At 42.4% G+C, this 72089-nt stretch overlaps 1 protein-coding gene across 1 annotated transcript; it reads right to left on the bottom strand.

The window, feature by feature from the left end:
* Positions 1–35407: 35407 nt before the first annotated feature.
* Positions 35408–68659, bottom strand: LOC311233057 (adenylosuccinate synthetase isozyme 2-like). Its single transcript, XM_084319920.1, has 13 exons — positions 68432–68659; positions 64984–65086; positions 64080–64148; positions 63270–63320; positions 63120–63186; positions 61527–61634; positions 53152–53233; positions 51244–51370; positions 48500–48654; positions 45698–45822; positions 40556–40653; positions 38628–38777; positions 35408–36257 (listed from the first exon to the last, which is right to left on the bottom strand). Exons 1-13 carry the CDS (start codon positions 68654–68656, stop codon positions 36205–36207), a joined length of 1413 nt encoding a protein of 470 aa, XP_084176046.1. The 5' UTR covers positions 68657–68659; the 3' UTR covers positions 35408–36204.
* Positions 68660–72089: the final 3430 nt, after the last annotated feature.

Raw genomic sequence — 72089 nt, 5'->3', positions numbered from 1 at the left:
TACCAGTATTAGTCTGACCACACCCCTCATCAGCTTACCTTCATAAGCAGGTGTGTGGTCACCTGCTCTCCTCCTTCCCAAGCTTTCACCACAAGGTGAGGACAAGGGCTGCAGCGGCCGTCTGATGCCAAGCATCGCCCCTAACTAACAGAACTTGGTTATAGTCATAACCTATCGTTCTGTATCGTTAGTGGCTTAGCTTGGCATCACACTGCACAAGGGAGGCCAAGCGGAGCCACTTGGCTGACAAATACACCCCGCTGACAGCCCCCCAAAACCATCAGAACAGGGAGGGCCGAGCCCCCCCGACCCCCCCTAATGGAGGGTATCCCCCCTATTAGAGGCTTCACGGGAAGGCGACGGACCCGACCGTGCGAAGAGGCACTCAAGCAACTTAACGCACAGGGTGAGCAGACCGTGGCTTGACCCCACGACTACACACACGCACAACCCGCATGCCACCCGGGAACGAACGGAGGAACAACCTCGTCACTGCCCCCAGAATCACGGGGTCAAGGGCAAACCCAACCCCGTGGCAAGGCCGTAGCAGCGGAGCGCGAAGGAAGACCCAGACCCACCAAAAGGACTGGACTCCCTGGAATGGGGGCCCGGAGAAGTCCATGATGCCAGCATCAAGACCCCACCAGGTGGGCACGTAGTGCCCCGCCCCCCACATCGCCAGCGTATTCGGACAAAGGCCCCCCAGTTACTGCACCTGGTAATCCCAGGCGGTATCCCAACCAAGTACTAACCAGGCCAGAACCTGCTTAGCTTCCGAGATCGGACGAGATCGGGCGTGTTCAGGTCGGTATGGCCGTAAGCCGAGCGGGCCCCGTCCCCCCAACAGTACACCGCCTGGCACACTAACCCTGCAGAACAGACAGTCAGCATGGCCGTAAGCACACAAAAAAGGTTAACCAACGGAAGCAGGCAGCGCACCGGGGAAAAACCAGGCAACAGGCTGTTAACCCTAGCCTGGAGACTGCGGACGAGACAGGCGCCAGAGGGGACAGCTGAACACAGCTGCCCCGGCGGAAGGGGCGTATGCTGGCGTTGTTGCATGACCAAGCCTCCATTTAAAAACCCCCACCCAGAGGGGTCGAGGCAGAGAAGGCTGACACGATTGGCAGACGTCATGAACGTGCAGGGGCACCCTCAAACGGTGAACCCGGGAGTTGACACTGCACCAACACACCAGGGAACCAACCACCTCGGTGTTACCCAATGCGGTGGTTGTTCCTATAACCCCTCAAGAAAAAACTCCAAAACACACCTGCGGGTATACACCGGCTATACCGCAGTACAAGTGTTTCAGTTTTCAAAAAAGGGTTAACCCAGGCCTACGGGTCGCAAACATCACTTCGGACCGGGCCTGGCGGTACGGGAAGCACAGGGTCACCAGAGGAGGTCAAAAAACCACCCCCACAGGCCCCTCTTCGCCATGCGTGAGAGAGGAGCGAAAAATAATGGAGAACCAGCCCCTAAGCACACCGTACTTGGTATTCCCAGGCGGTCTCCCAACTAAGTACTAACCAGGACCAACCTGTGTAGCGGCCGAGATCCGACGAGATCGAGCGCGTACAGAATGGCATGGCTGTAAGCCATGACGACAGTGCTGAGTAAAAACATACCCAACCAGGGTCTCCATAGCGCTTAACCCTGTGACACCCAGACCGACCTGGCATTTTTCCCCCTGAAAAAAGCCCAAGTCCCTCAGGGTACCAGAACAGCAGATCTGCATCCCCGGCGGACAACGGGTTCAACTGATCTGGACCAGCGTGACCAGAACCAGTCCCGTGCCCTAACCACGCCGACATGCCTACTCCAGGAGAAGGGCAGATATGCGTGTTGATCTTAACATGAAAAGAAGGCGCCACCCAGACGTTCGGACGAACCGCGCCTGGTGGCCCACCCCAAGGGCGTGAGACCCCACCACATATGTTCAGATCCATCCCGTCATCATCCCCCTGATATGAACGAGAATCCGTCGACAACCCACCCAGGTCATGGGATGTGGTCGTCGGAAGAGGAAAAACCCCCATCTCAGTTGCTTTATAAAAACGCTGTTTCAACCACAAGCAACCAAGGCGTGCCAGTCAATCGCCTGTTTACAGCGAGCTAGCACTATACGTGCGTCGGGACACACCCCCATCAATGAACAGGCTATTTAGACCTGTCATTGAATCCCCAAGGCGCCCAGGGGAACGACAAGAGGGGTGTGACACTCCCTAACTCCAACACTTCTGGAATAGAAAGAAGGAAGCATCAACAGTATGTATCCCAGTCTACACAGCCGGGGTAAAAAATGTTCACATTTTTACATCCCACCACCCTCCCATAGGAAAGAGACGGGGATCCCCAGAGAGACTTCCCACGCGAGCTGTACAGATTGAAAAGAATATATTGCACCTTGAGCCATGTAAAAAACTGGTTTTAGGGCCTCCGGGGAAGAGGCACTGAACCCATACACACTCAATAAACGAATTGAATCGAATATACATACAATAGAAAAGGACCCTTCTAGAGGGTCCACTCACTTTGACAATCTGAGGAGGAAGGCTCTGTACTCTGATGGAGGCTTCCTCACATGGAAGAAGGAGTCCGAACTCACAGAAGGCCTGAATAGGCGCTTGGTGAGGAGGAGCCCTGACCACCCCCCCTGAAAACAGATCCATCACATGGACCTGAACAGCACACGGAAGTCCTACCAACAGAGACGCGCACGGTGACGTACTCTATGGCGGGGGAATTCCTGCGGTGCACACGCCCAATATACCAGGCCGTGGGACCAGGAACTCCCTCCCCCCCCCCCCCCCCCCCCCCCGTAACGTGCCGAACCGCCACGTGACGGGAACCTTGAAGGACAGGGGGTGTACCCCTGACCGACAGAACAATGGGGAGAGGAAAGGTTACCAGTTCACCCCTTTACGACCCCACACCCATGATACGATGTAACGACAAAAAGAGAATATGACACAGTCATAGTCAGCTCTATGAAGCGTTTCACAGCTCCACACAGCGCATGAGCTAACCTGCTATCTGATTTTTACTAAGGAAAAACACAGAATAGAGAGGGCTCTAAGAACCCCGGTCCAACATACACATGTGCTTCTGTGGCCAGTACAACCCAGTTGTAGGTCACATGACACACACAACCCATCATCACCTATAAAAAATGGCAAAAACACTCAACAGAGGAACGCCGTTTTTTTCCACAATGAGAGAATACATCATTCTTGATTAGTATCGACCACAGGCCTTGCTAAGCACACATGACAGCAACCAAACCAATTCCCCTTTAGGAAATAAGTTTCTCCAGCAGATTTAGCACAACCTCAGCAATCAAGCTAAGAGTTACATCGTATCCCTACCACACAAAAGACACAATTAATGCACAACATGTCTGACAGGAGGATGAAAAAGTCCCCAGGGAACCGGGGGGGAAAAACACAATCCTCCTATTTTACCCTCAATACGGCCAGTTAAAACAGGAAAACCTGTTAATGTGTGAACACACTGTTCATTGTCATTACAGTCTGAGAAAGAACATTCTTTTACTCACTTGTCACCAAGCATAGCTTCATAGGTTAGTTACCTTAGTTGTGAGTACACGGCCGTGTTTCTCACACAACAACCAGATCATTACATCCCGTTTGCACGGAGAAGCTAACTGCCAGTGACAAAAACAGCTCACACATAACCCGCAACGTATCCTAAATGCATTGTAGCAACACACGTTTTGGGAAAAACACCGTTATTCACAATACATTTAGCAAAGTAAAACCAGAAGACGTGTTATGAGGTCTGGTCAACCCCGTTCCTACCCGGAACGCAGATCAGCGAAGTGCATCACAGACACCGTAGGAAACACAGCCGCTCCTGTGTTGTTCGAACTGCTCCTTTGTTGATGCAACCTTGCCGTCCTGGCTCAGGGCAGGGTCGACGAAACATCCCCTGTCAAGGATGACGTCGTAGTCAAGAGTGTAAAACATGTTAAAATCAAAGCACGTTCAACAGAATAGCTATCAAGCTAACGGCCGCTCCAACCGTTCGGGTGCTACTGCTTCCGCTCGCGAGACGCCGATCTAACGACGCACGCGATCAGAAGCGAGCTCACGGCGGCGCGCGAGAAGCTAAGCTACCCCGCGCCAGGCCATGGCCATAGCAGCAAGCTAACGTTACCTAGCGACCACGACATGCTAGCCCCGCAGCTAACAGCTGACTGGCTAATAGTAGGCCTTAAGCAGGCCATGCAGCGATCCAGCAGGCTAACGCAGCAGTTAACAGCTGACTGGCTAACCGTAAGCTATGAACATGTAAACAATGACATAACACTCACCCAGACAGGCCGCCGTTCTGAACCTCTCCTCACTTTTTAAGAGAAAAGAGAAAACAAGATGTCAACACCGCTTCACAACGGTGACTTTACCACATCCGACAGAATCAGCACAGTACCAACTGGCCTGTGTAGCTGACTTTGAACATGAATCTGCCGCTATCGCACATTACATGCACATATCCCCTCGTGAAGGAATACTCTCATTTGGATATGAAAGATGGGGCCTTAACACGGTGACAGAGAGAATCCACTCGTCCAGAACACACAGGGATCACCAGTGTCAATGGTCGCGGCCCACTAGTTAAAACTATAATGGTCTTCAGACCAAGGTCTTCTGTCGCCTAGGTGGCTGAACAAAGGACCCTAGCCTGGGGCCGGTTTCCATAAACTTTGTCAAGTAGCCCCCATAGCACTAACAGACAAGTGGAGCCCGCCAGCAAACACTACTCACCCAACCTGGAACGCACCGCTTCTCACAACAGCGGCATGTCCGACAGTTCAGCTGTGGCCTGACAGGTTTCACCCCAACAAACACAGCAAGGAACTGCAGTTGAGAAGCATGCAGCGGCGTGCTCCCAATACGAAAACCGGTGGAGGGTTTTTAGAATGATCATCATCTTCCAGACACTCCAGTACGAAGACAATATCGCCGTATTTTCTCGAAAATAGTGAGAGAGAAAATAAAGATATGATGTCAACGTATCCTTGTTTCCCAAAGCTGTTCCTAATCCAATTTCTTCCATCATGGTGTCAAGTGTGGGGATCTACCGAGACACTTCTTCCTTGTGGTGAAAGCGAGAAGGAGGAGAGCAGGTGACCACACACCTGCTTATGAAGGTAAGCTGATGAGGGGTGTGGTCAGATTAATACTGGTATTAGAGGTACATTTGTGGTTTATTCAGTACGCGTGCACGTACGCGAGATAGTGCAGTGTGATGCCAAGCTAAGCCACTAACGATACAGAACTGGCAGTTTTACACACTTCATTTAGAAAAGCCATTCAAACTTCTCAAGTTTCTTCAGATGATGAAATTATTATAACTCCATTTAGCGTCATCTACCTGCCAAAGTTTTACCGGACCAATCCTACCCATTTAACCATGATCCTGCCCTACTATCTCTCTTGGCATGGAGTGAGTGTTCAGAGTAAAATGCAGATATTTGTCACATTTAATGCAGGTCGATGTCAACCAACACGGCGAGCAGCCTTTTGTGTGACACCAAGTGAACGACGTGGACGTCCGTGCGGTTTGAAATTTGGAGCTTCGCGTTTTTGAGTCTGCTTTGAGTACGCTTCGAGTTTGCTTCGAGTACGCGCGGACCTCTGTGCGTACGTTCCGCCCGACTATGTGGGGGCCTTTACAGTCAACAAAGAAACAAATATGAAGACAGGAAACATGAAATCCTGTCAACGTGTGACATTATGCCCCAAACCTATTGGATGGTTTTGGTGGATCTAACTTTTAAGTGAAGTATTAAAACAACAAGCTCAGCTCCTCTGCCAACCTCATCAACATTACACACTATATGTGACTTGACAGAGCAGGGTCTGGCTATCAGGCTACCAGTCTTTCACAGGTTATTAATAACAGTGCTGACAGACAAATATGTTAATGTCTATGTAGCTGACAACAAAAGTACAAAATAGATAGTAGTTCTGGGCCACTGTTGTTTAGATGGGAATTTATGGAACAAGTGTTTCTCTCCTACAGCCCCAGCCTCTCTGAGGTTATCTGAAGTAAATACATAAACGCTATGTCGTCATTCCTGAGAATCTCCTGCAGCAATTATTTTTACTGAGACGGACAACATACTTTCTTTCTCTGTTTCAACAACATGGGCTCATTATTGAAGTGACCCTGTGACTGATGGTTATAATTGAAGCCTTCAGATGAAGTACTATTAGTTCATTTTAAAGGTGCTAGATCAAATTTGTATGTAGAGTAATTAATATTATAATTTGTTTTAAATAATACATCCACAGAGCTTTTAAAAGTATTGCCTTTCCCCCAAAATCAAAATTAAAACGGTGATTGCTTGATTGATTGATTGATTGATGAATTCATCATTTAAAAAATGTTGGCGGGTCCAAAATGAATATTGTTGTTTACATGTTTGGTGCATGTATCCCCTCCCTACTTCCCATTAACCCACGTGGAATGCACCTGATTGGATAAATGACATGCTGGTGCTCTAGTGCGACATCTAGTGGTTGGATCTATAGCACCTTTGTGTATCTTTGGATGATGTATAAAATGTACATTCCAAATTAACTAGGTTATACAGCTGTGAGTATTGGTTAATTAAAAAAAGCTTTTTGGGGGGCAGCTATTTAGCTAGTTCTTCGCTATTTGGTCATCTATTAGATAGTACCCCTGGAATTTTGAATTTTGAATTTAAAATTTAAAAAAGTTGAACTCTGTTTTCTTTTCTTTTTGTCTTTATAATTTATAAATTGTTATATTCTGTATTATTATTGTTTTTGTTATTTTCCTGTGAAGTTCTGTGTATTGTGATTGTGTTTAATGTGTTGTCTTGTTTCATGTAAGTAATAATAAAAAAATGTGATAAAAAAAAAAAAAAATCAAGTTCAAGTTTGTTTATTAATTGTCATAGTAAAATACAGAATACTTTTTTTGTATGAGCCCCTGGGAGTGTGCTAGATAAAAATAGATAAAAAGTATACAGTAAAATAGAAAAAGTCAAAAGTACGTAAAATAAAGTGTTCAGTCAATATATACAATATACAATACAGAGTAAAAAGAGTAACAGTGACGTACAATGCAGAAATGGGATGAGGTACAAACTTAGGGTAAGGTGCAATGAGGTATGAATTGTAGTGCAAATCTCTTTACTAATAAATGTGTTAAATAATAATATAAGTGTCTAAAGTGAGTAAAGTGGGTGTTAAGGTGAGTGTTTATTTAAAGTGAGTGTGTACATGTGGATGTACAAAACTTAGGGTAAAGTGCAAATGAGGTATGAATGTAGTGCAAATCTCTAATAGATAAATATAATTTAGTGTTAAAGTGTCTAAAGTGAGTAAAGTGAGTGTTAAGGTGAGTGTTTGTTTAAAGTGAGTGTGTACATGTGGATGTGTGTGCCGTGAGATGATGGGTTGTTACATAGTGTCATTGTCATTGAGCATCCTGACGGCCTGGGGATAGAAGCTCCTTCTGAGTCTCTCTGTACTGGCCATGAGACTCCGGTAGCGCTTGCCTGACCGCAGCAGTTCAAAGAGGCAGTTGTTTGGGTGACTAGATTCTTTGATTATTATCTTAGCCTTGGCCCTGGAACGCTTGTTATAAATGTCCTGGAGAGTGGGAAGCCCACCTCCAATTGTGCATTCGGCTGAACGGGCCACTCTCTGTAGTCTGCTGCGGTCTTGTGCGGTGCTATTCCCAAACCAGGATGTGATGTTACCAGTCAGGATGCTCTCTATTGTGCATGAGTAGAAGTTCTTAAGGATCTTCTGACTTCACCTCATTCTGCAATCTGTTAATAAACTGTTCATTCAATCAATCAATCTGCACAGTGATTGATTGAATGAAAATTGTATTAACAGATTGCAGAATGGGTACAATACAGTACGGCTCAATACACACAATTGTTAAGGGAATGCAGACCAGAGAAATACTTTTGTCTTGTTTACATCAGGGTCCCCCATTTTCAATTAATAATGAATTGTAAGTAAGGGTGCAACTTGTTCCGTGCAATCCATTCTTTGTGGATCTAGTGGCTCTACACTCCATTTCAGTGGCCTGAAGGCTGATGCTGTTGTTCACAGCCTCAAACCTTGCATAGAAGGTATTTAGCTCATTTGCCAGGGAGATATCATTGTTCAGCACGGGGGGTGCCTTTGTAGTCTGTCATTGTTCTGAGGCCCTGCCACATACCTCTGGAATCAGCCTGTTCAAACTGAAGTTCCACTTTATCTCTATACCGCCTCTTTGCCTCTATTACTGTCCTCTTTACGTTGTGTCTCGCCGCCTTGTGCTCATCCATGTTGCCTGTCACGAGCCCGGCGTTATAGGCTGAGGTGCGCGCTTTCAGAGCCTCACGGATGGTTTTGTCTACCCAAGGCTTTTGGTTTGGGAAAACTCTAATTGTGGTAGAGGGGATTGTTTCTTCCACCAGTGTTAGATTCTGATCAATCGGCCAGTATCACGTCTTCATCTGTTTGGCTTGTGTAATCATCTCCCCATCTGCGTTGTGTTTTATCTCTCCGACATCTCATACACATTAGCCGAAGCTAATGATGATGTGTCATTCCCCCCCCCCCCCCCCTCTCCGTGATGAGAGGAGAGAGTCTCTTCTGGTTTCTTCCCTCTTAGTCTCAGTCAGATTTTAGTCTGCCCTTACCCGGAACCACTGTCACCTTTATAGGATCTTCGTCCTAGCAACGACAGCCCACCCCCTTCTGGTTGTCATGTGCCGCTGCCATGACAACAGCTTTAACCTTTCACACATTTCAAAACGTTTCATTACTGTTTCATTAAGGATGTCACCCCTCTCCCTCGCTCTGTGCATCTGTTATCAATGGGTTCTTACAAGGAATGTTAACATTCGGCTCGCTCAGTGTGGTGCTCACTAACACCCTGCTCGCTCTGAACCACCTCTCCTGCTTCCACCACGTCAGCCTGCACATTTCGACCCTTTAGATGCTCTCATCTCCCCCAATCTATACATCACATACATTGAAAAACACCCAAAAACACCCGTTTCCTTCATTCCCCCCTTTGATTCTTAATCAACCTTCAGAATCAACAGACTCCTTGGTTTTTCAATTAATTATACCCAAAAATAGACTCATAACAATTAGGGCCCCTCCGTCTGCTGTTTGCCTTATTGTTTTCCATTACACGCATCATACCTAAACCAGGAAGGATAAACAACGGTCAGGGAGGAGAGAGAGAGAGAGAGACAGAGAAAGACACAGATTTGCAACTTTTCAGACAACACACCCTTTGGCCCCCCTACTTAGGTACACCCCACGTCAAATCAGAGCGCTCCCTTCCCTCTCTTACAGTACACCGCCCATCTTGGGCCGGTCCCGTCTTCTAGGGCAAGGGCCCGTTTCAGCGACGGCTCCTTTCCTGAGCTGGTCCCCGTTCCAGGGCGCGGTCCCCTAGGCAAAAATGTCTCCTCTGGTCTGCTACGGCCTCAGTGCTCTGGCTGTCCTCTCCACATCTGCTCTCCCACCGCCGCCGTCTCCTCCCTCTCGTCGTGGATGATCTGTGTACCAGGCTGCGGTGCCTGGTCCCTGCTGCTTCCTCCTCCTCCAGTCTGTCTCCTGGTCATCTCCACCATGGTCGGACATCTCCAGGCCCTAAAAGCAGAAAACAACACCAGCTGTTTTCTGTACACTCGACCCTTGTGTTTTCTATTAGTCTACGACCTTCTCCACACCCATATCTGTCCCTGTTCGTCGTCTTCCGTCGTGACACCAGCAGCTAACCAATACCCACTCCGCGCAACTCTATCTCTTCATCCCAGGTTGGCCCCTAGCGCGCGCCAGATCTTCTGGTGACGTGTCTTCCAAAGACCCTGCCTATTTATCAGGTGTGAGAAGGCCCCACTGAAGATCAAACTCCCTCTTATTTCATAATTAAACCTATTTAATTAACTGCACCTCATCTCTCTGTGCAATTCTTATTTAACCCATTGTATAATTAAACTCTATTTAATTAACCTGTATATCAATATTATTATTATAATAATCCACCCTCTCCCTGCTCCAGTAGATTCGAACTTGAATCACTCCCCCACTCTGCCACTAGATGGTAGTACAGACCTATCTTCAAAAATGTGCCTGCATTATCCCACTGTCCCCCCTAGATGGTGGCAAAACTCAGTCTAAAGTCCTCTAGCTGACGTGTCACTTTCTGGTTCTAATCTGTTGTTATCTCCTCGTGGCTCACGGCCATCTTGTCTCTGTGCAAATGGCTACTCTCTCAAACAAACGGCCACTGCCCTTCCTCCCAAGGCCTGAAAACACTGCTGTTTTTCTCTCTTTCCTATCCATATCAGGGGACGCTATCTCAGACTAATACTCTTGCCTGATCGGACATAATACACACTGGTACAATCTCCTTTCGACTTTCCTCCTGTCATGACGACAGTCCCGCCATAACAATTTTTCATCTGGTTCAAGCGTCCCCCTCCCTTTCTCCTCCTGCATTTACACTCCCAACACCAAAAACCGTGCAGCCTGCCTCTCTCTCGCCAGCACTCCTTCTGCACCGGCCCCATTTTGTTTTTCATTCTCTGTAGATAAAAACCTCTGGTTTCAAAACAAAAACCGTGCCGTTCTGCTCATATTATTACAGCTGGCTTCTCTGTCGCTACTTATTTACGGATGCACTATTGTTCGTTTTTATTGGCTTGCGAGGTTAGATAAGGCTAAGACCCCTAGCGTGAGACACACTCACGTTTTTTTCCTCCAACGTTGTCTGGCGTCCATGGTTCCGCTCGGCTCGGTTGCTGTGCCCCCTCATGGCCTCTGTCATGGCCTTGGCATTCCCCGTCTCCAGCCCCACTGTCTTTAACCACCGTTGGCATTGTCGTCTCAACCCAATCTAATCTCGATCTGCAATCCGGCTGTCATCGGCACCAACTGTTAGATTCTGATCAATCGGACAGTATCACGTCTTCATCTGTTTGGCTTGTGTAATCATCTCCCCATCTGCGTTGTGTTTTATCTCTCCGACGTCTCATACACTGGCTGATACAATCCTTATCTCTCCCCGTTAGTGCGATCTGCAAACCATAATAATTCTCCACCTTCGTAAGAATTCGACACTTCGACAACGTACTACCTTACAAGGAAAAGCGTTGTTTATTTTCATAAACAGAAGCCTCAGCTCAGATGTTAACAGATTGTATTGTCCTTGAAAAATCTATTCTAATGATCTTCCGGTGTGTTCAGTCTATCGTCCTTCTGCTATTCAGTCCAATGGTGGTCAGGCCTGGTCGTTAGCCAAGACCATCCTCGTGTTAGCCGAAGCTAATGATGATGTGTCATTTCCCCCCCCCCGCCCCCCCCCGTGATGAGAGGAGAGAGTCTCTTCTGGTTTCTTCCCTCTTAGTCTCAGTCAGATTTTAGTCTGCCCTACCCGGAACCACTGTCACCTTTATAGGATCTTCGTCCTAGCAACGACGGCCCACCCCCTTCTGGTTGTCATGTGCCGCTGCCATGACAACAGCTTTAACCTTTCACACATTTCAAAACGTTTCATTACTGTTTCATTAAGGATGTCACCCCTCTCCCTCGCTCTGTGCATCTGTTATCAATGTGTTCTTACAAGGAATGTCAACATTCGGCTCGCTCAGTGTGGTGCTCACTAACACCCTGCTCGCTCTGAACCACCTCTCCTGCTTCCACCACCGTCAGCCTGCACATTTCGACCCTTTAGATGCTCTCATCTCCCCCCAATCTATACATCACATACATTGAAAATCACCCAAAAACACCTGTTTCCTTCACAGAGTACCGACAAAGTCCAACACTGTTTCAGTGTAGTCATTTATATTATATATTATATATATATAGTGCCTCTTGACCGTAACTGCTCGGAGGGGCTGCATGTGTGAACGCAAACATTTCTACGCAAATCCTCCAGTCGACGAATGGTCACCAATAAGATCAGCACCTTGACATAACAGGTTAACCGTGACAGTAATGTGTTTTATTGGTGACCAGCGGGGGCAGCACTGAGCGTCCGTCGACTGGAGGATTTGAAAGGAGACTTGGGAGAGAACTTACAATGATTAGTTAGGACGAGTTTTGACTGAATCCGCCGTGGTCTGTTATTCATACAAAGCTTGTCAAGAGAGCTAGGCCCCAGAGCAGAATGTTACTTAGGGCCCTGGGGAGGCTAGAGCTGGCACTGAATTTAAAATGTAAAATCTGAAGTATGAGAGACACTGTGGGTGAACAAGGAGCGCTTCTACAGAACCGAGAGGGACATGTTGTTGGTGGCAACCAAGAATATACTCTCACACTGGCAATTACCTGATGTATCTCAGCGCTGCACTCTCTGAGCCAACTACCATAATTGTCAGAGGGGATGAAATATAAGCCTGTTACTCAGCTTAAAGACTGGTTTCCCTGAATGCTGTACTGGATGCGATGCTGCTCGGGATTCAACAAATCACGTTCACTGCTCCTCATCCTCCTCATCCTCCTCCTCAACTTCGCAGGACAAAGTTAAACTCATTTGTAACCAAGCAGCCGAGGCGGCGTTACCGGGCTTACCTCGCAACGGAAGGCGAACGGTGCGCCTGATTCCTTTTACCGTTCGTGTTTCCGGGTTCCCGTTTTGCGCTCTGATTGGCCACGCACGTTTCTGGGCGTGTGACGGCAAGTTATTTCCACGGTTAAGCTTAGGCACTCTTTCGAAGTTGGTTAAGGTTAGAGTTTGTCTTAGAGCGTGACGGCAAGTTATTTCCACGGTTAGGCTTAGGCACTCTTTCGAAGTTGGTTAAGGTTAGAGTTTGTCTTAGAGCATGGCGATAGAACGCCAGGTAGTTTGCAGGCTGTTCGACGCGGAAATGGGCAAAGACACAGCTCGTCACGCTATTGGGCGCACATGTCACATGACCAGAACGTGCATGGCCCATCAGAGCGCAAAACGGGAACCCGGAAACACGAACGCGTTGGTAAAAGCATAGACGCGAACGGTGCGCCACAATTCTGCGTGGATTTGAATGAGAGACGGATGTTGGTGCTACCTTGACCGTGACGAGGACTCCAGTCCACAGGGAGGCGCTGACTGTCCCTCCTTCCTTCTGGACAACTGGTGCTATAAGAACACCGATACGCGTGATTACACAAACAAGCCGCATTTCTCGGAGACGCTCTCTGATTGGCACTGACTGACGCTCTCTGATTGGCCACTGACGCGTTTGGCCAATCCGTGACGAGCTGTGTCTTTGCCCATTTCCTCGTCAAACAGCCTGCAAACTACCTGGCATTCTATCGCCATGCTCTAAGACAAACTCTAACCTTAACCAACTTCGAAAGAGTGCCTAAGCTTAACCGTCGAAAGAACTTGCCGTCACGCTCTAAGACAAACTCTAACCTTAACCAACTTCGAAGAGTGCCTAAACTTAACCAGTGTAGAAACAGGCGTCGGCCAATCAGAGAACGTCTCTGAGAAATGCGGCTTGTTTGTGTAATCACGCCACCGATACAGGGGGAGATGTATCACACTAGAGATAGGAACAAGTAGATCCACACACCAAATAGCTCCCGTTTGAAGGGATTTGTATTACGCAGTAACGCTTCCAGCCGACAAGAGACATGTGACACAGCTGTTGCACATTGTCATTAATCAGATAGCAGCATTAAATAGCAGCATTATTTCATTCCCTTGTGTCAAGAATAATACATACCTCTATAAATACACAGAGGCTCCTCTAATAGATAGTATATGAGTCCTTGTGGAGTACAAACTATTGGGGGTACATGACATAAATATGTAGGCCTACTGTGATTTCTTTCTAAGGATCTTTGTATATATGTAACCTATATTGATACATTTTGTACATGTATATATATTGTATGATGCTTTTTAAAGGCCCAATTGGAATCTAAATAATATGTTCTTTTATCACATTATGTCTTGCAGTTATACGCCAGTGTCTGTCCCATCAATGACATGTCGTTTTGTACGTTTTTCTTAATGGTATTTTAGAGTTAGTCATTTCCTGGAAAACGATAACAGAATGTTGATGAGTCATTCTGCACACGGGGCGTGTACTAATATTTCGTCCAATGAAATGCTTTCTAGAATGACATTAACAGCACATTGTGACTAAACTAGCACTCAGCCTCTTAAACTTACTAGCCAATGGGTCGACCGCAATGCACATTCAGCACTATTGGCTACTGTAAATGCCAATTACTATCCACGACAAGTCCCTCCCTAGCTTCCTGTTTGAACAGGAAACGCATAGATATGTGGAATCAAAATTAGAATTTTGCATACAGTGTATCAAAAAAGGTATCCTGATATAACTGACATATTGTTCATTACTGACATAGTTCAGTGGTAAACTTAAGCCAAGAAACAGAATTTAAGGGGGAAGTTAAATGTAAACATTCTAGACTGTAGCAGGGGAACCTGCATTTAAGTGTAAAACAGATGACACAATGAAAATACACAATTCTTTGTGCTCTAAATCACTGGACTTAAAGGTGATATTTCTGTAACGGATATGTACCGCGATAGTGTGACCAGAGACGTGGCTGGCTCGGTAGCGGTACATCCTCAGAGACAGGATAGACATGGTTAGTTAGAAGGGAATTCCTTTCTTGGCACAGTGGTCTGTGTTGCCCGGGGTTCGACTCCCACTCAAGGCATGGTCGAATTAGTAGGCAGGTACAGTGTTGTACCGGCTACATTTCCATGAATCTGAAAACCTTTTTGTAAAAATGTTTTGCACAAAAAGTAATCTAAATCAAATTTTAAGTATATGTATCGAACACATCGTTTTTGGTGGGCATGGCAACACATCACATTTTAAATTAATGATGTCCTTCCTGCATGACTATACCCCAGTACCCCACACCCCAGAGCCTTCTAAAAGATATGATATGGCTCTGCCCACACCCAACCGGGCAGTGCGTGAGGCAGAGGCAACCTCCTGGATCCAAAAAGCCAATTGATTAAAGGAACACGCCAACATTTCACGAAATGAGGTTACTGTCTTCTCCAGAAAGAGACAAGAAGATAGATACCAGTTTCCTCTCTGTGCGTTCAGTAGAAAGCTATCTGGCTGCACGTAGGCCTAGCTTAGCACAATGAATGGAAGCGGACAGTGCCGGTTAGCCTAGGCACGGCAGTGTCCAACTAACACCTGTCCCGAAGGCTAACCGGCACTGTCTGCTTCCATTCATTGTGCTAAGCTAGGCTAAACGTGCAGCCAGATAGCTTTCTACTACACCCAGTAGTACTAATTTGTATATTTTGTACCCAGTTTAACCACATGTGCATTGTATATTGCTGTTATGATGACATGATATGATACATTTATTTATATTGTGTCCCTTAACCAATAGTTACATCGGCCCGGGGCGCAGCCCGGGAAAGAAGAGAAACAGAAAGACAGGAAACAATAAGAAAACAGACAAAAAATACATGCAGGACAACCAAGCAGACAGAGAACAGACGTCCGTCTAAATACACCTGCATGTCACACTACAACACAAAACTGGCTCAGGGATTTTCAATGGCGAAAAGGTGAGTTTTGAGCATGGCTTAAAAGTCCATAGAGTGTTTGCAGATTTGATGGTTAGCGGGAGCTTGTTCCAGAGTTTCGGCGCTGCGACTGCGCAAGCTCTGTTTCCCATCGTCACCAGTCTTGATTTTGGAATGTTAAGGCAGATTTGACTGTTGGATCTGAGGTATCTGGAGCTGGATGATCGGACCAGGAGTTCCTCGATGTAAGCTTGGAGAATTTTTAAATGTACTCTCTGTTTCACAGGGAGCCAGTGTAGGGATGTAAGGACTGTTGCACTTTACAGCTACATTTACACTCTGGTTGGATGACAAACCGCTTTTTGTTGTACTGTACATTTGTGATGTATGATGACAATTAGGGCTGTCCCCGACTAAGAATTTGGAGAGTCGACTAAATTGGCCAAAATTTGCTGATAGTCGACTGGTAGTCGACTACCCCCCTGCGGGAAAAAAAAGTATAAATATTATTATTATTATTATATATTTTTTTGGGCTGTGGGGGGTGCTTAATGTCTGAAGGAGTCGACTGAAGGCTTCTTGTCCTCTGCGAAAGCATGCAATTGGTCCACTGATGGATACATCTTGATATTTGTCTAGTCTAGTGTGTTCATTAGATGGGTGAAATCCTCTTTCAGTGCCTCTGTGCCTGTTTTCTTAGGCAGTTAGCCTCTGGTATGCGCGCCATTAGCGTCAGCCACGCTTCTAGGCCTCTTTGCTTTTGGAAAGAATAAATAAAGAAAAGAATATTATAAATATATATATATATATATATTGTATATATATATTTTGCATTCGACTAAGAGATTGGCAGTCGACTACGGCTCCTTTCGATCGATTAGTCGACTAATCGGGGTCAGCCCTAATGACAATACATCTGAATCTAATCTAAATCCATGGCCTTCCGCCATTTCCTCAGAGCTAAGCTCCGCCCCCTCCCACCTGCTGCCGTACGATGACAATAGATTTTTAATCTAATCTAATAATATTCCTTTAACAACATGTTAACAAATCAGTTATAACATACAGTAAATACAGTGGCTCGAGATTTGATATCCCCTGAGATCTTTCGCAGGCTCTAGCTGGCTCATATTTAAGCTAGTATCATACCAGAGACTGAGAGCACAAAGAATCAATAGGTACCAAACCCGATCATAGCTTACTGGGAATAAACGTTAAGCAAGATTTTGATGGGGAAAATGTTTAATTTTCAAAGGGATCTCTTGACCTTTCACCTAAAGGTATCTGAATACAAATGGAAAGAAATGGCCTTTACAGCCATATATCATTTATGTTAGTCCCATGCAGTTTTAAGTCACAAGGTCCCTAAACAGTCTTGGAATTATGAATCCAATAAGGTCAAATGTATTAATGTGTAATTATGTGAGGCCCCATAGTAGCCCTGTCAACATGGTGACACCATTTATTTTTCAAACTTGACCTCACTGTATAAAATGACCTACTGAGAGCGCTAAGATAATCACGGCAACATGAAACTTTACAAGCAGAAACTAGAGACCAAGGCACTTCAGTCTACAACAGCACAAATACTGATTCATAAGAATCTCTAAATACATTCAGCATTTCCCCTAATGTAAAGGAGATTACTGAGTTACAAAACGGACCGCATTTATTTTTATTTTGTTTAATTATTTTTTAGCATTTTTACAGCTTTATTGGTCATGCAGGACCGACAGAGGAGAGGGCGAACGGCAGGAGAGGTGGGGGAGACATGCGACAAATAACAACGGGAGCTGGGATCGAACCCGGGTCGGCCGCGTAGGTGCGCGAGGCACTATGGTATGCGCCACGAGGGCGCCCCAACGGACCGCATTTATATAACAGATTTTATCCAAAGTGCTTTGCAACTTATGCCTCTCATTCACCCGCTCATTAACACATTCACAGACCGACGGCAGAGGCAACCAGGCAAGGTGCCGACCTGCTCATCGGGGGCAGTTAGGGATTAAGTGTCTTGCTCAAGGACACTTCAACATGCTGCCTGGAGGAGCGGGAATCGAACCGGGAACCTTCTTACCAGACGACCGTTCTATCTCCTGAGCCACTGTCGCCCCCCCCCCCCCCCCTCCACTGATTTGTAGGACTTTTTAAGGGTCCTACTAATCACCATAAAGTACCACAAAGTACCCCAAAGGTATTTTGGGGTATACTTTGGGGTATTTTGTGGTACTTTGGGGTATTTTGTGGTACTTTGGGTTATTTTGTGGTACTTTGGGGTATTTTGTGGTACTTTGTGTTATTTTGGGGTATACTTTGGGGTATTTTGTGGTACTTTGGGGTACTTTGAGGTACTTTGTGGTTCTTTGTGGTACTTTATGGTGATTAGTAGGACCCCTTTTTAAAAACAATGAATCTACTTAGAATCTAACTGACAGATTGCAGGAAATGTTGTGGTTATTGTCATTGCTTTCTGTGTGAGGACCACCAGGCCAGATAGGGGTTTCACAGTGGAAAGGTCAGGACGGTACCTGAGGGACGCAGAGCTGTCTTCACGTCCATTGAGAGATCAGAGAGGAATGTAAATGTCCCGAAATAGAACCGCTGTCAAGACTAAAGTAAACAGAGACATGGACAATGTCACTGGGAAATGACACTATGCAAGGCCGTGTTGTCGAGGAGGATTCGATCATGAACACATTGCAGTTGTTCTGTATATCATGAGACGGATGGTTGAGGAGAGAAGAAGACTTGGACTCTGGTCCAGGACGCCCAGCGGGACGCGTCCTCCTCCCCGTTGACGGGGGAATCCTCCTCTCAGATGTTGGACTCTGGTCCAGGTCTTTCTCTGTTGATTCTCCTGTACTTTCTGTATTACTGATTGCAAGGTGATTCTATGGTGACATGTTTTGTGATGGAAATGTATTCTGGTGTAATTGTTCTGTTCTATTTGTTCTATTAAATAGATAGAGGCTATTAATTTGACCCCACTGCCTCTACTCTAGGCTCTGTTGCCCATACCATACGACCTCTGAACTCTGAACCCCACTGCCTCTACTCTAGGCTCTGTTGCCCATACCGTACGACCTCTGAACTCTCTTGACTAAACTCAATCTATCCCTATCTACTGCCTTCACTGTCTACAACTGCCTTACACTATAATCATGAAAAGCATGTGCATATCGGTGTGTGGAGTGAAGTTGTGGAATGATTTACCTGAATACATCAAACTGAGTAAACATATGGCACAATTTAAAAAGCAGCTAAAAAAATACACATTAGAGAAATACAGAAATGAGTTATGAGGATAAACAAAGGTATGTTATATTGTGTTATGTGGTGCTGTACTATATCCACTGCTGTCAAGTGAATCAATTTTATTTTTTATTTTTTTGTATTATAAGTAAAAGTATATTCTATATTGTAATAAACTAAATTGTGTTATATCTAGTCAAATTAATGGAAGAACAAATATAAATGTAAGGGGGTAGGGATCAATAATCTTAGCTTCCCTCTCCTCCTTTTTTGGACATGTCTGCTAACCAAACACATTGCTCTTGACCTTTTGTTTATAATTCCTTTATTTTATTTATTTATTTATTTTTTGTTTTTTAAATAATTGTTGTTATGATTGTTTGGTTTGACGGAGCTAGATACCGTGATTTGTTTGGAGGAATATGGAGAATTACATGTTCAGAAATAAACGTTTTCATTCATTCATTCATAACTACCTACCTCAAACTATAGTATACCCATATATTACTGTTTACATACACAGTACCTTTATGATAGTTCACATACCTGTATACTATATCTATATCTGTATAATATATCCCATACCCATTCCTAGTTATACCACTGGCCAGTATGTCTTACTGTTTCACCTTTTATAGCTATTTATACCAGTATCACTGTATAGCGTAATTATACTGTACAGTTTAGCATATATTACCAGTAGCTTGTTATACGTATATCACATCTAATCACATTAGACAACATTATATTTTATGTTGATGTAATATCAGTGTAATTTCTGCTTCCTGGTGAATGCCACATGCAAGCCCCTATAGGGTTTTTAGGCAATTCTCCTACACATCCCTTTGTGGATTGTATTGTATTCTATGTAATTGTATTTATATGTGTAAATAAACAAAAACAAACTAAACAAACAAAACATTGTATATTGTTAATGCACTGTTAGATGCCAACTTCTTGTCATTGTTGATAACAATACATTTGAATCTAATCTAATCTAATTATAACATTGTGTTTGAGGTTAATGTGTGATTGTCAGCCTTGCACCAGCACAGTCTACAATTATTCATTGATATGCAAAGAATTAAAGGGGAACTATTTTACTATTTCTTTCACTATTTGGGCACTTTTACACAATTCCTGTGAGTTTATGGAACACCTCTGTAATTTTTTTTTTAATGAATGAATTGTTTTGTATTTCTAATCAAGTCCTCAAAAACAGCATTTTTCTACCTCAAGATCTTAGGCCGTTTTGAGGCTGGGCTCCAACCACTGTGTGGCCTGGTGCCAACTGAGGACATTATTATGCAGCTGAGTCTCTCTGACATCACAAATCAGCACATTTTCAGATGACTCAGTTCAGTGAGGGTGAATATTGTGAGAGGAGAATTGGAAGAATGCGCCAATATGAGAATTAGAGACATAGATCATATTAATATAAGTCCACATAGCTAGGAAACAATGCTAAACACTGAAAAAGGCCATTTATAAGATAGTTCCCCTTTAAGTAATATGGTAATTAATGCTATGAATGCATCATTTTGTAGGTTATTCTCCAAAAACATACAAGGAGAAGCGCCTGTGAAATGATATTTAAATTATATAATGACACGTACAGAAGTCCTTGATATATAAATGTATATATTATTTACAAAACTCAGTCTTTTACAAACGTTGTTTTCTAATTTATGTTGATATGAAAGGCAATTCAAGAAATTGAACTGGCATCTTTATGTATTTGCTGTTCTTTGCTTATACTTGCAGAAAGGCCAGGGTTTGTTATACGCTCACCACATAAACATGTACAGTAAATACCCACTTGCTCCCTCAATCCAATCTGTGTGAGAGCTGCAGCCTCTCTCTGCACAGAGGAACTGAACTGCGTCCAACTGCTATGAAACAAGTGTGTCTTGTTACTTGGACTGAGTGGATCAAGGCGAAAGCTGACCGCAGAGACGGTACAATTTTTTTTTTGATCCACTTTTTCTCCCATTTTCTATTTTCCTCCCATCCCAATTTCGTATCATCCAATTCAACCCTCCCCTATCTCGAACGCTGTTTCTTGCCTCCCACAAGCCGGCTGCAATGTGGACTAAGTCATACATAGCACGAGTCCCCTCCGATACTCGAGGTAGCAGCCGTCGCATCTTTTCACCTGCGCAGCGCGATCTTTCAGCGTCAGGGGTCTGCGCTTTGGAGGGGCGCCGCCCCCATCGCTTCTTGATTCTACTGCGCAGGCGCACCAACCGACCTGTAGGAGTCGCTGTCCACAACGCCCGATCCCCACCCATCAGTTTCCCACCCCCTAATACTGCCAATGTGTATTAGTACGGACGACCAGCTAAACTGAAAGCAATGTGGAGTGCTGGGCTCGAACAGGCGAACCCAGCGTCTCCAGTATTCGTGGTGAGCGCCTTGCCCACTGCACCACATAGCCACCCTCAGAGACGGTACTATTCAAGCAGTGCTGACAACTTTCAGAGAGCTCAGATTGGGATTCCCTCCTGAGAGTGAAAAACACTCCTTTTGTCTTAGTCTTTGCTCAATTATATATAGAAATGCAAGGAAATAACTGAAACGGAAAGAGTTAAAACACACTATACGTCAATGTCCAAGACCTTGGTTGTTAACACAACACAAGGATTCAATGTCCCCGATGACATCACTGGTGGCCATATTCAAACTCATTTACTCTCAATAACGTCTCAATAAAGTCAAACTAAATGACTGTGTGCAAAACCATTTCGAGTTTTTGGATGCCTGTGAGATTATGTGCAAAATAAATCAACATTGGGCCTCATTCAACATTACTCTCTTATTATTTTTCTTATATTCTTGCTTACCTGTCTGTTAACACATTCTGCGCCATAAACAAGTTATCTCGTTATTGGCCCCCAATCGTTGAGCGCCAGACACGAGTTAACTCGTTTTTTGGGATCGATATTAAATTTTTTCGCTATACTATTCATAATTCATAGCTGCAGCCTCTGGTATAGTCTTCAGAGCCTGTCTGAGCTGGCAGACGGTCAACATCGCCCTCTACTGCCAGGCGGAGCTATTGCATCTCATTGAAAAGGGGTCTTTTAGGAGGCGATCTGAGCCGGGCATTTGCATACAGAGACATGCCTCGTGGGCTCATTATAATACGAGAGCTGTGTGCGAACTTGGGTCTGCATTGTATGAGCGGATCCCCCGGCCGTATTCAAGCGCTGGAGCACTTTGCGATGGATCAAAATTAGATATAGGAATCAAATGTATTGTCATCATACAGCACCATAGTGGAATAGACTGTATTAATATAGTAGTAATACAATAGTAGTTGCGTGCTTCTGGCCACCTACCGCAGTGCGTGCACGCACTGTATATATACAGTACGTGCAAAATGAATCGTTCCAGCAAAGCAGGCTTTGTCAACACTGAACGATTCAAGAGCCAATCACACAGTAGGTTGGGAAATACTTAACGGTTAAGCAGCCACTCATCTGGCTCTGCTCTGCTAGAGTCTGAATATCTCTGCATATAAGCCTGACTGGCAGTGTGCATACTGTAGTACAGTGCATGCTCCAAGTCAGACTGGATGGCACATCTCTCTCAAATCCATTCTGAGAACGGAACGCAGTGCCCGCGACACGGGTCAAAGTCAACTGTTTATTTGATTTTTTTTACTGTTTGCATACGAGGTGGTCCACAAATGTTCTTGATAACAATCTAGTGGTCCGCATAAACAAGAAGTTTGGGAACCACTGATATAGACGATCTCTAAATATGCATTCTATGCTACGTATACAGTACTGTATATCTGTATGTCATAAATGTCATGATATATATCTGTATGTTGTGTATGTCATAAATGTCATTATGAATTGAAAATGGGGGACCCTGATGTAAACAAGATGAAAGTCTTTCTCTGGTCTGCATCCCCTTAACAATTGTGTGTATTGAGCCATACTGTATTGTACCCATTCTGCAATCTGTTAATAAAATCTTCAATCAATCAATGGCCTGGGCGGCCAGAGCATAACTGTTCTAACAGCAATATATAATCCATTTCAGACAGAACGCACGCAATAAGTTATAATAATAATAATAATAATAATTGAAAAGTTCTATATTTTTAAAGTCGTATTTGGGGGCAATTAAGCAATGGTATGCTTAATTTTTTTTAAATGTCTTATAGGGGTAAGAGTGCTCTCGACCACTCTTAGAATTTGGTCTTGCCTGAGAGAAACGCAACAATAAGAAAACATTGCTGAATCCCAGTGAAGGAAGTAGCTTTGTTTTTCAATGTGTATATAATGTAAATATCGGTGGATGGCAGCATCTACTCATAGCCATCTCAGAGGAGGAGGACAACAGAGAGAGAGTGTGTGTGTTAGCAGCAGACTAATAGCAGCAGATGAGGATTTGGGCTGTGCTGTTAACATCAACAGCTGATAGCCACAGCGTCAAGGTTACTCGATCTTGAGAAAACGTTTGTTTTGGGGTAAGAGGTGCGGTAATATCAACATCGCCGTTGCTATAGTGATTTGGGTCAAAAGTGCCGTTGTTATAGTAACAGTCACGAGAGAGAGGTCGACATTGCGAGACTTGAAGACGGTAAGCTGTGGGGTCTTCAGAAGACTAGCCAGATTGAGACACGAGGCAGAATCGAACAGACGCGTTGAGAGAGACTTTGAAATCCCTCCTCACCCTCGCTGGGTGGGGGAGGCGAATTTGCCACGGCTAACAGGGAAGGCCTTTGGACAGCTAGGCCGCACGACCACAGAGCGGGGTGACAGAAGAGAGATTGTTAGAATAATGAATTTAGTTCCTTCTAAAGCTTTTCAAGGACATTACAGAAAGAACTGTTTTCCATCTGGTACAGAGGCTTTGTTTATGGAATAAACAACGTTTTTCCAAGAAAGGTACCACGTTTGCCAGTGTCGTTTCTTCCGACTACGGATGTACTAACAGGGTTGATACAGTGTGAGACAGCTAATGAGATATCCAAGTAAAATGACACAATGGCAACGCGGAGGCAAGTCACGGAGGAGCAGGTGATGAGATGAGATTGGCTGATCACAGAAGTATCCAACACCAGGTAAGAACAAAATAAGAATAAATGCTAGTTAAGAATGAAATCTGTTCTTATCGCGAGGCCCATTTTGTCTTTTGGTGAAGTGCCCCTTTAACATTAGAATACATATAAATAATAGAAGGAATATGCATATATACTATTAGGAACACCTTCCTCATGTAGAGTTTCAGACCCTACAAATGTCTCATGTTTCAAGGCTTAAACATCCATCTTCAACATTACATGTCTCCTCCTCTTTTTCTATAATATATTCTCCCCCTCGTGACTTAAAGAGGTTTGCTAAGTGAAATCAATTGAACTCTTGCACTGAAGAACCATAAGTCCTATTTGAAATGACAGCCATGCAGTTATGAAGTTAATCTAAATCACTTGGAGTGAAAATTTGATATATCACAAGAAACTACAGAGCCTCTACTGTCTTTAACTATGAATGAACACAACACTCTAACTCACCATCTTTAGATAATAAAGTACACAACCTCTGCTGACTTTAACTATGAATGAACACAACACTCTAACTTACCATCTTTAGATAATAAAGTACTCAACCTCTACTGTCTTTAACTATGAATGAACACAACACTCTAACTTACCATCTTTAGATAATAAAGTACTCAACCTCTACTGTCTTTAACTATGAATGAACACAACACTCTAACTTACCATCTTTAGATAATAAATTGCTCAACCTCTACTGTCTTTAACTATGAATGAACACAACACTCTAACTCACCATCTTTAGATAATAAAGTACACAACCTCTACTGACTTTAACTATGAATGAACACAACACTCTAACTTACCATCTTTAGATAATAAAGGTTGAAAACATTGTTCCTCTGAAAACTTCAAACTGACTTACATGGTTCTTCATCTGAGGTACTCGATTAGAGATCAGCTTTCGCTTAAATTCACCTGGTCAGTCTACTCTATTTGGTGGAAGGAGCGCATTCCTAATACTGTGTACAGTCTTTGTGTTCGACATGTAAAACTCCTCATCTCTCTCAGCTGGAGGATGGTTGACAGACCAGGGGACCAGGTGGATCAAAGAGACCAGGAGGATCAAAGAGACCAGGAGGATCAAAGAGACCAGGTGGATCAAAGAGACCAGGAGGATCAAAGAGACCAGGTGGATCAAAGAGACCAGGAGGATCAAAGAGACCAGGTGGATCAAAGAGACCAGGAGGATCAAAGAGACCAGGTGGATCAAAGAGACCAGGAGGATCAAAGAGACCAGGAGGATCAAAGAGACCAGGTGGATCAAAGAGACCAGGAGGATCAAAGATACCAGGTGGATCAAAGAGACCAGGAGGATCAAAGAGACCAGGTGGATCAAGGAGACCAGGTAGATCAAAGAGACCAGGAGGAGGTGGATCAAAGAGACCAGGTGGATCAAAGAGAACAGGAGGATCAAAGAGACCAGGTGGATCAAAGAGACCAGGTAGATCAAAGAGACCAGGAGGAGGTGGATCAAAGAGACCAGGAGGATCAAAGAGACCAGGAGGATCAAAGAGACCAGGTGGATCAAAGAGACCAGGTGGATCAAAGAGACCAGGAGGATCAAAGATACCAGGTGGATCAAAGATACCAGGTGGATCAAAGAGACCAGGTGGATCAAAGAGACCAGGAGGAGGTGGATCAAAGAGACCAGGTGGATCAAAGAGACCAGGAGGAGGTGGATCAAAGAGACCAGGTGGATCAAAGAGACCAGACGGCATCCAGACGGCATCCAGACGGCATCCATTATGTCACAATACCCCCTAGAGAGAAACAGTACATCTCTGAGGATGTCTCACTGCCATTTTATTTATTTTCTAACACATATAGTCGCAGTAATAATCAATAAAGTAGGAACTCTCAACAACACTGCCACGTGTTGAATCATTGCTGTGTACAGTCTCTAAACACTACAATTCAGTACAATGAAAATCATTGCATACTTGTTGCATATTTTAACAGGCGGTATTTTGGTATAAAATTACACAAAACGTTAGAGCTGTTGTTGTTGTGAAAATAATGACTAAAGCTCTTTGATGTCTATTCCCCTGGATATCAACACAATCAAGCCCTTTCAGATAAACAATCCGCTTCCTCTGAGATATTGCATAATACATACAGGCTACTCTGATTGGCCCATCGTCACATCTAGCTGCTCTGATTGGCCCTGTTCCAAGACAAATAACAAGGACACACACAGTGTCATGGATGCAAAGCATTCTTTCATAGACTGAACTGGTCTTGGACCATGCCTGTGAGCCGCCACTAGGGGGCAGAGTGGCTAAGTGTGAGCGAGTGAGTTAGTGACATTGCCAGTCATTAAAAAAAACGTCTAGTGTACTCATAGCAGCGGGAAGTCGGGGTGCTGAGGGAGCGGCTATGACAAAATAAATGTCACATTATTATATAATAGTATTTTGGTGCCGAAACCCGGGAGATATGAGCATTTTGGATCGCTCTAGAATGGGTGAAGACGAACGTCGGACTGAAATCGAAAGAATGACGAAAGTGGGGCACAATCAGAGGTGTTACTACACAAGTTTTGAATGAGAAGAATACATTCAGACACTAGATGTTAAAGGTGCTATAGGTAACATTCAGACACTAGATGTTAAAGGTGATATAGATAACATTCAGACACTAGATGTTAAAGGTGCTATAGGTAACATTCAGCCACTAGATGTTAAAGGTGATATAGATAACATTCAGACACTAGATGTTAAAGGTGATATAGATAACATTCAGACACTAGATGTTAAAGGTGCTATGGGTAACATTCAGACACTAGATGTTAAAGGTGCTATAGGTAACATTCAGCCACTAGATGTTAAAGGTGATATAGATAACATTCAGACACTAGATGTTAAAGGTGATATAGATAACATTCAGACACTAGATGTTAAAGTGCTGTATAGATAACATTCAGACACTAGATGTTAAAGGTGCTATAGGTAACATTCAGACACTAGATGTTAAAGGTGCTATAGATAACATTCAGCCACTAGATGTTAAAGGTGCTATAGGTAACATGCAGCCACTAGATGTTAAAGGTGATATAGATAACATTCAGACACTAGATGTTAAAGGTGATATAGATAACATTCAGACACTAGATGTTAAAGTGCTGTATAGATAACTTTCAGACACTAGATGTTAAAGGTGATATAGATAACATTCAGACACTAGATGTTAAAGGTGATATAGATAACATTCAGACACTAGATGTTAAAGTGCTGTATAGATAACTTTCAGACACTAGATGTTAAAGGTGATATAGATAACAACATTCAGCCACTAGATGTTAAAGGTGCTATAGGTAACATTCAGCCACTAGATCAGTGGTTTCCAAACTGTGGTCCACAGACCACTGGTGGTCCGCGAGGGTATTGCAGGTGGTCCGTGGGAAAAAAGCTCATTATGGGTAAATAGTGGCACTTGTGCGTGACGACAGTTTTACCGACACACCTGCTCCTCTGCTCTGCACTTAACCGCGTAAAAGCAGTGGCTCCGGGGGCAAAATCTATTCACTGCTGCATCCACAGGGAGGCTCTAGCTGCCAAAAAAATGCCTGAATAATAATAATAATAATAATGAATCGATAATGGGGAAAAGCAATATTTTTATTCCACACCTTTCTAAAAGCTCTGTGGATGTTTTTTTACACTACATAAACATGTTATCTATACCACCTTTAATGGTGTGTCAGTTCCCTGTAGTGCTCCAGTGAGCCTCATGCTACCAGGGCCTTGGCTCAGCAACAGACACAATGTTGACGTTATTACTTCCATTCCATTATTGTTTACCAATCTACGGCACATCAAAATGTCGGCTGTGGAATGGGCATATTAAATGGATCAGGCCCCAGAGAAGACACTTCAAGTGTCTGACATACAGCTGACCAAACAGTACCAGTCCAGGGTCAGAGTGCTGTTCAAACACCAGCAGAGTTCCATACAGGGGTCCCAAAGAATGGACCCCAATAAGAACAGTTTAACTTCACTATTATTTAATTCACTGACTAGAATATAGTCAGTCAGAGAATGTTCTAGATTGTTTTATAACAATAGAAATTGATAATAATAATAATAATAATAATAATAATAATAATAATAATAATAATAATAATAATAATAATAATAATAATAATAATAATAACAGATCGTTTTACCCTAAGGGGCGTGGCTAGTGAGACAAACAACAGACAAGTTGAGACTCAGCCCCCCTCCTGACCACCTCCTAGTTGAGACTCAGCCCCCCTCAGGACCACCTCCTAGTTGAGACTCAGCCCCCCTCTGGACCACCCCCTAGTTGAGACTCAGCCCCCTCCTGACAACCCCCTAGCTGAGACTCAGCCCCCCTCCTGACCACCTCCTAGTTGAGACTCAGCCCCCCTCAGGACCACCTCCTAGTTGAGACTCAGCCCCCCTCTGGACCACCTCCTAGTTGAGACTCAGCCCCCTCCTGACAACCCCCTAGCTGAGACTCAGCCCCCCTCAGGACCACCTCCTAGTTGAGACTCAGCCCCCCTCTGGACCACCTCCTAGTTGAGACTCAGCCCCCCTCCTGAGTCCTGACCACCTCCTAGTTGAGACTCAGCCCCCCTCTGGACCACCTCCTAGTTGAGACTCAGCCCCCCTCCTGACCACCTCCTAGTTGAGACTCAGCCCCCCTCAGGACCACCTCCTAGTTGAGACTCAGCCCCCCTCTGGACCACCTCCTAGTTGAGACTCAGCCCCCCTCCTGAGTCCTGACCACCTCCTAGTTGAGACTCAGCCCCCCTCTGGACCACCTCCTAGTTGAGACTCAGCCCCCCTCAGGACCACCTCCTAGTTGAGACTCAGCCCCCCTCTGGACCACCTCCTAGTTGAGACTCAGCCCCCCTCAGGACCACCTCCTAGTTGAGACTCAGCCCCCCTCTGGACCACCCCCTAGTTGAGACTCAGAACCATTTTGTTTGAAAGTACTGGGGAAAGTCCTTTACAGTATATAGTTGCAGACAGGGAATTGTCTCTAATGCATACAGTATATAAACACAAACATTCTCAAAGGGGGGGGGGGGTCACTGGGACAGCAATACTTGATTTCTGGCATAGATAATACAAGAAGCATTCTCACACATTAATTTCTGCTGCAAAGCTGATATTTTTCAACATATTTGTCCACATCTACGGATGGAAACACCATCCAATATATATCCTACTCATGAATTTGATTATATTTATGTTAGAATTAGGAATGAATGGTACAAGTAACAACAGACAGATATATCTACCAGTATATGGATTTGAGGTTTTCTTGTATTTAAGACCATCCAGGCATCGGCTGACGCTTCTATCTTCAACTCCCATCTGCCTCTCACTCAATTCAACACGTAAACAGTGAAGCCATCATTCTCAATGATCTCTTATTAATTATCTCTCAATTATTTCTCAAGAGCTGAGGAAAGACCGCTCGTGCCAAACCTTCTCCCCCCCCCCACCCCACCCCAAACCTGCTGTGTGTACTGTACAAATACATACAACACAAGTCATTCACGCAAAGAGAACATTTAAAGGCAATAATTACAAAATGTAAAAGAAAAACTAAATCTTACTTCTGCCTCCTCAGTTGACGTTGAGTATGGACCCAATTCCAAATATTCTTCCGGTCGCTCCTTACAAATCGTACAGATGTCTGCGTGAATCCGACCTCTGTGGAGTTACAGGTATACGATCCAGAGTAGGAAAAACAAAACAAGGCCAAGAGATTTTTTTTTGGAAAGAAAAGCAATAATTGACAATAATTGCGTACAACGCAAGGGACAGATTTGACAACTAGTCCAGTTGCTACAGTACAAATAGGGGGCGAAACACAAATCGATGGAAACAACGAGCAAATATGGTATAAAAGACGTGAGGAGGGGCTGGTAAAACCCATGGGGGGGGGGGTCAGGAGGGGGAAGTGACGATGAGGAGGCAGATGAAGAGGCAGATGATGGCTCTACTCCTGTTATGAGCACTTTAATTTTCAATTAGGCCTTCTGGTAACTAAGCGTCTTTCTGCCATTTCTGATGATGCAGGGCCTTTCTGCAGCCGGGGAATTGATTGGGTTGCAGACGTCTGCAATTTCTGTTTCCCTTTAATTGAAGGTGCTTCTCTTTCAACGGTGTGGTGAAAACAGCAGAAAACAGAGGCCGCGTGGCAGCGGAAGAGTTACGAGGAAGAGGAGGAGTTACCAGGAAGAGGAAGAGTTACGAGGAAGAGGAGGACGAGGCCGCAGTCAGGGCTCAGGGTGAAGAGAGACACGGGATTACAGTCGTGTAATAATAAATAGAAAGAAACTGTGTTTTATACTTACATTACAATTAGGGCTGCCAATCCATCAACATATTTTATCATGATTAATCGCATGATTGTTCAAGTTGTGTTTTATTTGTCACATATAAGGTACACTGTAAAAAATAAAAATAAATCACAGGAAATTCCCTGTATTATTTTACAGATTACCTTTGTTTTTCTACTTTAAGTGTAAATACCATAGAAATACAGTAAATTACCTTTTATCAAAATATTAACCATTACATAAAGGTTGTAATCTGTAAATGTATTTGATTTTACTGTAATTTGACAGTAAGTATTTGGAAACCATTGATGCCAGACATTTACCGTTTTCTTGCAGCTTTTTTTTTCTTACAGTGTACATGTACATTACAGTGAAATGCTTGGTTATGTATGACCCTCCTGAGACTGTGCTTCATACACAATGAGGTAGAGATGTAGTGCAAATCTTTTAGTAATATATTATATATATATAAAAAAGTTTAAAAGTGTTTAAAGAAAGAAGCATTTTGTATAAAAGTATTCTGTACTCCTGTATGACAACTAATAAAGAAACTTAAAGTGTCTAAAGTGAATGTTAAAGGTGAGTGTTTAAAGTGAGTGTGTGCTTGTGTGGATGTGTGTGCAATGAATGTAGAATGGATGGGTTAGTGTTGCATAGAGTCAATGAGCATCCTGATGGCCTGGGGATAGAAGCTCCTTCTGAGTCTCTCTGTGAGACTCCGGTAGTGTTTGCCTGACCACAGCAGGACCGCAGCAGGGCCAAGAGGCAGTTGTTTGGGTGGCTAGACTAGAGTCTTGTCCATAGTTAACTGCTATTAATCACATATTAATCGCACATTTCTTATCTGTTCAAAATGTACCTTAAAGGGATATATTTCAAATTTAGACAACACTCTTATTAGATTAGATTAATTAGAGTAGATTAAAATGTATTATCATCATACAGCACAAGTACTGTACAGTGCACCAAAAAGAAGTCTGGCATCCAACCAGAGTGCAAATATAACACAGTAATGTGCAATAGTAATATACAATGTACATGTGGTTAAACTTGGTATAAAATATATAAATTAGTACTACTGAGTAATAGTGCTAATCAGATAATCAAGTACTAGGTAGTAGTATAGATATAGTAGCATAGTACATAGTAGATAGTAGTATAGACATAGTAGCATAGTATATAATAGATAGTAGTATATAGTTGCAAAGTACATAATAGTAAAAATAATAAAATATGTAAGAAAGTACTTTTTTGTGTGCAAATGAATCAATAAGAACATACAGGACGACAGTGGCTCGGGAGGTAGAGCAGTCGTCTGGTTATCCGGAGGTTCCCGGTTCGATTCCCGCTCCGCCCGGGCAGCGTGTCTAAGTGTCCTTGAGCAAGACACTTAACCCCTATTGCTCCCGATTAGCAGGTTGGCACCCCTCCACCATTGGTGTGTGAATGTGTGAGTGAATGGGTAAAATGTGAGGAACAAATTGTAAAGTGCTTTGGATAAAAGCGCTATATAAATGTAGCCATTTACCATTTACAGGAATTCAATTTTGACAATTTAGACTCGACCATTAAATGACATCCTTATTGAACATGATCCATTAAATGACATCCTTATTGAACATGATCCATTAAATGACATCCTTATTGAACATGATCCATAAAATTACGTCCTTATTGAACATGATCCATTAAATTACATCCTTATTGAACATGATCCATTAAGTTACATCCTTATTGAACATAATACTTTTGTGCCTCTGTCTCTGATTAGAAGGGAGAGGCTCGCTGTGAAACTTTAGAATGTGAAACTTTAGAACATGAAACTTTCTATAGAAGTACGGTTGAGAGTGTCCTTACCAGCTCAATGGTCTGGTATGGAAACTGCACTGCTAAGGAGAGGAAGGCACTCCAGCGAGTGATTAAAACTGCTCAGTACATCTCAGGAGCAGCCTTCCCCTCACTACAGGACATTTACTCACCAGGAGAGCACATAACATAATTAAGTACACACCCCCAGCAGACTCTTCAACCTCCTGCCATCAGCCAGGACTACGACAGTCTCCACCCACAGGCCATCAGGCTTGTGAATGCCAGCTCCCCCACCCAGCCCCCCCGTCGCCGCCATTTATATTGTAAACACTGAATCGGAACGTGCAATGTTACTCACTGTGCCTTGTATATATTATATTTATCTATTTGTACCTTATTTTTTAGCACTTGCTTGTATTTAAATATGTTTTAGTTAAGTATTGTGTGATTTTGTGTGAAGGGCGGACTAGCAAAGTAAGATTTTCATTGTATGGCAAACTGTCTGTTTAACTGTGCATATGACAATAAACAATCTTGAATCTTTAGAACGTGAAACTTTAGAAAGTGAAGGTTTTAGAACATGAAACTTTAGAATGTGAAACATTAGAACGTGAAGCTTTAGAATGTGAAACTTTAGAAAGTGATATCTCTGATACACTGGACTCTCACCCACAGGAAACAGCATGTCTACGTTAAGATGTGTTTTGGAGAAGAAGAAAAAAAACGACACCTTGTGACGACACACCGCTGATCGACCGATGTGCGGAAGAATCCACTCTATACTTTAATCTAATCCCTGCGAAAACTGAGAGGTTTTTAAACCGTGAGAGAGGAAGCTGAGATGAGCGAGAAGAACCAGCTAAAGACGTTAGAAGCTGATGACTTTAAGATGTTTGTTAGGAGGCATTGTGTAGATAACACAGTATATAGGATGTGTGTTAGGGAGGCGTTGTCTAGATAACAGTATATAGGATGTGTGTTAGGGAGGCGTTGTGTAGATAACAGTATATAGGATGTGTGTTAGGGAGGCGTTGTGTAGATAACAGTATATAGGATGTGTGTTAGGGAGGCGTTGTGTAGATAACAGTATATAGGATGTGTGTTAGGAGGCGTTGTGTAGATAACAGTATATAGGATGTGTGTTAGGGAGGCGTTGTGTAGATAACAGTATATAGGATGTGTGTTAGGAGGCGTTGTGTAGATAACACAGTATATAGGATGTGTTAGGGAGGTGTTGTGTAGATAACACAGTATATAGGATGTGTAGATAACACAGTATACAGTAGGATGTGTGTAGATAACACAGTATACAGTAGGATGTGTTAGGATGTGTGTAGATAACACAGTATACAGTAGGATGTGTGTAGATAACACAGTATACAGTAGGATGTGTTAGGGTGTGTGTAGATAACACAGTATACAGTAGGATGTGTGTTAGGGAGGCGTTGTGTAGAATAACAATGAACAAGGACCCAGCTACATTGCTTTGATTGATTGAAAATTGTATTAACAGATTGCAGAATGGGTACAATACAGTACAATACACACAATAAAGGGGATGCAGACCAGAGAAAGACTTTCGTCTTGTTTACATCAGGGTCCCCCAAAACTGAACGTGCCGACTCTCTAATAAACTACACACCCGCCAGAACACTGCGATCATCAGACGCAGGTCTATTAGAGGTCACCAGAAAGAGTCGTGAGATCGGTGATGCAGCCTTTGTAAACTACAGCCCAAAACTGTGGAACACATTACCAAACAATATTAGGGAAGCCAATACGTTAGAAATGTTTAAAAGGCAGCTTAAAACCTCTTTACCAAAGCATTTTACTGACTTTACACTATTGTACTGCACTATTTCTCTATGTTTTATTCCCCATGTTTTTATACCCTTTTATGTTTTTATTCTCTTTTATTTTATATATCCCAAGGCTGGACATCCGTACTAGTCAATTACTGTTTTGCCACAGATAGGCAGGACGTTTTGGGACCGTGAGCAGGAAATGTGAAAGGCTTTACAGACCAAGTCTTGGTGTCTTTATTATTTTTATTCCCTCCGTTTTATTCTCTTATTACTTTTTAATTATTCATAATTTGACTGTCTATTCTATTCTACTATTTTATTGCACTGCAATATTTTACTCTTGTCTATTGCTTTTTATTACAGGTTCGAAACTGTCAGGTATTAAACTGTGTGGGTATCAAGCAAGAAAGACAGGCTTTAAAACTGTGTAGGACCCAGGCCTAGAACTGCGCCCTGAGGGGGAGGTTTGCCCTGAGTGAGAGGTTCGAAGGGTCAAAGTGGGTATCAAACAAGAGGGAAGACTGTCAGGTTTTAAACTGTGGATACCAAACAGAAGGTAAAGACGACTTTGAAAGAACTATTTTATTGCACTGTAAAAAACTGATTTTATAGTATGTTTGCACTCATTTCATCATTCATGAGTTTTTATTCTAGTAAAACCGAATCAAACCATAAACAAGGTGGCCTGTTGGGATGTTAGATCCTAATGTGAAAAACTGTGATTGTATATGTCTGCTCATTTTACCCTTGCTATTATTTTTATTATTATTATTTTTACTTTTATTTCTATGCCCCACTATCTGCCGGGTGCATACTATGACCTTTATCATGTTTTGTAACAGATTACAGAAATTCAAGAAGCCTATTGGAACGTGAGGTTCTGATATATTATATATATCTGCATTCTTTTATCCCACTTTATGCTTTGTGCTTGCTGCTTGTTTTACACAGATTTTAGGTCTTATTTCTTACTGATGTAAAGCACTTTGAACTGCAATCCCCTGTATGAAAGGTGCTATACAAATAAAGTTATTATTATGTTATATATATTATATTATGTTATGTTACAAAACTGAACCATCAGTTATTCAACCCTTCCAGAATGGCCACCAACGACACATTTACTAGACCTCATCTTTATTTTTTGTGCAGTAACATATTATATATAATAATAGCTCAATCTGTATGCTTTATGTACATATGTGGATTGCATGGAATTAGGTTGCATGTAATACATTTTCTATAAAACTACAGAGGTAAACAAAACAAAAAACAGATACTAGCGTTGACATTCCATATTTATTAATTCTTTCAGAGTAAAACATAATGACTTTCTTCATACAACGGAATGATATGGGTAAACATTTCAAACGACATGATTGCGACATGATTTTCTCTTGGGAATGTTGTAATAGTATCATCTCCCTCTCTACTCTATCAGTCTTCTAGAGGCCAATTCTCATTTCTAAAAATGTTCAATCCGCTCATTTTCCTTAACAGGAGTCTCCATGGGGCACTAAAGAGCTCAACGATCTAATATCATTCAAGCGTTTGATCTCCTTCATCTCAAAGTGTCCGTGACTCCAACCCCCCCCCCCCCCCCCCCCTGAAGCAGTGAGCGACTTCTAGACATGTTTCAAGATCAGACTCTTTAAAGATTGTGTAAAAAATAACTATATGGTGTGTGAGATAAATATCAATAGTAAAATTGAGCTTGGAGAGAAAATAAAATAAAGTGTTACGCTGCTCAATAGTGAAAGCGGCGTTCTACGCTTAGTGACATTCTATAAAAAGATTGATACAGTTTTGGAACGGTTACTGCTGGTGTGTTTAGAGGATTAGAAGTCTAAGGAGCATAATATATGACTGTCGATAAAATTGGCATTCAGTCGCAGGCGATGCAATTAAATGTTAAAGGACTCCACTTCCCTTGAGATCATAATAACTCAAAACTAGATGTTAATATAGGTAGGAGCATATATGACTGTCCATAGAATTGGCATTCAACAGTCGTGGGCGATGAAATTAAATGTTTGAAGGATTCCACTTCCCTCCATCTCGAGAGATCATAACTCAACAACATAAAACAATATGATACATTTATGAAAATATCTACCATTGTAGAATTACAACCTACGAGTTAATTTCGTATTGGAATTCTCCTTTGACAATTTGATCCATTTGAAACAATTATTACAAATTATCACCCTCATAAATACTGGCAACATTTTGTGGAATGCAGCAACCACAACAAGCGACTAGGAATTTCACAAATAACTTTTGCTGGTGTTGTATTGTGTTGTCTTTAGGAAAGTGTGGGTATTTTAACTCAACATCAGGATATCTTATCACGAAACAAAACTCTGGTCCAAGCAGCCGTGGTCCAGCGCTGGAACCGGTCAGAACAGCTTGATGATGCTCTCTCTGGATTTGCCAACTCCAACCCATTTCACTGGAAAGACAGAAGAATTTTAAAATGCATGATAGGAAATCTCAAATGGATGAACAGTTTAACTAGACTTCTCTTCCTTTAGAGAACAGTTTAACTAGACTGCTCTCCGTTAAAGAACAGTTTAACTAGACTTATCTCCGTTAGAGAACAGTTTAACTAGACTGCTCTCCATTAACCTCTTAACAGGTGGGGGCCCAACCTCGGGCCGTCATGCCCGTGCACGGAACGCACGCCGCAGCATTTTGCGAGCGTCTACCAGCTCGGGGCTGCATTTTTCGCTGATCATGTAATATACCGTTCGAAACTTGAATTTGTCGCCTTTCGAACGCCACCTCACTCGACCAATTCTGTGCCTTGGTTCTCTAGTTACATGGCGATATGTCAGGCAGGCGTCTTTTTACAGGCCGTGTGTCAAATGACCATGTCGGACTGTATTATGCTCGAGAACTGACCAATCACCGCTGATGGCGAAAATTATTTGTCAGCGTTGTAGCCAACGAGTGTCCGCTTCCAACGATACCCCATGTGGGGGGGTGCGAATATAGGAAGTAGATGAAAGTTGACGAGCGAAAATTAGTTGTGACTCAATCTTCAGAACACAGAGGTGGATGGCCACAGAGGATTTTGAAGCTTTTCTTTTGGTACACGGTTTTCTAGAACCTTTCTCAAACACTCATTTTTGAACGGATATTTATAAAATTTGGACCTGTACTACATAATACTTCAGGCTATGGAACCACAGTGTTTTCAGCTCATGGAATCTTGCAACCACTAAAGAGAAATGTGAGTACACAAGTTCAAGTTCAACTCAATTTCAAACCTCTGTTACTCTATTTAATTAGCACTCAAAGTGATTCTCCTTTTTTGCATTAGTAACTTCAGAATGTTATCTTTCAAAAGAGACCAGGCTCATCCATTTGCTATAAGTATAAAGCTAAGCTTTGCAAAAAAAGTATGCAGTCCTCAAGTAAAGAATTTCTTTTTTCTTTTCTGCCCACCTGTTAACACTTTCAATGCCAACGACGGGATATCTCGTTTGTTCATGTCGACCGTTCATTGCCAACGATGAGAGATCTCGTTTATTTTTTATTAGCGATTTGAATTCATATTTCATCAATCTAGTCTCACGTTAGTGCTGCAAACTCTCTCTGAGCTCCATTGGGAAAATACCGCCCCCTATCGTCTCTCCCTGTGGTACTGCACCCCTTTGGAATGGATTGAATGAAACACATGGGGGGGAAAGAAATCCTGCTTCCTCATTTTACTTCTCGGGCAAGTCACCCGAGAGGATCGGATTCATTGCCAAGCCCCAGAACAGCGTGGAATACATATTTCCAGTACCCAGCGTTGGATCAATAAACACAATCGATATTTGGAATGGCGATCAGGAATTGGAATAATCTTTTTGGAGAACATCTGATCTGAGGTAAGGAATCTATTTTACCAGTCTTAGGATAATCAGAGCTTTTTTCACAGAGATATCAACATGTGCCCTATGTGTGTGTGTGTGCGTGTGTGTGTGTGTGGTGCTGATCAGGAAATGAGAGAATCGATTTTTCAGCTCGCTTCTATAGCGTGCATAAGTACACATATACTATCGATAATCTAGCGTTTATTTGAAAACGATAGGCCGAAAAATTACAAAAAAAAATTGTGTATTCCAGAATATTCCAGTAAAGGGCGATTATCACAGAATCTTTATATTTTCCTGAAACGTAAAAAAAACAAGTGTTTTTCAAAATGGTATCAAACGGAAATGAACCGATTAAAAACAATCCGTTTCGACAATGTTGACTGCAAACAAGTCATTGATAAGAGACATAATTTAAGACAATAGTTTATGCGTTTGCAAATATGAGAGCTCTATCATTGAAGTGGGTGGTGGCATTCAAGGGGGGTAAGGCGCACTGCATGGCTGGCAATGAAAGTGTTAAGAGGTTAAATAACAGTTTAACTAGACGCTCTCCGTTAGAGAACAGTTTAACTAGACTGCTCTCCGTTAGAGAACAGTTTAACTAGACTGCTCTCCGTTAGAGAACAGTTTAACTAGACGCTCTCCGTTAGAGGACAGTTTAACTAGACTGCTCTCCGTTAGAGAACAGTTTAACTAGACTGCTCTCCGTTAGAGAACAGTTTAACTAGACTGCTCTCCGTTAAAGAACAGTTTCACTAGACTTATCTCCGTTAGAGAACAGTTTAACTAGACTGCTCTCCGTTAGAGAACAGTTTAACTACACTGCTCGCCGTTAGAGAACAGTTTCACTAGACTTATCTCTGTTAGAGAACAGTTTAACTAGACTTATCTCCGTTAGAGAACAGTTTAACTAGACGCTCTCTGTTAATACAACAGTCCTGTGTCGGTTTACTGACCTGGGACCTGTAAGAAGTCTTCTATGAAGCGGATGTACTCCTGGGCCTGGGAGGGCAGCGCCTCGAAGCTCCGGATTCCCTCTGTGCAGCAGTTCCAGCCCGGCAGCGTCTCGTACTTCACCGACACCCGAGCCAAGACGTCCATGTTCGCTGGGACAGAAGCAAACAGTGATGATACATCGAGCAGAGTCCTTTAAATCTCAAAACTCACTTGTATTCCTTAGCGTTCCCTGACTCACTCCGACTATTGCCTGGTTTGTTTTGACGTGTTGTTCTGTTCCTTTGTTTGTCTGTTGGTTGTTTATTTTCTGTTTATTTATACTTTAGGAGTACTTTCTTAGCTACGCGACCCACTGTAAAGCACTTTGGTTGACAAGCGTCATGTTTAAATGTGTTATATAAATACATTTGATTGATTCATTGATTGATTGACTGAACGGACATGTTTACATTTAGTCCTAGCTTTTATCCAAAGAGACTCACAGATTGTGAAACAAGTCAGCAGGAAGGGTACAACTCTTTCAGCCGAGTAACAATGTTCATCAAACAGTGTTGAAACTTGGGTGCTGCAGTGTTGAGTGTATAGTAGTAGAGAGTAGAGACATATTAGTATACTGGGTAGTAATATAGACAAGGAAGATTATTTAGTGGAAGAGTGCATGATAGAAGACAGTAAGGTTAGTCTTTTCCTTTTCTTTTTTTTCCTTTACATTTCAAATATTGATCTTTAGTCGATAGTGAAAGATTGTGGTCGGGTTTCAGCTGTGGTGGGAAGTTCGTTCCACCATTGTGGAGCGAGGACCGAGAATAGGCAGACCCTCCCGGAGCTCGGACAGGAGGGGGTCTGAAACTGGTCTAGCTTCTCTTTGATGACCCCCCCGGAGCTCGAACAGGGGGGGGGGGGGGGGGGGGGGGGGGGTCTGAATGTTGGTCCGATACCAGGAAACAACGTGCCGGAAATCAAAGCGAAGTGACTTGATTTGCTGCATTTCTCTCTCTAATGGAGAACAATGTACACATCTTTTGTCCAGTGACCCCAGACTAAGTCTAAGTCTGTACCGTTCAGCAGAGGCTATGGGCTGGACCGGCACAGACTGATCTAAGTCTAAGTCTGTACCGTTCAGCAGAGGCTATGGGCTGGACCGGTACAGACTGATCTAAGTCTAAGTCTGTACCGTTCAGCAGAGGCTATGGGCTGGACCGGCACAGACTGATCTAAGTCTAAGTCTGTACCGTTCAGCAGAGGCTATGGGCTGGACCGGTACAGACTGATCTAAGTATAAGTCTGTACCGTTCAGTAGAGGCTATGGGCTGGACCGGTACAGACTGATCCAAGTCTAAGTCTGTACCGTTCAGCAGAGGCTATGGGCTGGACCGGTACAGACTGATCCAAGTCTAAGTCTGTACCGTTCAGCAGAGGCTATGGGCTGGACCGGTACAGACTGATCTAAGTCTAAGTCTGTACCGTTCAGCAGAGGCTATGGGCTGGACCGGTACAGACTGATCTAAGTCTAAGTCTGTACCGTTCAGTAGAGGCTATGGGCTGGACCGGCACAGACTGATCTCACAGCGCCTCATCAGCAGTACTGTCCTCACGACTAGAAGGTGTCCCTGTGGAATGTAGAAGTGCAGTGGGCGGCTAACTTCTTGCAGGAAGTAGTTTTGGCGAAGCAGCGTTTGCTTGTGTTTATAGTTGGCCTGAGGAACGGTTGACATGGTACCTAGGGTTGGGTACCGAACTCTGTACTTTTAAGGGTACCGACCGAATTACGTCAGTACGGCGAGGATATAATTAATACTATAGAAATAAATCTCAATTTGGATATTGGCTCCATGTGTTTGAGGTTCTGCAAGCATATTGGTTCTTGAAACAGGCGAACGTGTTTGGATTAAAGACAGGGGGGCGTGGTCACGGAGCTGTCACCTACCTGGGAAGCTTGGCAGTGATTGGCCATCAACCGAGTAGGCCACGCCCACTTTGATCTCCGACAACGTGTCCAGGATGTCGAGCTTCGTCAAAGCGATGCTGTAAAGGGGGAAACATTTAGTCAAATATACAGATGTGGCCAAGAATACTCACTGGCATCCTGTGTTTTGTGGATTTTTAAACGAGGACACAGGTGCGAGTGATCCTCCACTAGGGCCAGAGTGTGTAACCGTGAGTGAGTGAGTGAGTGACATTGGTGATCAGAGGCGATTCAAAACGTGAATCAAGATCTTCCTGTAGTCATGAGAAGGTTGGTTGGTCCTCTCTGACGGGAGAGACGCAATAATCTTATACTACATTATCATTGGTAAGCTACCTCCTTATACTACATCATTATTGGTAAGCTACCTCCTTATACTACATCATTATTGGTAAGCTACCTCCTTATACTACATCATTATTGGTAAGCTACCTCCTTATACTACATCATTATTGGTAAGCTACCTCCTTATACTACATCATTATTGGTAAGCTACCTCCTTATACTACATCATTATTGGTAAGCTACCTCCTTATACTACATCATTATTGGTAAGCTACCTCCTTATACTACATCATTATTGGAATGGAATGTTGGAACCTATGGAACCCGTTCTAGTGACTGGCTGGTCCTTAAAGAAACATGCCAACTATTTGGGAAATTAGCTTACCGGTATTTGCCATCTACCCTGGTCTGTTTTGACAGCTGGGGAATCAGCCAGTGTAGCCTAGTTCCCAACAGTCACGAAATATATATATATTTTTTTTTAAATTATTTTATCAACTGGGCTTTTGAGGTGATGAAATCACTGCGCCCAGGCAGCAGTGGTTCTGCAAAAAATAGTTCCGAGTATATATCTGCTTAGAAAACTAAAATGTCTAATCATTTAAAAAAGAATATTCCTCCGCGTGGTAAATACACAGGTCACAACATGTTTACATGAATGTTTTGGAGTTGTATTTGGAGTGTATTTCGTGACTGTCGGGAACTAAGCTACACTGGCACACCTACTTCCAATGAATGATGCTAGGCTAGCGGTGCGGCTGTTCTCTAAGCCTAATGCATGCACAGAGAAGAAAAGGGTATGCATCTGCTTGTCTAACTCCAGGGTAGATGGCAAATAAGCTAATTTCCCAGAAAGTTGGCATGTTGAATGAATGAATGACTTTATTTCTGCCTTCTTTTACAAAGCAATGTACAGTAGTAGAACACGTATGTGGAGACTGTTGGTTACTGTTGGGATTGCATTTCATTGTCTTGGCTGTCATATAGCACTTCATTGTTTTGTTTGTTTAATTTATTTCTTCTACCGTACGGCTACACAGTATGTGTGGAGTGTTTACATTTGATGTTATAATAAAAGTAAATATGTGTTACAGCTATACAATATTATATTAACAGGTTAAATCAGCATTTTGCTATAATGCCCCTCTAGCTCATGGAATTAACTCCAACAATCCTTGAGCTTGAGACTCTCCCCTCTGATGCAGAGTTGAAAACCTTGATCTCCAACCTTTGTCAATCAAGTTTTACGTGTTTTAATTTATTTGTTATCTTTGCCTCGTGTTGTCTTATTGTTATGATTTTATATGCTGTGTGATTGTATGCTTGTTTCTGTATGTACACTCGACATGACTGTAAATGAGGGAAACTTCAGTTGCCTTTCGAGTTTAAATAAAGGTTTGAAATGTGCTTCCTGCATCTCCTTACTCATAGCTTGCCCCACTTTTCTTGTGCAAACCGCTTCCCCATGATTTGAAAGCCCCCCCCCCCCCCCCTGCTGCGTTCAGATCTCCACAGGTTTTGGTTTTAGATCTAGATGATCTAGATCAGCGGTTCTCAAACTACGGGTCGTGGGGGTCGTGGTCATTGGCAAGTAAAAAAGTAAAATAAAAAATATGCCTCGTTTTATAAATGTGTATTGATAACATAGTGCTGTAATACAATTTTCTAATAAATATGCATGAGCAAGTTGATTTTTTTTTTTGATTTGAAGTCTTTATTTCGAACATGCAATGAATACAACAAACAATAACAAAAAAGAAAAACAACTCAATCTGCATGTTCGAAAAGGAGTAGGAAGAAGTATACACTTATTTAATCCTACCCCTTTTCCACTACTCAAATGAGTGTACTATTTTAAACATAAAAAAGAAAAGAAAAGAAAAGAAAAAAAATATATATATATGTTTGACAATATACAAGTTCAACAATGTGTGCTTTTTTTTTTAATATTCCTTAATTCCACGTTGAAATTACGCGTTACATTAACACATCCTGCGCCAAAAACTAGTTTACTCGTTATTGCCCACCAATCAAATAACGCCAACAACGAGTTTACTCGTTTTTATGATTGTTATTTCCTTTATTAGCTATTGGCATTCATAATTCATCCAGGAAGGCTCCGGGAGCCAGATGGACTCTGTCTGATATTGCAACGCCTCAATACCGCCGCCAGGTGGATTTCGGGCGAGTTGCACTCCACTCTAAACCGGATGTGGCGCTCTGTGCATCGGGGAAAAGTTCCGGCAGAGCTATCTTGTTACGTGGATCCAGACAAACACCTTGAGTGGATTGGATCGCTTTCGAGACGCAAGAATCAATATGCTTTCGGCGATTATTGCGTCGTACAAACGGAAAATGGATCTAGCAGATCGAAATCAAATAATTGGAGTTTTCATAGGAATCATAAACACCCCCCCCCCCCCATCCTTCACACATGATGGAGCATAATGTATAGCGATCATATGCATTTGAATTTTTTAATATAGCGTGTATAGGAACTAAACGCCAATCGATTATGTATAATATGCGTCGGGGCCTATAACTCGCGTTCTAGGAATTACTGCTCTACACACTAAAACATACTTATATTCACGACGGTACTAACACGACAATGTATGAAAGGAAAAATATAACGTTCCCACATCCGGAACGATAGATACCCGATGTTGAATGGGCCATAGTAATGTCGATATAGCTATATTATTTAAAAAGTTATATCCCCAGGGCGGCTAAGTGGCGCAGTGGGCAAGGCGCTTGCCACTAACGCAGGAGATGATGGGTTTGAGCCCAGCTCTCTGCGTTGCTACCGGCTTGGCTGGTCGTTCATACTAACACAATTGGCAGTGTTAGGGGTGGGAAAGCCGGTGGGTGGGGATTGGACGCTGTGGACAGCGACTCCTACAGGTCGGTTGGTGCGCCTGTACAGCAGAATTAGGAAGTATCGGGGGCAGCGTGAGCCTCCCACGCGTTACTCCTCGCCAATGAGATCGCGCTGTTCAGGTGAAAAGATGCGACAGCTGCCTCCTCGTGTACCGGAGGGGACACGTGATGCAAGGCTTGGTCCTCACTGCAGCCGACCAGTGGGAGGCATAGTCTAGCAACGTTCGAGACAGGGGAGGGGAGAATTGAAGGGAGAATTGGCGAGGCGAAATTGGGATGGGAGAAAAATAAGGAGAAAAAGTGGATAAAAAAAATATATTATATCCCTGCAAAGAAGGTGAGCGACTCCATAGGGTTACAGCGCTGGCAGAGAGTGGTATAAGATGGACAAACTGCGTGGCACTGGCAGAACCCCTGATCTCTAAATAAGAATCTGGTCGGCTTAGTGATTCCCCAGCTGTCAAAAAAATTCAAATAGATTTAATGCAGTCAGGCCACTGAACTTAGAAGCAGGCCAGGCCGCGAGTAGCTTATTCCCTGCGGAAGAGTACGTCGCGTGCTTCCGCGTTTTCTCTGATTGGCCATGACGCCCATGTGACCACGGCAGCGCGAGAGAGCTGCAGCGCGGAAATAGGCTGTCTATTGCCTCGCGCTGCAGCGCGGAAATAGGCTGTCTATTGCCATTCTCTAAGACAAACTCTAACCTTAACCAGCTCCTTAACAGCGCCTAAACTTAACCCTTCTAACCTTAACCAACTCCGAAACAATGCCTAACCTTAACCTTAATGCCTAAACTTAACCGGCGAAAGAATGCATGTTAAAAAATAAATAAAAAATTGAAGGGATTCAAACTTGTCACCAACGGACTGCAGGACGGCAGCGCTGCCAGTTGAGCTAAGCTTCGAATGAAAATCATCTGGGATTACAGCTACATAATGCCGCAAGCTCTGCCGCAAGCTCTGCCGCTCCGCTCTGCGGCTGCCGCGCCTGCCGCGGGGTGTGTCACAGCCAATCAGGGAAAACGTGGAAGCACTCGGGCGTACTCTTCCTCTGGGAATAAGCAATAAGCGGCCAGGCCAGTGTTTCTAGTTGCAGCAGCGCAATAGCTAGATAACCTAGGTGGGGAACAACCAGGAGATCACTGCAACTCACACAAGTTGGAGATCTCTCTCTCTCTTGCTCTCACACACACACACACACACACAAAGGGAGCCGCATGTGATTGGTGGAGGCGGGAACCTTACAAAAAACTGTTGTTGCTAATCATTGACACATGCTAGCCTGTAATAATCCCCCTCAGAAAAATCTACTTTGCATTTGATATATTGCAAATATATGCCATCACACACACTGGCATTTAAAGGGTTAGAATTATAAAATGAATATGTGGTGTTATGATCAGGGCTGAAGTTGAATAAAAGATTGTATTTTTTTCAATCTGACATTACAAAAAAAACAGAAAATCCATCAAAATCAGTGTTGTTGCTAATCATACATACTAGCCTGTTTTTTAACAATAATTTGTGATGTCATCACAAACACTGGCATTTAAAGGGTACAAATAAAAAAAAAATCCTTCACCAGAATGCAGGAAATTAAGCCTTTGCAACAAAAAATTTCCTGGTGGGGGACCCCCAGACCCCCCGCTTAAAAGGTGGCCTGACTGGAGCTATATTTTGCACTATATATCCTGGCCTGAATGATTTCCCCAGTCCGGCCCTGGTTAAAAGCCTCCAATGCTTATTAGTGTGTGTGCGTTTGAACGTTTGCATGTTTCAACCATACATTTCCATTTATAAAAAAATTATAATCTTTATATTTTTTTTTACCTCCTATAATAGTGGGGGTCGGGGCTCTGACAGTTATTTGGGGGTCGCGGCCTGAAAAGTTTGGGAACCCCTGCTCTAGTGCGCCATCTACTGAACTGGCTGTTCTTACGCGGTGAAGCCGTTGACCATGTGAGCGTATCGGACAAGGATCAGGTCCAGCCAGCCACAGCGCCTCCTTCTGCCGGTCGTCACGCCAAACTCTCTCCCTTTGGACTGCAGCAAGTCCCCAGTCTCCTGAGCAAACAACGAGACAAAACGTGTCGTCAAAAGTGAACGGGCCTCGTGCAAGAGCGCGGCTTAGTAGAGCTCGTGTCTCACCAGAATCTCAAAGGACAATTTTGTCCTTATCAGACACAAGGGTTAAACGTTCCCTTTAGACACTTTTTAAAACACTCCATATTTTATGTATTCATTACTAACTACTTTTTTTTTTTTTAATTTTTTTTATTATTGCAAAACAAAACTTATTAAAAGTCAGTACTCAACACACAATGTATAATGAAACTTTCAGTAAAGGTGGTTAAAATATATGCAAGTACAGAAACAGGATAAAACAAAAATAGTCAATAATAACATTTTAACCGTATACCGTGTATATCCAGCGAAGTTACAATTATATAAATGTTAGTATATAATATACCCCGAATACCTATTTTCTAAAACCCTACACACATATGCTCCAGCTCAAATCCCCCCCTCCCGGACCCCCTCTTGGATAGTACCTCTATTATCCCTCACTCCTAACCAGACATCACCATTATAGGCTAGCTTTTATTCTCTCCACCACTTCTAACCACATTAACATTTTGGATTCATTGAGCCCTAGAATTCTTGCTGTTGATATTTCTTGATATATCACATCAAGATATGTAAGAAACCACACTTTCCGGCACATTTTTTCCGGTTGAAACCAACGTGATGCAATCAGTTTTTTAGCTACTGTGATACCCGATAAAACCAATCTTTTTAGTTGTGGGTTCACTGCAAACTCAAAAACATCATTCAATAGCAATACCGCGGGGTGTACAGGTATATTCCAAAATACGAGTATTGATAATTGTTGGGACACATCTTCCCAGAATGCCTTAACTGGTGGGCAGTCCCAATACATGTGCATAAATGTTCCTTCGTCCCCATTTGTACATTGGGAGCATTTGGAGTTTTGTATAAGCCCCATTTTGCACAGCCTTATAGGAGTCAAGTATGTCCTGTGAATATAGTTCAGATTGATTTGTTGATGATCCGGGTTCCTTGATGTAAGTCGGACATTTGCCCAGGCTCCTTGCCAATCAAAGTCATTTTCCAGGTCTGGTATATCCCTCCTCCAGACATTGTCTAGTTGAAGGGTTTCGTACGAGGACGTTAGTAATTGTGAATAAAAACCTGATACAAAACCTCCCAATGTATTTCTGTCATAGAAAAATTTGTGGTATCTGTGGTGTTCAATTGGTATGTGTAATGGAACACCGTGAGATCTCATACAAAGTTTTAACTGTATGTAAAAAAGCCATGTGGACTCGGTGAGGTTAAACTTTATGCATATTTCGACATAACTACAGAGGCCCTTGTTATTAAAAATATCCCCTAATGAGTGTATGCCTCTTTCTTCCCATACAGGGAATCTTATAGGTCGTTTTCCCATTAAGAGAGCATTGTTATTGAATATGGGAGTGTGATTATGCCATACTTGATTGTTAGGAAATTTCCTTTGAGTTTCCCGCCATGTCCTGATTGCATGGGTTATTATTGGGCCAAATTCTCGCTCACAATGCTTGATTGAAAGTTTAGTGTATGCTATGTCTTTCAATCTCTGTGGGGCTACTATGTTTTCTTCTAATTCTCTCCAAGATACCAAAGCCTCGGGGTCAAACCATATCTTCTTCAATGGTCTTAATGTGAAGGCATTAAAATATTGTAAAAAATCTGGGACTGCCATGCCACCGTCTGCTTTACTTCTCTGTGCGGTGGATCTTTTTATGCGAGGCGGTTTGTTATTCCAAATAAATTTGTATGTGGAGGTTTGTAATCTTTTCCAGTAGCCCTCTGGAGGAGGTAACGGAAGCATTGAGCTGAAGAAATTGATTCTTGGTAATACATCCATCTTAACTATTGATACCCTTGCCTGTACTGAGTTTTTAAGTTTTGCCCACCTGTCCAGGTCGTCCTTGATTTTGTTCTGTATTTTTGTGTAATTGTGCTTCACCGTTTGTCTTATGGTGGGGAATATTTCCACTCCCAAGCATCTGAAATGTTTTACCATCGGTATCGCACCTGGGAGGGTTATACCTTTTTTTGCAGGGGTGTTACTAACTACTTACGTTGCATTTTTGCATTTTGTACTTTAGTTTTGTAAATTGTATAATGTTTGGTCTTACTTTTTTTTCTTTTACTGTAGCCCAATCCCAGGAGGTTCATACAGAACCAAGCATTTCACTGTACATGTACCTTATACAGATGCAGCTCAATACATTTTAATATCGTGGAAAATTCAATATATTTCGATGTATTGATGCAGTAATTTGTGCAAAAGGAGCCCCAACCAAGTACTGAGTGAACATACATGAACATACTTTTCAGAAGGCTGACATTTCTGTTATACAATATATTTATGTCTTATAATATTAAAACTTTCTGAGATACAGAATTTTGGGCTTTCATGAGCTATAAGCCATAATCATCCAAATTAAAACAAATAAAGGCTTGAAATATTTCACTTTGCGTGTAATGAATCTATAATCTATGAGTTGCGCTTTTTTAATTGAATTACTGAAATAAAATAACCTTTCCACGATATTCTAATTTATTGAGCTGCACCTGTATGTGAGAGAAATAAAAAACAAAACTTGAAACAAGAAATTAGCAGATTTCCACTTGATGACAATACGCGTCGACAGTGTCTCTCTCTACTCACGTTGACCTGCTCGGTGGGGAACGCCCCGACGCCCACGCGGGTGGTGTAAGCCTTGACCACGCCGTACACCCGGCCCACGTAGGAGGGGGGGACCCCGAGGCCGGTGCACACGCCTCCCACGGTGCAGTTTGATGACGTCACAAAGGGATAGGTCCCTAGAAACAACAACGTCCGTTAACTTCTGAGATAGTTAGAGCTTAGGGATAGAGCTCTACCCCATTACCTTAAAAATGATGACGCTGATCGATAAGAGTCCTTTCTCTGTTAAGATGGTAAATGGTGCATTTATACAATGTATTGAACAGCTTTTAACCAAATCGCTTTACAATTTGTTCCTCACATTTTACCTACTCACTCACACATTCACGGCGGAGGCAACTGCTCATCGGGAGCAGTTAAGGGGTTAAATGTCTTGCTCAAGGACACTTCGACACGCTGCCGGGGAATCGAACCGGGAACCTTCCAATTACCAGACGACTACCTCCTGAGCCACTGTCGCCCCTGTGAGATACATGCTGTTCCTCATAATATCAATAAAGAATCCTTTCCCTGTAGGATACATTCTGTTCCTAATACTACCTCTGGCTAGTTAGCCACAAAGCAATGCAAAGTCAATGGGATCGATCTACTGTAAATGGTAAATGGCTGCATTTTATATAGCAGCTTTTATCCAAAGCGCTTTGCAACTTGTGCCTCCCATTCACACACCGGCGGAGGCGACCATGCAAGGTGCCGACCTGCTCATCAGGAGCAGTTAGGGGTTAAGTGTCTCGCAACAAGGACACTTGGACACACTGCCGGGAGGAGCCGGAATCAAACCTGGAACCATCCGATAACCAGACAACCGCTCTAGCTCCTGAGCCCACTGTCTGTACAAGCCGACTGAGGCTTGCTGAAATTCACTCCACAGAGCAGAGAGCTTGACCCCATTGACTTTGCATTGGTTCGTAGTAGGGGTGGACGGTATAAACGGTATACGGTATAAACGGTATGAATTTGCTCTACGGTATGGATTTTGACTATACCGTGTAACCGGTAGGGCAGCTCTAAAATAGCAATGACGTCATGTAACCACAGCGCGACTATTTCAATCGCATTTTCCCCTAAGAATAGATCGAATTAGTCATAGATAATAGATATGTGCAAACTGGAAAAAGTTATTTAAGAGGCTTCGCGCAGTGGGCGCACTGGGCGTGTCAACACGCAATTGTCATTTCATAATAAACACATATCACCGCGGCGCACAGCAAGTTTCAATTTCAGTTCCTGGCATTTTTAACCAGTGGAGAAAGGTAAGAGATCTTACCTATCGTTTTTCTTATATGAATTATTCTACGTTAATAAAACATACCTGGTGATCAACTACAGTTTGCTGTAAACATTATGATATGTGTGTAGTGTTATGATAACGACGGGAGGACGGCTGCAGCAGTGGATTTGCGAAATAGCATGCAGCTGCAGAGCCGCAGAGCCAGTGGCTCTTTCAGGTCTGGTCACAGGCCCGCTCAACAGCGCCCCCCCCCACCAAGCGGCTGAACGACCTGAAAGAGCCACTGGCTCTGCGGCTACATATGCTTCTAGCAAAATCCAGCCCCGCTGTTTGCAATGGGAGCAGCACAGAGTCTCGACTCTGGACTTATTTTATTTGGAATATAATGACTTTATACGCAAAAGTAGCCTAGTTTTAAGTTAAAATATTATAAATCTACATGCCTTGAGGATGTCATTCTTTATATAGCCTGCCTATCAGGCAAAAAAATGTATTCTAACGGAAACACTGATACCGTGATATATACCGTTTACCGTCTATGCTTCAAATTATACAGTGATATAAATTTTAGACCATACCGTCCACCCCTAGTTCGTAGCCAACTATCCAGAGCTAGTATGAAGAACAGCATGGATTGTGCCTAGAAAGGACTCTACAGATCATCATTGGTAAGTAAAGAAATAGGGCTAGGGTTGCAAAAATCTGAATGATCCCTTTAACCATAATTTAAAAGAGGGAAAACCCCTCCCACCCACTATACACAGACTTGGCTGACAGGAGGAGCATGTTCAGTGCTAGGCTCACACTACCTAAATGCAGCACTGAACGGCACAGGAAGTCCTTCATTCCAACAGCCATCAGACTATACAATGCATCACTGTGCCTCACTGCATCACTGAGCACAGAGTCATAGTTACCATCTTCCTGGACTCTTACTTTTGAAACAGCACTGAAATATTACAGCTACTGTAGACTTCAGTATATTTTTACTGTATATTTTATTAAATTTTTTCTATTCTTATCATAGTCAATTTGATTTGTTTTGTTATTCGTGACCTGTTCAGTCTAAATGTTTAATGTTGAGCGATTTGTAGTGTCAAATTTCCCTCGGGATAATAAAAGTATTTCTATTTTATTCTATGCATCTCCATCCATTTGCAATCAACGTTTTAGTTCAGTTTTTCCCCCTCTAATAGTATTTCTAATTACATACTGTATTTGTGTTCCGTTATATTACTAATTACATACTGTATTTGTGTTCCGTTATATTACTAATTACATTCTGTATTTGTGTTCAGTTATATTATTAATTACATTTTGCATTTGTATTCCGTATTATTTCCCTGAGGACCCACCAGGAAGACTAGCAGGCATTCATTTGACAGCGTATAATTAAAACTAAAACATTAACAGTAAAGATTTAAAAATAAAATAGAAATAAATAAATAAGATTAACCCTCTACGTTTGTCTCACCGAAGTCAATGTCCAAGAGAGCAGCGTTGGCTCCCTCCACCAGGATCTTCTTGCTGTGCCCCGTGAGAGCTTTGTGCATGAAGTACACTCCATCAGTCACCAGAGGGCGCACCCTTTCAGCATATCCCTGGGGAGGAAGAACAGGGGGTCAGTTCCAAATCAGCAAGTAGGGACCCGTGAAGGGCACGGCGCGAAGAGGAGACCTTTCCACCAAGCCACTCCCGACTTCTAGGTCGCAGATAAGATAAGATCCCATGGGGAAATCCAGGTGTCATAGCAGCATGGGGGAGGGGAGGTACAGGTATGGGCAGGGTAATAGTAGATACCTTGTATTGTATAAGTTTGTATAGATAGAATATACGTTCTATATCTTTAGATTTGATTTGATTTGATTTGATATTTTTTATTTTCGTGTCTTACATACAGATGTATGCCCAGCCCATATGGGCTTACAAGACACATAACAATAAGTATATAATAATATACTTTACCAATTACTTAACAAATGACAGACCAAGATGGCCATAAAAAAATACAAGAAAATACAATAAAACGTAATATAACACAAGCTGTACTCAATGTAAATAAACAGAAAAACAAGGTGAATTCAAATACAATTATATAGGATAGTGTGTTTTGTCTCAGGTGCCATGCCTTCTCCAAAAATCCTGCAAAACCGAAGATGTCCTCCACAAAAAAACAACTCAACATACAACTCTCAGACTGCCAAAACAAATCTGGGTTTACAATTTGAATTTTCTCAAATAAAGCCCTCCTCAAAGTGGTGTACAAAGGGCAATAAAAAACAAAATGATATTCATCCTCCACCACTCCCAGATCACACAGAACACACAACCGCTCCTCCTCAGGTTTACCCTGGAATCTACCCACTTCCACCGCCAATGGCAGGGTGCCAGACCTCAACTGGGCACACAGAGACCTCCGTCTTCTCTTTAAGTTTAACATTACATAAGGTTCAGTAAAATACTCATTTTTAATTGCAACATATTTTCTAAGTTTAGGTTTTTTCCAAATCTCCACCTTCCACTTATCCTGATGGATTGTTGATAATTTTGTTTTAATTATGTGAACCTTACACTGCAAATTGTTCATAAAAATCATACTCAAGTCAGTAGAAGAAAAGATCATGGACATCTCTCTTGACCAGGGATGACCGTGTGCTCTGTCCCAATTAAAAATCTTTTTTGTCACCCTGCCATTTGGCAGCTGGACCAGGCGGTTCCATATCTTTAGTATTGTTTAGTTTATAGTTTTAGTTTATAGTTCAATTATAGCCTATCTATTTTATAGTTGTAGTTTATATTTATAGCTTATAGTTATAGTTTGTATAGATATAAATATACGTTGTGTACCATGTTTGCAAATCTACGGTTGAGGAGCCGGGAAAAACAAGCATGTGACATTTCTCTGAATGTATGTAGATAAAAAAAATAAAAATAAAATAAAAAGCTGTGACCATAAAATAATCTGAATCTGATCTGAAAGACATACATATATAGGCATAAAATTTGATCTGAATATAAAAAATATGAGAACAAATAAACAGTGTAAACAATATAATTAACTCTGAATATAGAAATTAGATTTTCTTTAAAAAATATATTGATATATAATGATTATTATTATAAAGACCATTAAAAAGGTATTTAAAAAAAAAAAAAAAGTTTCTGACACCAGCTGCACCAGCCTGTTGGTGCTGGGGATGGAACCAACAAGCTCTCAAGTCAAAGTGACACCCCCCTGCAGCATCCCTACCTGCCCCTGGCTCCGCCCGCGCACTCCTGGTACGGCGATCCTGATAACCTCTGCCCTGAACAAGGGACCAGGTGGGACAAGGTGGGACAAGGTGGGACCAGGTGGGACCAGGTGGTAAACATGGCGTCTCACCTTCAACTGCTCCAGCTCTGCGTCGACATCAACGTTGAGGTTTGGGTACATGGTCAGGAAGTGGTCTGCCAGCAGACGGAACCTGGAGAGGAGAGGAGGTACATGGTTTTATTATTATGATTAGTATTATCATCATCGTTATTAACTCATTCAGCGCCAGGGATTAGCCATGTCCCGTTCTAGCTAGGCCACGCTTTAAAGATCGGGGTGCGTCACCTTGTTTGTAGAGCTATATCTATATTCTAGATTATAGCTATGGAGACAATACTATGGTCATTTGACAGTGACTGTCTTCCGTCGAACATGCAAAAAAGAGAATATTTTTTCATGTATACGTTTGCACGTTATCCCGTGGTGTAGGGCTGACCTTAGATTTTTTTTTGGAATTCGAAGCTTCGGGGCCGAGATTCGATTTAAATTCTAAGCTTCGAAATAAAATTAAAATTAAAAAGAAATTTGTATTATTATTATTATTTTATTTTTTTATGTTGTGGGACTTGTACAGCACTTTGTTCAACTTTGTCAGTGCTGTAAAGTTTAAACCTTTTTAAATCTTAGACAAACTAAACACTTTGCTTCCATGAAATATTGTAAGCAGTCATTTGAGGCTTTATAAAAGCAGCACAATGAACACAAATCTGTCAGTGCAGAGTCCGACCTCATCTTAAATAACAAACAGCATTGCTTGTTGTAATTAACCCTTTAATCGCCAAGGACGACTTTAGACGTCATTGCTCGCCATGCTTAATCTGCCAATGACGTCGTACAGAGTCTTTGAGATCAATATTTCAAAAATCTGTCATGGCAATCATATTTCACCCACGGAGACTTGAGACTTGCTGTTGATCTCCTCTCAACTCTCCAACGGTTCAAGACCGCCATCTGGTGGCCGATCGGCGAATCGCCAAAACCGGAAATGACGGGCCGGAAGTGGTGCTCACCCATATTTCGTCCGGCCACTCGCTATCGCTAGCGGGACTCCAGCTTGATACACTGGATAGCGATCAGTTGCCAATAACTCGATAAACAACATGATTTGGACGTATATAGTATTATACAACCTGGAACTGGACCAACTAGATCGACATCCCATAATAGCGAACTTTCTGCTCCACGCTGATCGCCCAACGCTACGAGGAAGCTGCGGTGAGTTTCAGCGTGTTTGATTATTATTATACATACACACTGCTCCGATCAACATATCACCCATACTAAATAAATGGTTTAACGTCGGCCACAGACTTATAAACCCCCCCCCACCCCGGTCACCAGCAGATGATGAGGCATGACGTGTAGGACCTTGTACAATTGAAATTTTTTATCTGACGTCAATCGGTATCAAACTACATTTGATGATCTAATATATGTATTTAGGGCTATAACTCACGTTCTGCAGAATGCTGCAGAAAACGATAAAAACATATTTATACTTTAGACTGTATTTTAGTATGAATATGTGAATGAAAAAGTAGAACGTTGCTACATCCTAAACGATAGATACTTGACGTTGAATGGGCCATAGTAATGTCAATTTAGCAATACAATTTAAAAAGTTATAGCCCTGCAAAGAAGGGGAACATCTCCATAGACAAATAGAGCTGGCAGAGGATGGTATAAGGATGGATATAAGCGTGGCAGAGAAAGGGTTAACAAAGAGAGGCAGAGTTGATTTTGCAAAAAATAAAATCATATATATATTTTTTTTTCTAATCGATTTCATATTCTAATCCCATGCCCATCGAAGTATTTAAGACAGCCCTACCATGGTGAATATTGTACAGTTTAGGAGTGATCCGGGATAATTCCTGAACAGCAGAGTTATAGGGCGCTACGTGAATTCTACTATAAGCGTTGGCGTTTCTTGCCTGGACACGCTACTATTTCCAAATCAAATGTATAATAGGTATTATGTTTCATCATGAATGCATGAAAGGGGGGGGGGGGGGGGGGGGGGGGTCGTTTTTTTTATGCTTTGATGGCCAGTAACGGCATTCGTATTGAACACCACACACGCGGATCAGCTGGATCGACATGAAAACATTGTACGATCAAGCTGGAATTGACGTCAGATAGTCCTTACCTTTGATCGGGGGTATTCCAAAAAGAATATTCCAATTGTTTGATCGCGATTTCCAGTATTGGTGTCCATCTGGTCCACGACATAATCCGGCACAAGACACATGCATCGATTGTCTTGGACACGTTTCAATGTGATCGAGTGACCCTCTAGGCTTCCCTGGACTAAAAATCTCCACCCGGTGGGATTTAAATGTAACACACGGTCTGGAACAGGGTTTACTGCACTCTCGATACAAAATGACATAACAGTATTGTTCCTATTTTTTACAGTTTAAAAAGGCGAAATCTTTATTTTGTATTTATTTTATTTAACCATGCAGGTCAATTAAGAACACATTCTTATTTACAATGACGGCCTGGCGAGAAGACAAAAGGACTAGAGATGCTCGATATTGGCTTTTTTACCGATACCGATATTCCGATATTGTCCAACTCTTAATTTCCGATACCGATATCAACCGATATCAACCGATACCGATAAATGCAGGGTTTCCCCCCCCCAAAAAACTGAATAATTTCAGGTAACTAATAATTTCACTGGATATATATATAACAAATATTGTTATTTATTTTTATTTATTTTTACCGATACCGATATTTTCCGATATCACATTTTACTGCCGATATCGGCCGATAATATCGGTCGGCCGATAATATCGGACATCCCTAAAAAGGACCTCTCGAAGAGTAACAGGGAAAGGAGTTTTTCTTTTTAAATAGAATAAAATAGACAATACATACAGCACAGAGGTAAGGGAAACAATTAAAATAATTCATAATTAACTCAGCCAGGGGTCGCTGTTTACCTTACCGTTGAAATTACATCGCCTTTTAACATGGGGATACGTGGCCGTGTTTGCAGGCCTAAAGCTATATTATATATTATAGCTATGGATCTAATAATATAGTCGATTGTCATTGAGTTTCTTCTGGTCAAGATGGAAAAAACAGAAACATTTTTCATTCATACATTCCCGTTTTATACCGTCGTGAATATGAGTGTAGTTTCAGTAATTTCCAAAATGCTCTGTAATGCCCGGCAACGTGTATTAGAGTAAAAGCATTATCGTTTCTTCCCTGGACTAGCTACTTTTCTCGAATCAAATTTAGATTATCGGTATTATGTTTTTTTTTTTGCAAAACAAATTATTAAAAGTCAGTACTCAACACACAATGCATAATGAAACTAACAATCAAGGTGGCTAAAATGACATGCAAGTACAGAAACAGAAAACAAAAAAAAGTCTATAATAATATTTTACCGTATACAGTGTATATCCAACGAAATTACCAATTATACCAATGCCTTATACAGGATATACCCCTAATACCTATTTTCTAAAACCCTACACACATATGCTCCAGCTCGAACCCCCCCCCTCCCGGACCCCTCCTTGGATAGTACCTCCATTATCCCTCACTCCTAACCAGACACTACCATTATAAGCTAGCTTTTATTCTCTCCACCACTTCTAACCACATTGACATTTTGGATTCGTTGAGACCCAGAATTCTTGCTGTAGATATTTCTTGATAAATCACATCGAGATAGGTAAGAAACCAAACCTTCCGGCAAATTTTTTCCGGTTGAAACCAGCGTGATGCGATCAGTTTTTTTAGCTACTGTGATACCCGATAAAACCAATCTCTTTAGCTGTGGATTTACTGCAAACTCAAAAACATCATTCAATAGTAATACAGAGGGGTGTACTGGTATATTCCAAGATACGAGTTTTGATAATTGATGGGTCACATCTTTCCAGAATGCCTTAACTGGTGGGTATTATGTTTCATCATGGATGCATGAAAGGGGAAGGGGGCGCCCCTCCCTGCTTTGATCGCAACCAACGGAACATGCCACACACACACGCGCCCCGATCAGCATGAAGGAATTTTTGGATCAACGCAATATTGATACCATATAGTCCTTACCTTGACCAGGATCTGTCCCGAAAAGAATATTCCAATTATCTGATCGCCATTCCAAGTACTGATCTCGACCGTGTTTCCAACGTAATCCAGCACTGAACATGATCCGGGGGGGCCCGACCCTCGTCGATGCATGAGTTATAAGTGCTTGCCCTGCCCGAGTAGTTAGACCCCGCCTGCAAGCCGCAGAACGGCCCACACCAAGCCACATCGTTTCAAATGGAGTGCAATCGTGGCCGCAAGGCGTTAGGCGGCGGTATTGGACTTTTGCGATCTCAGACCCATCCCCAGTGATAACACACAGCTGCCAGTTTATGAATTTTAGCGAATAAAATAAATAACAATCCAAAAACGTATATATACGTGGTTGGCGTTCAACGATTGGCGGGCCAACACGTATTAAATAGTTGTTGGTGGCCATTGAGTTAAAACACACATCAAACAAACAACCAAATACAATTACAAGGTATGTAATACATGAAGCAGATTATATTTTATGTTGATATAATATCAGTGTAATTTTGCTTCCTGGTGAATGCCACATGCAAGCCCCTAGAGCAGGGCTATTCAACTGGCGGCCCGCGGGCCGGATGATTCTGACCGGCCCGCCAAAGATTACATGATAATAAAAAATAAATAAAAAAATAAATAAAAAATACATATTTTTAAATATTTTTTTTTTTTTTACTTTTTTTTTCACGTCAACGTTAACACGCACAATTGAGCCAAAAGTCACTCAATTAATGACAGATTTCATTGATAAATTGAGGGAAAACTTTGCAAGTTGATTTGATGAATTTGACATGTCCAGATAATTGATGCATTTTGTGAGCAACCCATTTGCCAATGTAGCTGCTATTTCCACAAAAGGACAAGAGTTCCTTGCATCACTTCACATTGATGAAGGTCTCCTGCAAATTGAAATAATTGACATGCAAGCATCATCTGCTCTGAAGCAGGCACTTGAGAATGAATCCACCACAACATTTTGGATAAAGTGTATTCATGTCAAGACATTCCCCAAAATAAAAACGCTGGCAATATCTGTGCTAACAATGTTTGGCTCAACATACACCTGTGAATCCAGTTTCTCTCACATGAATGCCATTAAAACAAGCAACCATGCCTCCTTGACAAATGAGCATTTGCATCACTGTTTGCGGGTAGCCCTCACTTTCTATGAACCCTCTTTCTCTGCCATTGCCCAGTCAAAGAAGTGCAATCGCTCTCATTAGATGTGTGTATGTAGGCTAGGCCTGTCTGCCCCCGACCCCCCTGATGTTTGAGAGTTAAGAGTCGACAATAAGTGCTAATAAGATGCTGTGATTTGCTGTTGTTGCACAGACATGAAGCACTTTTTCATAAGCTCAGCTGCACTATAAATGTGTTTTTTTGTTCAAGTGTTGATGTTAGAATGTTCATATGCACATCATGCACTCGTTTGTTTTTTATTTTATTTTTATATTGAAATGTTGAAGAGGAGATGTTGCAGTTGTTGCACATAAATGAAGCACTTTTTTTGAAAAGTATACTACTTTTGCAATGTAGTTATAGGGGATCTTATAAATGGCCTTTTTCAGTGTTTAGCATTGTTTCCTAGCTATGTGGACTTATATTAATATGATCTATGTCTCTAATTCTCATATTGGCGCATTCTTCCAATTCTCCTCTCACAATATTCACCCTCACTGAACTGAGTCATCTGAAAATGTGCTGATTTGTGATGTCAGAGAGACACTGCTGCATGATAATCAGCTGAGTTTCCACACAGTTCCCACAGTGGTTGGAGCCCAGGCTCAAAACGTGTTTTTGAGTACTTGATTAGAAATACAAAACAATGAATTAAAAAAAAAACATATTACAGAGGTGTGCCATAAACCCACAAGAATTGTGTAAAAGTGCCCAAATAGTGAAAGAAATAGTAAAATAGTTCCCCTTTAAATAAAAGTTGTGAAAATGTGGTTGCGTGTTGTGTCAAGTGTACATATATTCATAGCACGGGGAGGCGCCATGGCAGTCGGGCCCCTGGCCCCTTGGGTTTCTGACAATGTGGCCCCCTGAACAATTTAGTTGAATAGCCCTGCCCTAGAGGGTTTTTAGGCAATTCTCCTACACATCCCTTTGTGGGTTGTATTGTAATATTGTAATAGTGTAAACAAACAAACAATGCCTCCTTTGTCCTTAACTTACTTACATAAGTTACATAACTTACATAAGTTTCTCTTCTGAGTTGAATCACTTTAATCACAATGGGTTTAAGCACCTGTACATTGTATATATTTACTATCATACTTTACTGTTACATTTGCACTCTGGTTAGATGCAAACTTATTTCCATTGTACTGTACTTGTGCTGTATAATGACAATAAATGTGAATCTAAATTAGTTTAATTTAAATTAAGTTATTTTTCTGAGACGGATGGTATTGGTCTACTATACAGTATTAAACAAAAAATACCTTTTCTGAGACAGATGGTAATGGCCTACTACTACAGTATTAACATAAAGACTCTTTCTGAGACAGATGGTAATGGCCTACTACTACAGTATTAACATAAAGACTCTTTCTGAGACAGATGGTAATGGTCTACTACTACAGTATTAACATAAATACTCTTTTTCTGAGACGGATGGTAATGGTCTACTACGGTATTAAACATTGATAGAGTGCCCTTTTACGTTTCCAAAAGGCTCCTTACAGCAGGCTCGAGACTACAGGCAGGGCATTATTGAACCATTCTATCAGCATTTTGTGAGAATAGGACACCATGAGGCCCAAATAAGAAAATTAATTTAATTGTCAAGTAAGCTTTAGATTTAGAGGCGTGTTTGTCAGATGCAGGCATGCAGAACAGTGCTGACTGACATAGATACAGGATATTTTCCAATTTGAATCTGTATTATATCCCTGTGATCATAAATCACAAAAGCTAAAGCTGAAAGGACACTGTGGGTTCGAGTCCCTGTGATCATAAATCACAAAAGCTAAAGTTAAAAGGATGTGCATCAGTGATGATCAAGCCGTAAACAAAGAGGCTTATTGGGATGTTGGATCCTGATATGAAAAACTGAGGTTTTGCATTAGTCTATTTTATACTTGTTTTATGTCTGCACTTTTTAGTAAATTGTGTGCTCATTTTATGCCTGTGTCTGTATTCTATGTCTTTTGTGCTGCTGTGAAGCACTTTGAGCTGTAAATCTTGAATGAAAGGTGCTATACAAATAAAGTGTATTAGTATTATTATTATTATTATTATATGAAACAGATGGGACATGATAATAATATATAATAAACGTTATTTGTACAGAACTTTTCATACAGAAGTTGCAGTTCAAAGTGCTTCACAACAGTAAGAAATACAGGCATAAGCGAGCATGAAAAAAAGACAAGAGGTAGTAAGGTAAATCACAGTGACATTAGGATCTAGCATCCCAATAGGCCTTTCGGTTTCCAGTTTCATTCAGTAATACATATAATAAAAATAGAATAGCGAGAGTAAAAACAAAGTGCGGTTGGATTCAGTTTAAAAATAGGCTAAAAAAATTATAAAATAGAACGGACATACAACAGGGTATTTACCATACAACAGAGCAGTGCATCAGTAAGAAGTAAAAAGTGTGATAACATTTTTCAATTTTGGATTACAACAGAGCAGTGCTATTAAAATTACAGTGCATAGAACAGACACATGAATTTGATAGGAAGTGTAGGTAGGGTAAGAATAGTGCAGGTAAAGTACAGTATTTGTGTCAGGATATCCCTATGTTTCATTTAAATGCCTGAGCAAAGAGATAGGTTTTAAGCTGTCTTTTGAAGATGTCTAGCGAGTTGGCTTCCCTGATGTTTTGGGGTTTATGATAAGGGTGCTGTGTGTTTACTTGATGCCTGGGTGTTAGGGGTGTAACGGTACACAAAAACCACGGTTCGGTACGTACCTCGGTTTTGAAGTCAAGGTTCGGTACGGGTTTTCGGTACAATGGGGGAAAGTTTGGCTTTCCATGTTCCACTCAGGGGTGATGTAGTGTGCAGTAACTAATTGTACTTGTAGGGCTGTCAACGTATATTCTATATTGAAATTAATAATCGACTTGTACATTTTTTTATAAATAATAATAATTATATTAGATTGTGAAAAAAACAGCCCCCGGTGGGCGGTCGTTAGTGGTTAACATACCGTTGTATTCGTTCGGTACACTACGGTACGGTACACACTGAAACGGTTCGGTACGGATACGTGTACCTTTACACCCCCACTGGGTGTTGTTACATCAAGGCCAAATGAACAGATGTGTGCAGTGGGGAGGGCGTGGGGAGGGCTTGTTATAAAGTGAATAAAATGATTTATTAAAAAGAAGAAAAACTCACTTTTCCTCAAAGACCTTGAAGTCAGACAGCAGGTCACAGACTCGCAGACCGTTGCGTGCAGCCTTGGAGGAGTAGGCGGGGCCAATCCCCTTCCTGGTGGTTCCCAAGCTAGAGCGGGAACACAAAACACAACAATGAAGGCTGGTTGAAGGAAGCAGGCAAAGTATTATGCAACGTACAACACAATAGACCTCTCACACGTGTCGTAACCGTCCTGCCCAAAAAAGGGAGGGCTGGGACAATGAATGGGTTATTAAGCTAGCTTCATCTGTGGTGCTGCTGCATTATAACACTCACTTCTTCCTGCTGCATTATAACACTCACTTCTTCCTGCTGCTGCATTATAACACTCACTTCTTCCTAGGGCTGGGCGATATGGCCTAAATATGATATCACGATATTTTCTGACCTTTCGGCGATACACGATACGCATCACGATGTTTTTCTTTTTTTCCCCAAACAATTCATTATGAGGCTTACCAAGACAGTATTTGAGTTTGCAAGCTAACATTAAAGACAAAATAAAATACCCATGCATTTAGCATTTTTATATTATATATTAGATTTAGATTATTGGATTATTAGATTATATATTGCATATATTTAGCAATGAGATATTATATGATTTAGATATGAAATATGATGAATTGAAAATGGGGGACCCTGATGTAAACAAGACGAAAGTCTTTCTCTGGTCTGCATCCTCCAGTCCACTGTTGACTGTTGTTGTATTGAGCTGTACTGTATTGTACCTATGCTGCAATCTGTTAATAACGTTTATATTCATTCAGTCGGCAAACAGAATCATTTTGATTGACAGTCGCGTCTGCCAATTACGTCACATCGCTTGCACCCGCCCTGCTGTTCTTAGCACCAATCGGCAAGCGTCATTCGGCAAGCGTCATTTTTTACTTCCGCCATTGGAGAGCTCAATGAAAACAACAATGGCAGCGGTAGCTCGCCGCGGCCGACGTTTAGCTTTGAGCTCTGCAGAATGACTAAACGACTGGAGGCATAATGATTTTACTGCAACGGATGTTATAATAAAAGCCTTTCCATACATCTGTCTGATTGAAAACGTTATTAACAGACCGCAGAATGGGCACAACGGAGTCAGCACGGGCTGAGATATGAACGGCTAATGCTTGCTATATCTAGGTCGACCTCGGTCGTTGCTATGTAAATACGCTGATGTTATTGAAAGTGTAACTATATAACGTCAATGCCACAAAACGAATGCCTTTGTTATCATAAGTAGTAACTTTTGATGCAGTAGTGTGTGTGTGGGGCGGCGCTGTTCAAAAGTGTCAACGTGTGGACCAGATTGACGCAACACAAGCCTCTTGGGCAAAACATCACGATATCCACGATACGTTTAAAAAGTGTATCGTTAATGAACTGTACCCGATATTTATATAATATCGTCATATCGCCCAGCCCTACTTCTTCCTGCTGCATTATAACACTCACGTCTTCCTGCTGCATTAGCATTATAACACTCACTTCTTCCTGCTGCATTAGCATTATAACACTCACTTCTTCCTGCTGCTGCATTATAACACTCACTTCTTCCTGCTGCATTATAACACTCACTTCTTCCCCACCTGCTGCTGTCTCTGCTGCTCCTGGATCCCGTCCACGGCTTGATGGAAGTTGAAAACTAGGAGCAGATTGAAGGATCGGTTACAGAAGAGCCTCGATACCAACATGTTGTTAGACCCTCTGCAGACAGTGTGGACTTACCGATGTGAGCGCGGTCAGAGATCTTTAACCTGTCCTCCCATCCTTGCAGTCCTGGAGAAAATATGTCACAAATCACAGTTCAGGGGTTTGTGTTACAGTATGACATAATCTCACAGTTTAGGGTTTGCATTACGGTATGACATAATCTCAACAGTTCAGCGGTTTGTGTTACAGTATGACATAATTTCAGTTTTTAAAAAAGAGATGAAGAAATGGCTTAGTCGCGTAGGATGATGATATATGGGGGTGTGCTGTAGACTGTGTTCGTTTGTGTTATTGCATTTATTTTGTATTGTATTTATATGTCTTATTTGAGCATGGTGGATACTAGTCATCTTGTCCATTGTGAGGACCACAATGGAACTAAACCGTAAGGTTTTATTGTGTTTTAATCCTCGACGATTTTAGATTATATGTGATGGCTGTACCGGTATTGTATGTAATTTTGATTGTCAAATAAATTCAATCAATCAATCAGTTCAGCGGTTTGTGTTACAGTATGAGATAAATCTCAACAGTTCAGCGGTTTGTGTTACAGTATGACATAATCTCAACAGTTCAGCGGTTTGTGTTACAGTATGACATAATCTCAACAGTTCAGCGGTTTGTGTTACAGTATGACATAATTTCACAGTTCAGGAGTTTCTCTTACAGTATGCCAGAATATTATCCTCAATACATCTATTAGACTCTACTTCATCTAAGAACATATTGTAGAAAGATGTAGATGTGATGTGTAGACCTGATCTATTGTGTGTTCCATGTTTTATTAAGTCTGAATTGAACATAAATCATGATCATGTGTCTCACCTTTGCCCTTCCGTAGGTTATTCTCTGCCTCCTCAAACAGACCTGGGAGGTGGATCACCACGCCGTTGCCTGTGTGATGGAGAGAGGTTTATCATCAGCATAGCAGAGAGAAGAGACGGGACAGCACTCGACACTTTGATGAACATTGTTACTCAGCTGATAGACTTGTGCCCTTCCTGATGACTTGTCGTACAGAACTTGTAAGTCGCTTTGGATAAGAGTCAGCTAAATGACTAAATGTAAATGTAAATAGTAAATTCCACTGTGTGGAAGAGACTGGGATCATTCTTTTGTGCAAGGCAACATCAGGCTTCACTTAAAACATTACTTTCCTAACTTAGTGAAACTAAAACAAATTAACACAGATATAAATGTACTGAATTGTTATTTCTAGGGATGTCCGATATTATCGGCCTACCGATATTATCGGCCGATATCGGCATTAAAATGTGATATCGGAAAATATCGGTTTTCACAAAAAAAATATATATATTTCTTTTTACATTTTTATAACCTTTATTTACCCAGGCAAGCAAGTAAGAACAAATTCTGATTTTATTTATTGTCAAAAGTATGCATAATGTTGTGTTAATTCCACAACAAGAGATATGTAATGTTAATTACCTGAAATTATTCCGTTTTTTGGGGGGGGGGGGGACGCTGCATATATCGGTATCGGTTGATATCGGTATCGGAAATTAAGAGTTGGACAATATCGGTATATCGGTATCGGTAAAAAAGCCAATATCGAGCATCCCTAGTTATTTCTTATTATATTATATATTCAAAAAATAAATATATATATATATCAGATATATATTATTTTTTACCGATACCCGATCCAGCTATTTTAGTGATATCGGGGCCGATATCAACATGGGAGCCGTCCCCAACCTCAACCTACCGATGAAGGAGGTGGCCTTCTTGTTGAGCACTCCGCTGGGCAGCAGGTGGAAGTCGTACTCCACCGAGTCCACCACCACGGTGTGGCCGGCGTTGTTGCCCCCCTGGAGCCGACAGGAACACACAGAGGGGGGGTTACTTTATGATAGATAACATTATTCAACCCTTTCACTACCACACTACAGAAGGTTAACCAACCGTCTGTAGTGTGGTAGTGAAAGGGTTAACATTCTGTAGTGTGGTTGTGAAAGGGTTAACATTCTGTAGTGTGGCAGTGAAAGGGTTAACCTTATGTATTGCCACAGTGAAAGGGTTAAAGGTGCTATAGATAAACCTTTTATATAGAGTAATCATACAAAATATATATATAATAATAATACATCCACAGAGCTTTTAGAAAGGTGTGTGGGACAAAAGAATTGCTTTCCCCCCCAAATTATGATTAATTAATTTATCATTTAAAAATTGTTGGTGGGTCCAAAATGAGATGTTGTTTACATGTTGCGTGCAATCTAGGGATGGGACTTTCTAGCTAAAGTGCTATTCGAATATTCGTTTTTCATAATATCGAATATTCAAAATTTGATGGGGGGGGGTATTGGAAGCAGACAATTTTTGCATTTGTTGGCATTATGGAGTGCTTTGAGAAGCTAGTGCCGGGGGTGACAGTGGCTCGGGAGGTAGAGCAGTCGTCTGGTAATCCGGAGGTTCCCGGTTCGATTCCCACTCCTCCCGGGCAGCGTGTCGAAGTGTCCTTGAGCAAGACCCTTAACCCCCAAGTGCTCCTGGTGAGCAGGTCGGCACCTTGCATGGTCGACCTCCGCCGTCGGTGTGTGAATGTGCGAGTGAATGGGTAAAATGTGAGGAACAAATTACCGCGATGTGCTGCTGCATCACACCTGGACAAGAGGCAGGGGAACTATGTGATATAGTGTGATCTCTGCAAGCGACGAGAGGCCCTATAAGAGAGGTGCAGAACCTGGCGCTGTGGTGCCAGGAGAACAGCCTCTCCCTGAACGTCAGCAAAACCAAAGAGATGATTGTGGACTTTAGGAGGACGGGGGTCAGGGACTACAGCCCCCTGAGCATCTATGGGGCACCGGTGGAGAGAGTGAACAATTTCAAGTACCTCGGAGTCCACATATCCAAGGACTTGACATGGACCACATGCATGCATACAGTGTAGTGAAGAAGGCACGGCAGCGGCTCTACTTCCTTAGGTGTCTAAGGACGTTCAAAGTGAGTCCGAAGATTATAAAGAACTTCTACTCATGTACAATAGAGAGCTGACTGGTAACATCACCTCCTGGTTTGGGAATAGCACTGCACATGACCGCAGCAGACTGCAGAGAGTGGCTCTATCAGGTAATCATATTTGGTTCTCCATGCAGAAGAACATGTAGATGTTTGGTATATGTTAGGTTCTCCATGAGTGGGGGGGGGGGTAGAAATGAACTACTACATGTTTTAGTTTATTGCACCAGTAGAACACAAAAAGTCCCAACATACAGTCACAGATTAGGATTAATGTAATTCACCAAAGAAATTCCTGTACATTAGTTTACAGTGTATTAGTGTGTGTGTGGGGGGGGGGGGGGGGGGTAAATAGAAAAAAAATGTATGTAATCAAACGTGGTGTCAATAAACGTTTTTCAAACAAATATATAATAACGAAATATAATAATAATAATAATAATAATTTAGGACCTGCTCCGAGGTCACCATTTGGCACACATGCGAACCATGCATACAATGCGTATCTGCGATTAACCCATCCCGTCGTCCTTCCCCCCCAAGGGCAGCCGGGAGCAGACAGGCGCCACGTGAGCCGCGCCAGGGGACCAATCCAAGTGCTCCTGTCCGTCTTCGTCAAGGACGCCACAGCGTTAGCGATCTTGTTGTTGTGCATGTTTTTCCATTGGGTTTATCTTATCGGGGGGGGAAACCCTTGCGAGCACGGGGAGAACATGCAAACTCCACACAGAAAGGCCTGGGAGATACCCCACCTGGGTAACTGGCATCATGGAAACCTGGTCCCCAAGCGGGATTCGAACCCTGGACCTTCTTGCTGTGAGGCGACAGTGTTAACCACTACACCACCGTGCCGCATATATGCAAATATGACAACACATACGTGTCTGATGAATACAACACAGTGACGTAAACCCTACGTTAACGGATGTGGCATCACAGAGTCTGGAGGGCATTTTCTACACAGAGATAAGAACTACAGTAGTAGTATCATGTATGTATGTATGTATGCAGTGGTGGTCCCACTCTGTCCCACGTCGTCACAGCCGTTTTTTTCTGAGCAGAAGTACGCGCACGGATGTGCATGCACACAAAATGCGTTCACAACTTTCACTTGACTCTTCGCGCCGTGCGCAAAGTAGAATAGAATAGATCTTTATTGTCATTGTTACAACGAAATTTAAAATGCAACCCTAGGTGCTAGTAAAAATATAAAAACAGTTCTAAACACAGTATTAAATATAAAAACAGGAGTAAGGCATAAATAACATTAATATAAACAGGGGGGTGTAAAAGATAATTGCACTATCCCTTAATGTTGTGTGTGCGTGGGGGGGGGGGGGGGGTGCAAGGGAGACTGTTGTACCCGGCACTTATCACCTAGACTTTGCATAATAATAGGATACCAATAACATAACAAAGAACGAGAAGTGCAAAACCAAAATACAAGCCCTGTGGGGGTTTGCTTGATCTGTGGAGCTCTCATGTGACAAATGGTCCCGACTGGAAGGATGAGGCAGTAAGTTGTGCTTCAGAAGGAAACTGTCGTTCTGTAAACTAAGTTACATTGTTAATTTACTTTTCAATATAATTTCTTTATATATTGAAGGCTACATCCTGCTACCTTTTTCAGCTTCTCTATTTCAAGGCAATATTTACAAAAACATGTTTCCTACTATTTATGCATAATAATCATCTGTTCTAACTTCTGTGTGCACGGGAGGGAACATGTATGCGCATGCGCGTAGCGTCATTTAAACAGCGTACAGGCAGTTCTGATATTACGACTGCACCCCTGTATGTATGGCAGGGCTTGCTTGCGTTAGCCTGTATCCCGAGTGTCAACAACGGTGTAAGTAGGTCGCACTCACAACAACAACCCCGGCTTACGGATATTAAAACGACACCATAAAAAAGCCAGCATATAATGTTGTTTGTGAAGCGTTAGCTAGCCGGGGTAGCAGCAGGGGTTGGTCTATTGTTGACCACTGACTGCACTTCCGCGTTACATGGAGCTCGTGAATTAATCGCATGGAGCTCGAGCTCCTTGTAATCAAGATGTATTCATGTATCCCCCCACGCGCTCTAAATCAACGTTTATTAACTTGATCCCCACGCGCTCCTTTTCCCCCGGTCCCCCTCTCCCACGAGCTAAAAACACCGGAAGTGTTGCGGTTGGTCTATAATAATGAACGTACCTGGCACCTGCATACTATGTCCGCGTCCATGGCGAGCAAGTCGACCACCTTGCCTTTGCCCTCGTCTCCCCACTGAGCGCCGAGCACCACGGTGACTTTGTTCCGCGGGGACTCTGCCTCCTGTCCGCCGTCCCGTGGCCTCTTCATGGCCGGCTCTCCGTTCAAGGAGACGGTGTCTCGACTGTTCGACATGGTCTGTCCTCCTCCCGTGCTGTTGGATGCCATGCTGCTTTTTTTCTCTCTTCTTACAAATCAGCGTCAAGCTCGCGGCCGGGTCAATGGGACTTCCGGTCAGACATTTTCTAAATAAAAGTAGATTTAACAACAGAAAATGTAAAGATATCCAAGAAAAGGAATGAACTTTTGCAATTCAACATTTAGACAGACTCATTCATAGTTTACAATAATAAGCTATTTTAGAATTACTGTAAATTACAAAATTATTACATATTTTCTTAATTTCAGTTGTAAAATGCATACAATTGTGTAAAAGAAGACACATTCATGCTCATACTTCATTCATGTTTAAATTGATTGGAAAAGGGTGCTGGATGAACAGTAAAACACAATTCACGGTTATTACATTAGCATAAAAGTAGCTAGTTTTTGCTGGCATGATACTTAAAAAAATTAGGACTGTTCAGTGGACTTTTATTGTGAAGGAAACTGCACTTCAGCGGAAAAAAAGTATTTGTATTGTAGCTAACTTGACTGTGCTGCTCCTGCCGCTTTCCTCTCGTGAAGTCACCGGAAGATCAAATTAGCGCGTTTCTGTCGGAGGAAATGCACTTCTGACATGTTAATGCTTTTTATTATTTGAGCAAATAGGGAGGTGTAGTGGGTTACGTCATTGCTGTTTTTCCACAGTCCACCCTTGGTCCAACGCAATGTATTTCCCCATTGCCCATTTCTAAATCGTTTGATTGATTGATTGATTGAAAATTGTATTAACAGGTTGCAAAATGGGTACAGTACAGTACAGCTCAAACAATACAAACAATTGTTAAGGGGATGCAGACCAGAGAAAGACTTTCGTCTAGTTTACATCAGGGTCCCCCATTTTCAATTCATCATAACATATATGACATACATGACATACAGATAGCAAAAACACTCTCAAAAAACACCTACGTGAGACTGCAATTCGAAACTGGCCCCTACAAATGTCCTAACCTAGTTGTACAGTAAATGACCAAGTAAGGCTTTGTCAGTAATCCAATGTACAGTGTAAAATGTGTGTGTCCCCCCTACCCAACCCCCCCCACCCCCACCCCCACCTCCAATGTACAGCCCCCACCCACCCAACCCCACCCCACCCACCCAACCTCCTCCAATGTAAATTTTCTACGTCAAATGTATATACTCTTTTTCTGGACACTTTTGTATCACAAACAGTACTGTATTTGCAAATCTGATATGTCATAAATGTATAGATGTAGCAGTACTGTCTATCTGTATGTCATATATGTTATGATGAATTGAAAATGGGGGACCCTGATGTAAACAAGACGAAAGTCTTTCTCTGGTCTGCATCCCCTTAACAATTGTATGTATTGAGCTGTACTGTACTGTACCCATTCTGCAATCTGTTAATAAACTTTTCAATCAATACAGTACTGCTACATCTATACATTTATGACATACCAGATTTGCAAATACAGTACTGTTTGTGATACGAAAAGAGTCCAGAAAAGAGAGTATATACATTTGACATAGAAACTGTAGATTGGAGGAGGTTGGGGGGAGGTTGGGTAGGAGGAGTGGGTGGGAGACATTGTACAACTGAACAAGCAAAACTGTACATTGGAATATTGATAAGGCCATACTTGGTCATTTACTGTACATTGGGGGGGGGGGGGGGGGCCTGTACGTTAATGCCAAGCAAGCAGTGCAAAAATGCTTCCGCATTCGTCACCGCACGCTAGTGCGGTAAAGCGCCCTTCTTTTCAGACAAATGCTACCGTGCGTGCACCGGCGGCGGCGTGCTCGCTCAGGTGCGTGCGTGCGCCGGCGTGCTCGCGCGAGGTGCCCGCGCATGCGCATGAGATCCCGCCTTGAGCGGAGCTCAATATATATAAGTCACCGCCCCTTATTCAGTATCTACCAATAGCTCAATTGGCAAGGACACATGGCTGTGGATCCTATGGCTTGTTTGCTGGCGAGTTCGAATCCCATCGAAAATATTTTTTAACGTGATTTTTTTTTAACGTGTATTATTTCGCCGGTTAAGGTTATTTCGCCGGTTAAGGTTAGGCATGGTTAAGGTTAAGGTTAAGGTTAGGCATTGTTTCGGAGTTGGTTAAGGTTAGAACGGTTAAGTTTAGGCGCTGTTAAGGAGCTGGTTAAGGTTAGAGTTTGTCAAAGAGAATGGCAATATAATTTCTATGGTTAAGGTTAGGCATGGTTTCGGAGTTGGTTAAGGTTAGAACGGTTAAGTTTAGGCGTTGTTAAGGAGCTGGTTAAGGTTAGAGTTTGTCAAAGAGAATGGCAATAGACAGCCTATTTCCGCGCGACCTGGGCGCTGGGCGGCGGAAAATGAAAGGCGCATTACTGCATGCCACTACGATAAATTTTTGCACTGCTTGCTTGGCATAAAGCTACACGCGGGGGGGGGTGTTGTGTTAGGACATTTACAGGGGCCAGTTTAGAATTGCAGTCTCCGTAGGTGTTTTTTGAGTGTTTTTGAAAGTGGGTAGTGATTCACATTCCTTTACAGCTTTGGGTAGGGCGTTCCACATTGATGTAGCATAATTGCAAAACGTGTTTAGTCCCTTGTTTGAGCCGAATCTGGGTTTAACATGATTTGTGGAGCTCCCTCTGGTGTTGTGATCGTGGTAGTCACTGACCTTTGGGAAGTATTTTGACATGTACATGGGTACCTTGGTCGTGTAGTGTATCTTGTCTCATTTAAAACAAATAAAGCATGAACATTTCGGCTCAAACAAGGGACTAAACACGTTTAGCAAATTATGCCACATCAATGAGGGACGCCCACAGCCGTAAAAAAAATTTGAATCCCTACCAAACCCTCCCGTTTTCCCAGGATTCTCCCGTATTTCAACCTTCTCTCCCGCTAAAATATTTCCCCGTATTTTTCCCATTTTTTTATTCATACAAAATGGTTGGAATTCCCCTCCGTGAGGACCAGGCATGCGTTCTTCATGGGACGGGGTTGTGCAACCCCAGATAAGTACTCGCTATTTGCATATCAATAGCGCTGGTCGTCAGGTGTGTTAAATACGTTCTCAGATACATTCACACCTAACTTGTTGTGAAGACATGTGTTACATTCCATTCGTAGAGGCAATTAGGCACTGTCTTTAGTCTGTGCTCAAGCGAGGGGACATTAAATGCGCATTCGCAGGAGCGCGCGTGCATGTGGTGCGTGCAACCACAGATGGTTTCAATAACGCACCACTGGTGAGGACAGGTGGGAGCAGTGTAGATTAGAAGGTTAGCACAGGAAGTCAGACCGGAAGACGGTTGCTGGCAAACTGTCGAGCAAAGTGGGGTTGTTCCCGGAGAGCTCACTCTCGGCCGTGGTTTCTCAGTGTATAATGTATGGTGCTCTCCCTCAACATGCGAGTAGGGTGAGACAACACCATTCTTTAGTCCAAATAATACCCTACTTTATACTATATTATTGTCATTCGTTTAA

The sequence above is a fragment of the Notolepis coatsorum genome, assembly GCF_963971535.1.
Source record: "Notolepis coatsorum genome assembly, chromosome: 8".
Classification (NCBI taxonomy): Eukaryota; Metazoa; Chordata; class Actinopteri; order Aulopiformes; family Paralepididae; genus Notolepis; species Notolepis coatsorum.
This window is presented reverse-complemented; position numbering and strand designations above follow the sequence as displayed.

What these genes read in the sequence shown, in the direction of transcription:
- LOC311233057 (XM_084319920.1), bottom strand. Translation starts at nt 68,656, where the DNA reads ATGGCATCCAACAGCACGGGAGGAGGACAGACCATGTCGAACAGTCGA. An exon ending in ACATAGTATGCAGGTGCCAG is followed by an intron (nt 65,087 to 68,431) that starts GTACGTTCATTA and finishes TGTCGGCTCCAG; the next exon opens with GGGGGCAACAACGCCGGCCA. An exon ending in TCCCCACCGAGCAGGTCAAC is followed by an intron (nt 45,823 to 48,499) that starts GTGAGTAGAGAG and finishes TTGTTTGCTCAG; the next exon opens with GAGACTGGGGACTTGCTGCA.